Consider the following 71,397-nt stretch of genomic DNA (forward strand, 5'->3'; position numbering starts at 1 on the left):
CCAGCTCCTCCCTGGCCCCCTTGACTCGGGATGGAGCGGTGACACTGCTCCCCTCCTCACTGCAGTTCCAGGGATGCTGCTTTTCCTGGGAAAGCCTCTTGGGAATACTGGCTGGGTGTCCTGCCTGCTGCAGGGCTGCAGGAACGACCCCACAGTCCTTTGGATCTGGCTGTGGGGACAGAGAGACCCTGCTTTAATGCCAGCCTGTTCACAAGAGAGAGAGAATCCCCATTTTTATGGGAAAAGAGCTTTTTTTTTCTCTCAGGTCCTGCTCACCTGCAGGGGGAATTACCACGTGAATTAATTATCACCTTCTTGAATTATCACCTTATTGAATTACCACCCCATTCCTGCAAAAATCAGCAGATTGGTGCATCTTAGGGCAACAGGAGGTTTGGGGAAATAAGGAAGAGGAGTTTTAGGTGGCGAATGAGTGGCACCAATCCCCATGCTGGGGGTCCCCAGGATGTCACACACACCCCAGGGGAGTCACAGTCAGAGTTAAATCTCTGTTCCCTGCACCTGAATTGTTGCACTGGGTTTGTGTGGCAAGATTTTGGTAGCAAGAGGGGAATTCAGGCATGGGAATGAAATTTAGAAGCAATCCTGAGGTGCTCCTATCAGTGGGATTCCCACTGACAGCCATACAGAGTAGAGCAGCTTTTCCAGGGAAATTTGCACTTCCCAAACTGGAATCTACAAAATTCTCATCTAATGTCTCATTTGGGGTTGAGGGCTGTAGGGATTTCCCACCATGGTGCTCTCAGGATGCATTCAGCTTTGTGAGGGCTTGGTTTTCCCCACTGTAAAAGGTGTTGAAATAAAAGGTGTTAAAAATAAAAACCTTTTGTTTTGTCTGTCCCCTAAGGATGAGAGAACAGGGAGGTGGTGGTGAGGGAGTCAGCAAAAGTAGTGAGGGACAAACATGGGACTTACAAACTCTCTTCTGGCTGAAATCTCAGCAGGGCTTGTACAAACAGGACAAAGTGTGGCCAATTCCTGGGACAGCATGAATAAACTGGGGACAGCCATGGAATGTTTAATGCCTCGTGGTTTCAGTGTTTACTGTAACAAATGGCCACAGCAGTTAAGGCTGGTAAAAACAGCAAAAAATGCAGTGGTAGGAAGGGCTGAATTACATGAAAAAAGTGACAACTTCCAAATTATCTCAAGGAACAGGATTTACCCCAAAGTTCTTGAGGAACTGGCATAAACCATCTTGGAGCTGCCACCAAACACCTTGGGGGAGGAAAGGGCTTCCAGAAAATGGGAAAACCATCAAATCACTGAGTAGTGATCAGTGACAGATTTGTCACCATGGAACTGTTTTAAGGGTACTCATTCCTTTCTGTGGTGAGAGGAACAGGAATTGCAGCTTCTCAGCCTCTGGGAACCTCAGTGCAAATTCCCCATGTCCCTCCACAAGTGTTAAATAAAACATGTTTGATGAGGGTTCCCCAGCACCACTGGATTGGGAAACCTCAGCCATTTTTGCTGTGTTTGGTGGTTTATGTAATGGATTTTGAATTATGTTAATTTCTTGGAGGTCTGTTCCATCAATTCTCATTGCCACCTAATGTTCAGTCTCACCTCACAGGCTTTGACAGAGTGTATTTGCTTTAAATTAATTTTAATCACTGTTTCTTACATTACTCCCAAATTTTAATGAAATGAAACATATTAATTTCAGTAATGAAGTGAGTTCCATGCTTAATCCTTGATATTTATACCCAGTATTTTAATTTTTTTTTTTTTTGATGAGGGGATGTCAGGTTTGCAACCCATTATTTAAGTCCTTACATTTATTGTTTTCACTTTGCATCTTACTTTTCTTCTGGCCCTCTGAAACACAATACAAAGTCTGGAGAACGCTTTGGCCAATTCTTTTGGAAAGTCTTTGTGCAAAGTTGCCTTCACAAAGATTTCATATAATCTATGCCTGTGACAAAATTATAGCTAGAAGCACTTCAAGCAGCAAAGACTCTGGTGGAAGAAACAGCATTCTGTACCAAAAGAATTTTTTTTGTTTTTTCCCTTTAATACATTTTTAAGGAAACTGCTGTATTAAAAACTTGTTTATTTTATTAAAGAGCTAAAGGAATACCACTGAGCTTGATCACCCTTAGAGCCCAGCAGAACCTGTGTGAGGTACCAGCTCTGCCCTGGGAGTCCTCAGGCTCATGTGAGCTCTGCATCACATCTTCCTGATTTAGGGTTTGAAGGGCTTTTCTCCTTTCATGAAACAGGACAAGTGGTCAGAACACATAAAGAAACAGTGAAATTATCTGGGCAACTACAGAGGGAGCACAGAAACACAGAAAGGTTTAGCCATTTGTAACTCCTTGAACTTTTCCCATGTTATCTACCCAGTGTCCCCTAATTTAGTGAGTTTACCAAGCTGAGTTTATTACTTTCCTACCTTATTAATATTTAGGAGAGATCCATGAGCATGAAGGCTCCATTTGGGCCAGAGAAGCTCCCCCTCTGGTTTCTCCCCAGTGTGGTGTCCCACAGGGGTTGCACAATGCTGGCTGAAGCTGTGTGCCTTTAACCTGCTGTGTTTTGCTGCCTTTCCCATTCCTGGTGCTTCCCAAAGAACAGGGTGTGCTGCACACTCACATCTGCACAGAGATCTCTCCACTCTTACAAAGGCAGACAGGGCTCCCTTCCTTCCCCCATTTTTCTCACTACTGAGCTGTCCCTGAGCAGAGCACTGCAAAAATTACAGAGCAAACCTTGATAACAAATCAAAACAGGTGATGGCTGATGTGAGGTTGTGAAAAACTGCTCAGAGCTAGGAGGGAAACATCACCTGCCCCCTCCCTTCCTGCTCCCAAACCTGCCCTACTGAGTGTGTGCAAAGCAATTCATAATTTCCATTCACAGCTTCTGTAAAATCAATGGCATTTTTAGCTTACCAAAGCCAGGGCCCTCTATTCCTGAGCACCTCAACTCCCCTAAACATGAGAGAGTCATGGACAAGAGGGAAACAGAAAGGATCAGGATTTAGAAGAATCCCCTTCTATTAAGTGCAAAGGGTCTCCTAAAATACCACTAATTTAGGCAGTGCCATTGCTTCCCAGAATTTACTGGGGGGTGTTTGAGTAAGAAAAGCCATTCCTGCAGAGTGCTGCTGTGCAGAGCAGAGCTCCCACCTTTCTCATGGGCAGGTGGAAGCCAAAGCCCCATGGCCTGGTGTCCAGAACAGGCTCTAAACCCTTCCAGCAGAGAGAGCTCCTCTCCCACTCACACTGTGGTGTGTCCAGGCATGTGGACAACTCCAGCAGGGTCCTGGGCAAAATCACAAACTCACTTTACTGCTAAACAAAACAGACACATCACCTGTGTGAAACAGGGCTCAGCTCTAAGCTTGCACAGCAGCTTCAGCTCAACAGCATCTCCACCCTCTAGAACACTTACCAACCCATCAGATTACTCTGTCAATCCAAGTATTTTTCAGATTGCAGCTTAAAATTCCCTCCTTGCACAATCCCTGATCTGAGTTACCCCACAGAGCACAGTGAGACACGAGGCAGGGCAGGAGCAGCTCTGTTAGGAATCAGCATCCTCTGCTTTTGTGCTGCTCTCCAGGTTCTGGCACCTCCTCACCAGCCCTTCAGAATCTGCACATTTCCTGGTAACTCTCCTAAAGTCCATTTCCTGTGTTCCTGCAGATCTCAAAATCAGAGGTTTGCATCTGTAAATTGAGACTTTTCCCACCTACTTTTCCAGGAAAAACAGCTCAGTGAAGGTTTCTGGAATCTCTAGCAAACTTAGCTGATTTTGCCTCCTCAGAACCAGTTCTGTGAGCTGGAAAACCCAGTTCACACCTCTGCTTCCAGAGCAAGCAGCTCACAGGCATGTGTGCAAGGGAACTCACCACTTTTGCTGGAGGAGCAAATAAAGATTCTTTCATTAAAATTGCCTCCACTTCACATGAGAAGTGCTACTCATGCCATACTCCTCCTCCTGACAATCCTTGTGAATTACTCACTGGTGTGTATTCTGTACACATCTTGTAAAAATAACAGAACTTCTGCTTTGAATTGTTCTCTGAATCTAGACTTTGATGAGATTCTTGTGACTCTAGGACAGGAATAGGAGGCTGAAACCTTTCCCATCCTGCAATGGGAAACCAGTGAATTAACTGGGCATCTCAATGTCTGTGCCCGTAACACCAGGGACATATTTTGTACCAGTTAAAGTTAGAAGGGAAAGTAAAACCAGCCACAGCAAGTACATTTCAAATTTTCCTCTCTAGGCTGTCAGCCAGAATTCAAACATTTAAACCCAACTCATGTTTTTTAAGACAAGTAACCTCTCATTTTCCACCAACAGAAATTTTTAAGAACACAAAGAAAGCAAAAGTGCTGAAGAACATTTATTTTACTGTATCATGACATAAATCTCATTAACACTGTGCTTTGTTTAAATATTAAAATTATTCCCAAGTAGATTAGTCAAGTAAGGGTTTGAATACCATAGGTGCTGGTGCTTTGGAATTCCAGATGTAGTAATCAGAAGAAATCAATTCCCGGGCTAAAGGAAAAAACAGGCAAGAAAAATAAGCATTACAGGGTGCCTCACAATCAGACATTCCTTCATCCAAGTTAAGTGACTACTAATCCATCCTTACCAGTTTACAGAAAAGGTATAATGGCCTCTTTAAACTGTAAGACTCTTACTATTATTTGAAAATCGTTTTTGATAATGAGACATTTAAAGTCTCAGCTTCAATTACCTTTACTAATGTATCAGTCATGAGCTTAAAATTCAAACAGAGGTTAAGTCAAAAGCAGGTGGATGGCTTGGATTTTGCTCAATGAATATAAATTGCACACTCAATATAAAACATAAAAATGCTGCTTTTTCTGTGTTACAATTTAGGGCTGAGTGTGACCTGTCACAAAATTAACAATGTAGACCATGCTTTTCAAAAGGCATTTACTGAGTTCTGCTACCATGACTGGCAGAAGTTGCAGCAGAGAGACAGCTACAAATAAAAATGCTTCCATTAGGCAGAGCTGCTCAGGTTTAATGAGTGCTTTCTGTGTGCCATTTAGGGTATTTTTGGTGCAGGCTTGGCAGTGCTCGTGTGTTAACAAAAAGCAGATTTGGGTTGTGCTTCACACATTCTGTGTAGAGCCACATGCACCAAGAGGTGCTGGTGTGGTGACACTGACAGCAGCAGTGTCACCTTGCATGCAGGAGCTGAGTTCTGTACCTGGGCACTGCCAACCCACCCAAAATGTCTCTGACAAAGGAGTCCTAAACAAGGGGCCAGATTAGGGAGGATCATTCACCGTGTCCTCCCAAAAAAGTTTTGCCATTATGGAGAGCAGAGGAACCAGCACAGGGCAGAGAGGAGAAAGGTCCAGAGAGAGGCTGACTTTGTAAGAGCACTCATCTCAAAGGGAGAGGCCTGTCCATTTCTCCAGGGATGCATTACACATCACAAAAATACCCCAACTCAAAGGCAGAGAACAAAAGTCATAACTTCAGTTATGTAACTTTAGTCATTGATAGCCAGTTCATAACTTCAATACAATTCTAGCAACTCACATGCAGTAATTTTGGGCTTCCCTGGAACAAAGATCTGAACAGAATGTTGGTCTACGTAACATCCAGTAAGTGTAAAGTCTGGGATCCTAAAATACAGCTACAAGAAGAGAGGGAAAACACAATCAGATGCACATTGTCACCCTTGCTGTGCAAATCCTGGCAATCCATGTCACGTGCTCTGCGTGTGCAAAGGTACTCCAAAGTGACAGGATGTCAAATCCTCTAGGCAGGAAAACAAAAATCCATGCTGAGGATGTGAGATTTTAAATCAATGTATCTTCAATTGAAGACAATAAAAATTGGCTACTAAGGCCTCTTTTCCCAGAGGCTGTGACTTACTTTGACATAAGCAGTGTTCCCTGTGCACACATAATCAGTCGGGTGCTCTTTGCCTGCGGTGCCAAAAGACAGAGTCCAGTCAGGGAAACCTCCAAAGATTTGGGGAACTTCTGTCCTAAAGGCAGAGACAGCATCCATTAGATGTCCCCCAGCTGTGCCCAGGCTGCAGAGAAGGGGCTGGGGCAGCAAGGGCAGTCACAGGGGGGAGCTCCTTACCAATGACCCAAACCAGAAGGCTCTTCTCCCGGAACAAATCCAGCTGGCCATAACTAACTTTGTACTCTAACTGAGCAATGGGGCCCCTAGATGGGAGAGAGGGGAAATAAAACCACTGCAATCACTATCATTCAGCATTTGTTAATGCCTGTTTTGTTACAGAAAGCCAGGAAATGCTGACAGACGTTATTTATGTGCATACAGACCAATCACACCTATCTGAGCACACTGCTAATTTATGAGAAGAAATTACAGAGCAGGAGGAAATCACTGTGCTCTCAGCCCAGTAATCATAAAGGAGCTGTTGATGTTTTAGTTCACTGATAGTGCTTTACTAACACTATGATCAGCATCAGCAACTTTGTATCATTCCATCTTTGAATTTTCATGATAATTAGGAGGCAGCACGCTCGTGGCAGCTGTCAGAGAGGCTTAGATGAAAACTATGGTTTTAATTTGAAATAACTATATTTTTGATAAGCTGATCTGCAGCTAGGATTAGCAGTATTAAGGAACAGGTAACCCTGGCCTGGAAGTGATCTCCAGCTTAATCCACCTGGGGGATTGTGGCCGTGTTTCATGTGAGAAGATACCACAGGGAAACAGGATGAGCAACTAAGAAGTGTTTGGAATGTTACCAAATATTCTGGTATAATTCTGTATTCCACCTCATTTCACCAGGATTGGTGTTCACTGGTAGCACCCTGATAGAGCATAATCTGTTATATTGAGCCCTAACTAGCTCATTTCTGGAAGATAACAGAGAAATGGAAGAAATTTATTTAGGCTTTCTTTATTCTTACCTGTTGAAGAAAGGTATACGAGCTTCACAGTACTCAAAAGAATTCTTTATGCTTTCATGGAGCTTTAAATTAACTGTTATTTTTATCTGTGATCCCTCTTCAACGAGCTGGTAACATCCCAAAATTGGTGGAACAGGAACCTGGAAAAAACTATATTCATTCTCAAGATATATTAACACCATCACCATAAGATTAGTTATACAGTGTTCGTTGATAAAGTACTTTAAAAAAGACCCCAAACATTAATTAGTGACTGTGCTAAACTCTTCAGGCTGCTGGTGATAACAGAGACTTGGGGGGCATGCACTTCACATCTCAGCCTGGATATCATTTGCCTAATTCAAGCATTTAAGTGGCTGATTTAAAGTAAGAGCAGCATTGCCAGGCAAAGATATCAATAACTCCTGAAGGTGACTCAGACAACTCAAGTCCTTAAGTGCCTTCCAAGCAGTGTATTACATAAAAACCATTTTATATAATGTTTTATTATCTATATTGGACTCAAACTCACTCCAGCATGCCCGTGTGGGCTGATGCCCACACAGGTGTTTTCATTTCTGTTTGAACACTAACAGAAATGACAGTTGGGAGTGTGCTGTTACCTGGGAAGTGTAGTAACACAGGTCAAAGGAATCTGAAGGAGGAATGAAAGGGAATTTGTAAGGCCCATTGTACACAGAATCATGCAGGGGCTCAGCACTGGTGGACAGGAGCATGGCAGGGTCCACGGAGGTGACACAGTGATGCACCACGATGTCCTGGAGCGGGGGCGCGTTGGTCGGCAGCGTCAGGCTGAGGGCGACGCTCGGCGCGGAGCCCTCGATGTCACACTGGGCAAAAGCAAGTCAAGACATTGGTCTAAAATACCTGAATCAAGTCACAGTGAGACGTTCAAAAATAAAACACATTTTTAGCATTAAAAATAAATCAAATCCCTACCAATTTTCAGTTGGCTTCGATCATTAGTACTAACCACCAGTACTAATCAGTCTCACACACTGGCTGACAATTTAATTAATTAGGCTGTTTTCACACCACCCACTTAATGGATTCCAGCATGTTCTGGATGGCCTCTGTTGGTCCCATGCCAGCTCTGTCACAGCAGAGTGTCCCTTGTCTCATCCCCAGCAGGCCACAATCACACCTGGGCTTTCTTCTTGCATAAGGCCATCCACCCACCCTGCAAAATGACCTGGGAATTGTCCCTCTGAGAAAAGGAAGCTCCTCACCCACACAATCCCTACCAGCATGGCAGGTGGGAAATGACCCAGCCTTTGGAAGTGCAGCATTTAGGTCAGCCTCCTTTGGAGATGAGATTCCCACTGCATGCAAATAATTAAATTCCCACTTGATTAGCAGGTCTCTCTCCTTGTAAAACACTGGCAGCTCCAAATATAGTGTGCCAAGATAATATTGTGTGCTTCCTAAGCATAATTCAAAACAAGGAATGAACGACAGTACAAATTATAGTTACAAATTTTAATATATTTCATAACTATCATGGATGCATTGAGTAAATAGTCCCCAGTTTGTAATATTAAATAATGAGATATTTAAATATTAAACAATGCCCAGGGAAGCCCATTCCTGGAAGTGTCCAAGGCCTGGTTGGACAGGGTTTGGAGCAACCTGGGATAGTGGAGGGTGTCCCTGACCATGGCATGGGGTTGGAATGAGATGATCTTTAAGGTCCTGTCCAACCCAAACCATTCTGGGATGCTACAATGAAAACCACTGTCACATACAAACCATCCAAAATAATTATACAACCAGTTTCTTTCTCCAGGTTCTTTATAAACTGTTCTTATGTCATGAAACACCAGCATTTGTGGGATCAAAATGTTGTTTTAGTGAAATAAGGCAGAACAGAAGAACAAACTTTCATTTGGTAGGAAAAATAACTAAAAATGCTCATGTAAAGACACTTGTAGAAGGCTTTTAGACATCTCAGCCTGGATATATTTTGTCTAATTCAGGCATTTCAGTGATTAATTTAAAGTAAGGGCAGTGTGGCCAAGCAGTCAAATGTTGTCATCTTATTGCAGGGGTTCCATACTGCTCTCTCCTTATCCCAAAAGTTTCATACCTTCTTGATGTTTCTTGTGGGCAGTATCTCTAAGCACTGCCTCTTTCCTCTTCACAAAGCAGCCAGCTGACTCCAGCTCCCTTCTCACCCAGCCACCCCACTCTTTATAGCACTCTTCTCATTGGTTACACCTGTAGCCTGCTCCTAATCTTTGATAACTGGCCCAGCTGCAACTCCTTAGGGGTAAAATTACTTTCTACACTACGTTTATTTTCTTACACTCTAGCCCCCTACAGTCAAAGGTACCAGTAACTCCTGCATGTGACTCAGACAACAAAAATTGGGAAAATTTTCAACTCAATACATCATTTAACATCAAGTCAGTATTTATATCGCACATCAAACGCTCTCACCTTGCAGTTGACAGCTCCATAAACTTGCCACGTGTCCACCACATCCCTCTGGTCGTACTGCATACACTTGACCTTCTCAGTGATGCAGACATTGACCTGGGGTTTGCCCTTGTAGGTGCTGGATCTCCAGGCTGGCTGTTCCTTATCCGCAGGCATCTCCTGGATGTCCTCGAAGGAGCCGTTCAGGCTGCGGATGTTGGTGTTCAGGGGGGTGCCCAGGGGACAGGCCTGGACCAGCAGAGTCCGGAGCTGCCCGACCTTGGCGCTCAGCTCGGCCTCGTTTTTCCGGCTGGGAGAGACGTAGTCCATGATGCCCAACAAGAGAGCCAGTCCCTGGGAGAGCCCTCTGACGGTGAGGAGGGGCGGCCGTGGCTCCAGGCTGCCCTCCACCAGCGGCACGCAGGCGTAGATGAGGCCGCTCTTGTGGAAGGCCAGCACGGGCCAGAGCTCGCCGGCGCCGGTGGACACGGAGTGCACGCACGAGTGGTTGATCCTGGTGCAGGTGTCCCGCTGCTCCACGAAAAGGTGCTCATCCACCAGCCTCAGCTCCAGGAGCAGGGCCTTGAGGAAGGCGCTGTCCGAGGGGATGGGGACGCGCGTGGAGCCGTTGAAGGCCTCGGCGCGCAGCTCCACCGTGGGGTAGCGCCTGCGGGGAGGGAATTGGAGCGGCTGCTGGAACCCAGGGCACAGGGAATGCTCCTCTGTCTGCTCTGAGGGGTCCTGACTCCTCCCGGAAGCTCTGCTGGTCAGAGTGACTCTGAGATGCGTACAAGCCTCTTTTCCCAGCCCAGCAGTCGAAGAAGGAGTCAGAATTCTCCTGTTCTCATTCTCAAGGTTGTTTATTATTTCTTATCTAGAACATTCTTTCCCCGACCCGCCGAGGTGTGTCTGGCAGGTCAGTCAGAGGCACACTGACCACCTCAGAGGTGGTGCTGTCTTTTTATACTAAAAACTACGAGTACATTTGTCACAGACATCTTTTATGAAAAATCCTTTCCTTAGGAGAAGCTGAGAGGCCTCAGGAACAAAATGTAACCAATGGTTATCTGCTGCTGTGGAATGCAACAGGTGATCTGTGATTGGTCTCACAGAGTTGTTTGTAATTAATGGCCAATCACAGTCCAGCTGGCTTGGACTCTGTCTGAGACACAAGTCTTTGTTATTCATCCTTTCTTTTGCTATTCTTAGCTAGCCTTCTGATGAAATTCTTCTTCTTTTAGTATAGTTCTAATATAATATATATCATAAAATAATAAATCAAGCCTTCTGAAACATGGAGTCAGATCCTCATCTCTTCCCTCATCCTCCCCCCTACGAACACTGTCACATACATTATTTACAGTAACTTCCCAATACCCATCACCTATGTTAGACAGTGAGCTTCTACTCTAAACTAATCTAAAAGTGCCAACATCACCCAGAAGATGAAGGCTAGGAAGAAGGAAAAAGGACAAGGCACGCCCAAATTCCTCCATCTTGGAACCCCGAGCCCCCATTCTAAAAACCTCAAAATTCTACTTTTCACTCTGTGGCAAACTAATTATTATTCTACTTAAACTTTTGTGGCTTGTAAATCTTCATTTAAGGTTGGTGACTTTTCCCATGGGTCAAGATCAAAGGCACAGGGGCCTTGGGCTCTGTGCCAGGGTCTCTAAGCCCCCTGGGCAGGGACTCGAGCCCTCCAGGGCAGCCAGAGGAATTTCCTGGGTTCTGACAGACTCACAGAGAAGCACTGCTTGTCAGTGCCATGTGCTGTTGGAACCCAGGGTACAGGGAATATTCCTCTCTCTGCTCTGAGGGGTCCTGACTCCCAGAGAAGCACTGCCTTTAACCTTTGCCCATGGAGAGGGCTTCCAAGACTTTGGATGGACTAGAGTCTACCAGAGTCTGAAACAGATAATATAGTGTAGTTTGTCACAGGGTGAGAAATTTAGGTTTTGGGGTTTTTTAGTATGGAAGTAGATAGGAAGCAATATGGAGGATTTCGGGCATTGTCTCGGGCTGTTTCTTCCTCTTCATCTACTCCATTTTCTGCAGTGTTGGTGGCACAGGATGACTGGGTGAGGAAAGCCACAGTGCAGAGGTTACACGGACAGACAAGGGATGAGTTATTGGTAGAAAGGTAGAAATAAATAAGTTTTAAGAGTTAGTTGGATGAAACAACTTTAAAAGACCTTGAAACTGTACCTCTGTAGCCATTTTGTGGTGCTTTCCTGCGTGCTAAGTCTGGTGTAGATGGCGTGCCAGAAATGTTGATAACAATAAACAACAAGCTGAAGACTGAAAAAGTCCCGTGCAATTCTCTATCCTGGCACAGAACTGTCACAGGAGGGTTTCCCCCATCAGGGGAGCTCCCTGTGGGACCCAACAAGAGAGGCAAAACCCATAATGCACCTTTGGGCCACCCAAAATATCACCCCAAAACAGAGCTTCCAGGGCAGAACCACCCAAGCCCTCTTCTGGCTGCAAAAGCATTATGAAAATCTTGGGATTACTGATATTGGGTTTCTCTTCATTGTTCAAACAACTCCCCAAAACCTGCTGGGCCTAAAAATAACTTTGTGTACAGGGAAGCCTGCAATAACTTGATAGAAGCTGTGGTGGGATCAGAACATCAATCACTGTCAATAAAACCATTCCATGAGTAGTTAGGGTTCCTTCTAGCAAGTCTAAACTTTGAGTAAAGGCACTCTTATGAGTAAATACCTATTTTTTAAAATAAAATGTGAATCTGTCCATCTATGCTGGCTGTCACACAAAGGTACAGGATTTTTGTATGACACTAAGGAATGACACCGACCAGTGGGAAGTGCAGAACTTCAAAATATTTCTAAGAGGTGAGATCACACTGAAGACAAGTTCTCAGATATTTAAGAAAATGATGTTCTATGTAATGAAATGCAACTACAACAGCTTTTTGCCTAGATAGAGTATACTAGTGCTACAGGTTTGTTGCTATAACAATAATAACAATAACAATAATTCCACACTGTACATGTAATATATATGATTTAAAGCTTTTATGACTTTTTCATAATTTCATTTTATCAAGTATCCAAGATGTAATGATAGTGTCATGGACAGAGGTTTTGTACAATTTAGAATTGCTATGTTGTACCAATAGATCCATTTCATTTCAAGTTTTCTAGAGATAATACTTGAGGAATATCATATTAAATGTTTAAAACTATATCTGGGATGTTTTTTGTCCTGCAGCAGTATTGTTTTTTAAAGGGGAGTGGGATGAATTTCTTTTCAAGGTAACCTAAATCCATCAAGAGGAACTGAGGAGCTGTCTTTTAATAAACAGCTGAGAAAAGAAAAAAATATTACTTCCATGAATGCACTGGTTTTGCCCTGGTTTGGAACTGCAGACTCCCCTGAGTGTCTCTGACATGAAGTCTGGTTTTCCTACATTCTGTCTTGTGGACTCCCTCAGTAGCTATCCACAGGCCCTCAGAGTGCCCCTCACAGGTCACACACACAGAATTAAATCACTTTATGGATCATCTTGCAGCAGATGATGTTCTCAGATGTTTGGTTGCACTCAGAGCCATGCTTGCAGGCCAACATGGGAGAAAAAAACTGCACAGATATATAAAGGCCCTCATTTGGTGTCCTTTTTTTACATCTTTTTAAGGACACTTTGACAGTCTGCTTCTAAACTGCCACAGAACTTGCAAGCCCAGCAATGTGAGACTTTGTTATATCTATGACCTCCATCTGCAGCACTTCCCTCCTGCTCCTGAGCACTCCCATGGATCTTATCCTGTTGCCTTTAAGTCCCACCTACATCATCTTCTCTTAACTGAGTAGCTGCAGGCAGCTACACTTCCTCAGGCTTATTTTCAGTGACTGTGCTTTTTTTTTCTTTGATTCCTAATCAGGCATCAAGGGCTTCTGGGGTTGTTTTATATTTTTCTTGGTAAGGGAAAAGCAAACATAGAGCAAAGCCAGAGCTACAAAACTCGTAAACAGGATACAGATGACAGCAAAACACCTCCCTGTGGTCTCACATTTTATTCTGGAGAGCAAAGAAACAAAGTGGGTTTACAGCTCTAAAATTTATGAGGCTTTGCAGAGCCAGGGTGTTCATAAGTGGCTATGTGTAACCTTGGTGAGCAGCTCTTATTTTTGGCCAACATTTCCAAAACAAGGGAAAAGGAGATATTTCAGTCTGGTTTTGTCTTAGCCAAGTCTCAGTCTCTCTGCTCCATTTGCTGAAGCTGTCCCCACACAGCAGCCTCTTCCTGCTCCCATTGAATTTTACCAGCTGAGGCATTAGATCATTAGTTAGCCCTTCAGATCCCAGTATTTCAGTATTCCCTTCTAGAAAGTGATGCAAACTTAAAAAAATAGAGATGAAAGTTTTCAGGGATGAATGAGCTTCGGTGACTCAAGAGAGAGACCATCCTTGTTGCCTGAATTAAGTTATGAGCAGCTCAAAAAAAAAAAGAAAAAAGGGGAGGGGGAATGCTTTGATGTCCCTGATGTCTTCCCTGAGGTCAAAGATCAGGGCTCACGTATCTCCAGCTGAGTGCCTAAGTCCTGAAACCAACAGTTTCCATGTGATCCGGGCATTCTTTATATTGTCTGCGTGCTTTGTTGAATTTAAGGTCAGTTAGGAGGATAAACTTGGGGCTTCCACGGCCCTATTATTTCCTCTGGGAACTTGAAAGATCTAAGTCTGGAAATCACTTGAAGCATCGAGGATAGTTTGCCCTTTTCAAAGGAGTGCTACTCCTTGTCTCTGGCGCTCACTGTGTGACAAGTCACTTCAGACACCGCTGTCACCACCCCCCTGCTCCGTGGTGATTACACTCTGCGAGGTTTTGGGGACAAGGCTTTCTCTTTATCTCTGTTTGTAGAGGGGAGGCCTCATCTCTAGTCCTGTAGGTAATACAAGGACCATAATACTAATCCTAAAACAATCAGAGGAGTGTCCAATGGAGAGATCTGTCTGCACCTGAAGATGGAAGATAGTCTACTTACTCTTTTCTTGGTTGTTTTTTCTTTTACTCCTAGGTTCTCCCTTTGGTTTTACTGAATTCAGACTAGGACTGTAGGTCACCTTATCCAGGTCTTTATTTTTTTTTCTCCCACAAACTTTCCCTAGCCCCAGTTATTTTTCTTCTCATTGTCTGGATTTCTCTGAAGTCACAGAAGAAAAAAAAAAGGGGTAACAAATCTTGCCAGCCCAACAAAAGTAACCTGCCTAGCCCAAAGTCTTCCTTCTGCAAGAATTCTGAATAAAAACTGTTCCTTTGGAGGACTCTTAGTGTTCAATAACTTAAAGGTCCTCCAATAATTTTTTTAAAATGTATTTGTATGTAAAAAATTAACATCAAATGGAAAGCTGAATTTCTGTCTGAAAGTACTCTATTTTATGTACAGCTACAGAACAACATGAAGAGAATATAAGTAAAATACAATTTTGTTAATCTGACAGTATTTCACAATCACTACCTTGTCCTTTACCATGTTAGGAAGGAGAAGAGCCAGGCAAAATGTTCACAGTGACAAAAAACGAAAGAGGAACAGAGCAAGGAAACTCACGTGCAAAATACAGAAGCTGTAAAAAAGCTTCCATATTTAGTTAAAAGCACATGAAGTGACCCTGATTCTAAACTTTGGAAAATCGGAGTCAGAAAAGCACAGCACCCAGTGGCGCTGGGACAAGACGAGGGATTTCTTCAGTATCAGATGGGTTTTGGTCTTTTTGCATCTGCCCCACAGGGCAGCAGTGTCCCCCCCCCAGGACACCCAGACCCTCCGAACCCCCCAGAACACCAGGATTTCCTTCAAGGCATCCAGACCCCCAGAACCCCCAAACCTCCCAGAACACCAGGATTTTCTCCAGGACACCCAGAACCCCCAAACCTCCCAGAACACCAGGATTTTCTCCAGGACACCCAGACCCCCCGAACCCCCCAGAACACCAGGATTTCCTTCAGGGCATCCAGACTCCCAGAGCACCCGATCCCCTCAGAACATCAAGATTTCCTCCAGGACATACAGAGCATCCGAACCCCCCAGAGCACCAGGATTTCCTCCAGGGCATCCCGACCCCCAGAACACCAGGATTTCCTCCATGACTTCCAGACCCCCAGAGCACCCGATCCCCCCCAGGAACATCCGCGCCCCCTAAGGGCATCCGCTCTCCGCCGGGCGCCCGGTTCCCTCCATAGCACCCGGACCCCTAAGAGCATCCACTCCCCCCAGGAAGACCCGGTCCCTCCAGGGCACTCGGATCCCTCAGAGCACCTGGATCCCTTCTACATCACCGGGACTCCCCAGGGCACCCAGCCCGACCCTCGGACCTGCCCAGCCCGCCGTGCTCGGTACCATCGCTACCTGGAGAAGAGCACGGCGCCGCCGGCCGCGGGGTCGTGCCTGAGGAGCCACAGCGCCCGCAGGGCCATGCCGACGGTGGCGATGGTGGCGGCGATGCCGCCGGTGCCGATGGCGGCCGGGGAGGAGCCGCGGCCGCGCCGTGACCGCCCGGCGCAGCCCCATTTCCGGCGGGCGGAGGCGGCGCCGCGGCCGCCGCTGCTGCTGCTGCCGGGGCGGGGGACACAATGGGCGGCAGCGGCGGAGCGGCGGCGGCGAAGGGGCGCTGAGGGGCCGCCGCCCTCCTTCCCTCCCTCCCTCCCTGCGGCCATGGCCACCACGGCCGAGCTCTTCGAGGTGGGTGCGGGCCCCGCGGGCCGGGCGGCGCTGGCCGAGCCGGCTGGGCTGGCTGAGGGGATGCGGCGGCCTCTCCCTGGGGAAGGGCGGGCGGTGTGTGGGGCTGGGGAAGCGGCGGAGCCCCGGTGCCGCCCCGCGGGGTGCGGTGCCCGCCTTGCCCCGCTGCAGGGCCTCTGTCCCTCCCTCCCGGCCGGCTGCCGGGTGCTGGCAGCGGGCGGGTGACAGGGCCACGCCAGGCCCGGCCCCGCGATCCTTCTGCCGAAGGCACCCCCTTGTCTGACCCCGGCGTGGCGGTGTCGGTGGGGCTGGGATGGAATAAAGAAATGACTTTGCCCTCCCTTTACCCGCGGTGGAAGTGAGGATGGAGAATAGCTCAGCCAAGGCCACACAGGAGCAGGGCAGGAATAGCAGGAGTCTGTCAGATTCTTCCCCTGGAATTACAGAATGCCCTAAGGTGGAAGAGACGTACGAGGATCATCTCCCACCTGAAGGGAGCCTGCCAGAAAGATGGAGAGGGGACTTTTTACAGGAATGTGTGGTGACAGGACAGGGGGAATGGCTTCAAACTGAAAGAGAGCAGGTTTAGGTTAGATATTAGGAAGAATGCTATCACACTCGCGATTGTGAGGGCGGTGAGGCCCTGGCACAGCAAAGCTGTGGCTGCCCCGTCCCTGGCAGTGCCAAGGCCGGGTTGGATGGGGCTTGGAGCAGCCTGGGATAGTGGAAGGTGTCCCTGCTCATGGCAGGGGGGTTGGAACGAGGTGATCTTTAAGGTCTCTTCCAAACCAAACTGTTCTGTGATTCTGTGGCTTCAGCTTCTGGCCTGGACCGTGAGCTCTCATGATGTGACCTGTGGTAAACAGAAAGTGTGTGGTGTCCCCGCTTCCTCTTCACAGGGACACGGTGTCATCCCCAGGTGTGTCTGCTCTCCAGGTCACTCAGGAGCTGGTTGTTCTTCTGCTGGGTTATCACTGGCACTCACTTTGCCCAGCCTTCAGGAAAGGCTCTTCCTGTTTCTCTGGAAGATCCTATATCTGGGGTTTATGTAAATGCATTGTGTGCATTTGAATTTATGAATCATTGTGATGGCACACAAGTGTTATGACTCACATCTTTTGGTTTGCCTAGCTTTAAAAAATGGCAGGACTAAAATACTGTGTTCCTGTAGCTGGATGCCAGGTTTTGTACCCTCCCTGCACCACTCTAGGAGCCCCTTGATTTCTCAACATGATGACAATGCCATTCTGTTCTTTGTGGGGTGTTGAGTGTGAGGTAATTTGAATCTGGAAAGAAAACTGTGTGTTTTGGCTGCTTTGGGTCGTGCAACAACTTTTTCCATTTTGCAATAGCAATAAAGATGAAATTGCAAATTAGGTGAGACTTTTGCCTGGAGTTTGGGACTAGAAATTATGTTTTTCAAGCATGGTATCCAGTATTTCTGTCTCTTCTGCTTTCACTTCTCTTTCACTCCAAAGGCAAGAGAGTTTTTGTTGATGTCCACTAATTTAATGTTGCCTACTTGGTTAGTTTGAAATTTCTGCTTTATATAAGAACATAAAAATGTGCTTGTTATGGGAGTACCCCTTCCCTTAGCTGTCTGCTGAGGTTGAAATTTGATTTCCATATTTTCATGAGTGTGTGTTTTAAGTAAATTTCAGTACAGATATAGGAATTTGTGTAGCAGATCTGTGCTGAAAATGTGCACAACATGGACTGAATTCTCCCTCACATAACTTAAAGCATAATTTAACAGTGGATACTTCTAAACTGGTTTTTAATCTGGCTGTGTCCAGTGTAGTTTCATTTGTAAACACCAGATCAAACCAGGTTATGACCCACTTCAGGCATATCTCTTATTAAATCAGGAGTATTGGCTGAATGGATGGGATCACGTTAATTCATCTGGAGCCAGAGGGAAGTTCAAAGCTGAAGAAATTGACTGTTGGGGCTCATCTGATAACAGGCAAAGGACTTGCAAATGACATTTGTAATAGCTGATTTTCAGCAATTTCTGCAGAACAGGATAGGGGACTTAAAACAGGAGTTAGGAGCTGTCAGCTATGAGTAACCCTGTTATCAAGATAGCATTTAAAAAAGCAAATGTGTATGGAAGGTACAAACTAAAGTAAAAACTTCTGGATCTGCAGTGGAACCTGGAAAACCGTGTCTTAGAAAGACACTGTTGAACTTCATTTACTCCTTATGAATCAAGTAGAATATTTTTAACACACCCTCTGTGGAAAATTGGAAGAAAAAGCTCATTTTATTTCTCTGTTGATCAGTATCCTGCACATAATATCCACTCTAGTTAATATTTCTTAAATAACGTACAACAGTATTTATATGATTAAAAAACTGAAGTCTCCTGTGTAAATGTTCTTGGAAGAACAGGTATTTTCCAGGAAGGGAGCTGCAGGTGGTCTGTGTACATGTGCACCCAAGGAATATTTAGAGGTATAGAGAGGCATAGAAGTATATAGAGGTGGAAAAAGTTTGACATTATAATATTTTTTTTTGCTTCTGAGGCATCTAAATCAGATTTCCTTAGGAGAAGAGGCTTGCAGAGAAACTTTGTGAATGTTGTTTTACAGAAATGAAAAAATATTCAAAGCCATTAAATGTGTGTAGGTGAATTATCTTTCAGAAGGGAGAAATGTAGAAAATGTTATCTGCACACACAGTGTCAGTAAACCTTTATTCAGGGTTCTTCCATACTTGGCTTTAGTATCCTTGTAACCAGAGTGGTGAATTACAGGATCTTCAGAGGAAAAAATGTGGAGTTTCATATAAAGGAGGAGTCCTGCAAAGAGCCCTGAGGTAATTGGGAAGCTGGAGGCCTCCCCTAAGGGAATGTTACTGCTCTGAATGACTCATTTCACCTATAATTAAATTACAAAAGTGTTCCAAACTTTTAGATACCCAGGTGGCATAAGGAGGGAATTTCCACTTGGCATGAAAACGTGGCCTTGTGGCTTTTGATGAAAAGGATTCTTGCAAAGGAAACTTCACCTTGTGTATCAGGAAGGACTTGGTTAAAGAGATGAGTGACTTGCAGGGAAATTGTTTTTATGTGGTATCAACCAGTTATTTTTGAAGTTCAGCCAAGGAGGCTGAGCACAACACAGTACTTGAGTCAGTCTGTGCATGAGGAGTTACTGAGTGATAAAATTTCTGCCATGTCTGTCAGGATTCAGTGTGTAACAAAGTGTATTTAAAAATCTTTTATCTTCCTGGTTAGTGGCTGGGCCTGACTGGATGGGGCATAATTTGTTTCTGAGGAAACAGACCTTGAACATGCAATATTTGCTTTTCAACCCTTGGGTTTACTTTCAAAACTAACTCTGTAATGCTGGTTTTTCCTTCCTTATTCCTTGTGACAAAGTTTCAGACATATTGATACAGTAACCAATGCAATACCTCTTGAGATTGGTTTATTTTTTATTATTTTCATTTTTTTTCAACCAAGTTTTATCAAAAGCAGTGGTGGCATATTCAGTTGTTTCATCAAATACTCCTATTAGCCAGAGCCACTCCCAGCTCTGTTTTGGGTTGTTTCACACTTTTGGAACTGTTGTTTCTTATAACTCAAAAGCTTTCTCTAAAATCCTGGTGGTTGTGAGAATACTTTTCTTACTGGTCTTAGAAGTGCTGATTTTAGCACCTAATCACTGCTGCTGAAGTGATAAATATTATTTTTATTAATGATAGAAATAGGACTGTGTTTAGAGTAATTTAGTATTAACTATGTGATGAAATGTTTGAGCTGGTGTAAGTTTTAAGTCAGCTAAAAGTGAAGGTCTTGGGTTTATAAACGAGGCCTCTGCCTTCAGAAAATATTGTTGGGTAGAGAAATAATCTTAACTCTTTACCCTTGAGTGGTGTTTTTATGGAAGAACCAGCAAATATTATGGAAGAAACTTTTGTAACCTTGAGTTTTAGTATCACTCATACCCTGTTTATTCTACTTGTGGAAATTAAATGAATCCTCTGTTTTTATGCCTTTTTTCCTCATTTTTCTCTGCTCTGTTTCTGCAGTTGCACTTGGGTTGCATCCAGTGGCATCTCATGCTGGGCTTTTTGAGCTGGGTTTTTTGGTCAGTTCTTTCTGTGTGTGATGCTGTGGTGTGACAGAGTTGAACAATTGTAATAAACTCTTTTATTTTGCCACACAATTTTTGTGGGCAGATGAATTCTCTGATGTGTTTTGCTGATGGCTGGCTTAGGGTGGTGTAACCTCTCAAATCTGCTGCAGGGCTCGGGCACTTTGGAATGACAAGCCACAAACTCAGCTGCAAACAATGTCATTTAGAGCCAGCTCTTCCCAGACCTGCAGCACATTCTTTGCAAGCAGTCTGATAATATCTAAACTTGATGTTCCAACTCATCACATTAAAAGCAGTGTTCTCAACAATAATTATGTAAGCCCAAGAGGTGATGCAGTGATTGCCAGCACTGTACTTTTGATTATAGTAAAGCTTCTAAACACTTTCAAAATGAGGTGTGAGCACCTGCTGAAGGAACAGCCTGCTGTGGCACTTTGTAAAGGGTTTTTCTCCTGTGGCCAGGAGCCTTTTGTGGCAGATGAATACATTGAACGACTGGCATGGAGAACACCTGGGGGAGGTTCCAGAGGTGGAGAAGCTTTCGATCCCAAAAGGTAAAAAAAATTAAATTGCACAATGGTCTAAGTGGATGTATCTCTAATTGTACTGTTTTATTCCACATATATTCAATATATTTATTCCACACAAACCTGTGTATAGTGGTGCTGTGTGTCCAAGGAGGTTTTCATGTGGGACAATTGTTAGCATTTGTGACCATGAGCCAATTATTCAGAACTAATTATTCAGTAATGAGTAGGGAAAGTCACTTTCTGATTGAGACCTTTTGAATGAAGGAGAATTGATATTGTTTGTGCTTGTCAGACAGTTGCTTGATTCAAGCATAATATGAGGCTTCACTGTTATGATAGTTAAGCCAATTTAATGAGTTTCTTACTTTAGTTTCCTGAGCTGCCTTGTTTTAAGACACAGTAGTGTGCAAATAAAAGGCACAGAAAGGTAGAACAGCAAGAGAGGCAGCTCTGGGGATGAGATCTCATGATAGACTAATCTGACTTACTAAAATGTCAGCAAATGAACCTGGCACAGTTGAAGGACATTTCTTCTGGAGCACTCTGCCTCTTTGGAGGCATCTGAGGAGAGAAAGGCTATTGTTGAATTTCTAGCAAAATGCTGAACTCTTGACATTTAGTCTGAGGCCTGCATCCTATGCAGAGCTTTATGTGTGCTGGAAGCAGGAAGCAGCCTGGAAATGCACAACGTTATTCCCTGGAGCTCTTTCTCTGTGCTTGTGCCCAGTATATACATTAGGGTAGTTGATGATTTGCACAAATTTCTACTTAGTTTAACAGATTTTCTGTATTTCTGCTGGTTTGCTTGTGTGAACCTCTGGGAGGCACTTCCATATGTTTCAGGACAAGTAGGAGAAACCTGCAATAATAAATATTTTTCTTGTGGCATTTTCTAGTATTGGGCAGGGAGCCAAAATTAATATTGAAAAAAAAAATCTATTTTTTTTTTCTTTTCTGTTTTCTGCTAGAAAGAGTATTGGAGTCTCTATTTCTCATTTGTAAACCTGACCAGCCTCTTCTGCTTCTTTCCTTTCTCAATATATTGAGCAGTGCTGCTGAATAAGTGCAGAGTTGACACAAGACCTGTTTAAAAAACAAACCCCAGCCTGAATCAGTTTGTTAAAATTAATAGAGACTGCCTGAATTTCTCTAGGCTTTTGTTGGAAAGAATGCTTTGTGTCACTGTTGTTTAAATTTGATTTTCAATATACTTCTGTAAATTTAGATGTGTTCCTTGTGGCTTTCTGTGAAATCTGCTGCAATGTGCAGATTGCTCTTGGGCTTCTGGCAAGCAGAGAGTGAAGGAGAGGAGTCACCAACTTCTGCCTCAGTCCAGTTTCCTTTTAAGAAGTTGTGCCCTCAAGTAACTGACTGGGCTAAAAGCCTCTTCTGACATTAAACCTGGACAGCAAAGTTCTGAAATGTTTCAGATGTTTCCAGTTCTTAGCATGAGTTTTATGGCTCTGGAGGATCTGGGAGTAATCCATTCTGTGACCAATGACTGGGATATTTAGAAAATAGGAGCTGAAAATGTGACTGAAATGGGACAGAATGGACAAAAACAGGAATGAGAAAGGGAGAAATGTTGAGAACAGAATGAAAAGAACAGAGGGAATTCAAGAATGCATTCAGATGTACTGTGATTGGGAGGAGGAAAATGTGAGTCTGAAAGAAAAGTTAATGATGGGAAAGGGCAGAAAAACCCTCTAAAATGGGTATAGGAAGAAGTGAAGTCAGAACAACATTATGAAATTACGGCTGTATCAGTTACTTATTAATAATTACTCATTGTAATGCTGATTGCCAACTTTACAGGAACACGTGGAGAATATTTTTCTGCTGTATCCCTTACAATGAAGGGATGTAGTGGCCTTCATTTCCATTATTTAGGGAAGATGGGGATGTAGGGATTTCTTTTTCCATTATTTAGGGAAGATGGGGATGTAGGGATTTCTTTTTCCATTATTTAGGGAAGATGGGGATGTAGGGATTTCTGTATCTGTGGCAGAGCCACGTTCTTGAGTGATTAATATTTTGGTGCTCCTCTCTCCTTTGGCCCACCATGCACAGAGTTTTTATGTTGTCATAGAGTGGTACACCAGGGTGATGTAATTTAAAACAAAACTTTAGAAATTTTGAATTTATATAGCATTAAATATTTATATAGCATTATATATAGCATTAAATATTTATATAGCATTAAATATTTATATAGCATTAAATATTTTAGAAAAATTTAGAATTTTTCTAAAATATTTAATGCTATATAAAAAGATTGTTGTTTTCCAAAATATTTAAATTTAAAAGTTTAAATTTATTCAATTATTTAAATCTTCAATCTAGAAACATTCCTAAGTTGGACATAGTTAGATCAGCCTTGTATGCAAGTTGCCTTTTTTTTTTTTGAGGTCTTTTAAACTCTTCAGAAGACAGTGTCTTTCAAAGTGTGTTTTCCTGTATTTTATTCTAAATCAGATTATTGGAAGAATTTGTAAATCATATCCAAGAATTACAGGTAATGGATGAAAGGATTCAGAGGAAGGTGGAGAAACTAGAACAACAGTGCCAGAAGGAAGCAAAGGAATTTGCCAAGAAAGTACAAGAGCTGCAGAAAAGCAACCAGGTAAATCCAAAGGGTAGAGTCAGTGGGAAGCTGTGCAAGTTTTCAAAGCATCCTGTGCTCCTTTAACTTTTCTTGGTACAGGGTGTTGCTGTTTGAGATAAGAATAAAGAGGATTTCATGACAATTTCTCCCGTCAAAGGAGGCTCATCTGCATGTTCCATTAAGGAGTGTTAGCAATGCTGAAAGTGGGCAGTTTTCACAATAATTTAAAGAAAACCACTAAGATTTATTTGGGTTGTGTATAATTAATTAATTAGCAGTTCTGAGATGCAGCACCTGTATTCACTGGGCTTCTTCCTGAAGGAAATCTTGTGTTTCCTGTAGTACGTGAAATGGAAATCATGATTTTAGTGTCTGTGTTCTCCAGGTTGCCTTCCAACATTTCCAAGAGCTGGATGAGCACATCAGCTATGTAGCAACTAAGGTCTGTCACCTTGGCGACCAGCTGGAGGGGGTAAACACGCCACGGCAACGGGCTGTGGAGGCTCAGAAGCTGATGAAATACTTTAATGAGTTTCTGGATGGAGAGCTGAAGTCTGATGTTTTTACAAACTCTGAAAAGGTAAGGGCTGTCAGCGGGATGAAAGCAGTTCAAAGCAATAAGCGGGACTGCCCTAATTACAAGCTGCTACCATGACTTACCATGGTCAGACTTCAAACCACTGAGTGACTGACTTGTTAAAGTTTCATTGTTCTGAAATGGAAATTAACAACACTGGGCTGCAGATTGCTGATAAAGCACTTGTATTCAACGATGCTTAATGTGGCAATGTTGGCATTTTTCATTTTATGAAATTATCGGAGATTTGGGAAACGCTGGGAGGGCAACTTTGGAGTGCAATACAATATCTGCCTGTTTCCTTTGAACCCCTTGCCTCAGATCCATCCTGTAAAGCAGAACGTTTCTGAATGCAACTTCTTTGTGCAACTTTGCTCTGTTGGGTCAGTCCACTGGCCTTGGATACCTTTTTGTCACAGCATGCCTTTGGGCTTTGTGTAGTCCTGTGGTTATGTCTCCACCCTTGGAATTTAGAGGAACCAGGCAGGAAAACTTCAAAGAAACGTTCAAGCATTTTGTTTTTCTTGTGCTTCAAGAGTACGTTCATGAAGCAAATATAATCTGAGTAGTGTGACAAACAGAAATAAACTGAAGGAAAAAAATCCAGCTCTAAGCAAAAGGACACTTTGGATTTCCCAATGCAGTTTAAATAAAATTGTTGGTTTGGGTTTGTTGGGTTTTTTTTTTAATGTATCCTGAAGAATCTTCCTTCCCTCCTTAAATTCTGTGCAGTGGTATGGTAGTAGTCAGGAAAAAAATTATAATATGTGGAAACAGCAAACATTCAGCAAAAATTGATTTGCACATTCAGCAGAAAAATATGTGCTTGAAATGTGCAGCTCATGGGAGACCTGAGAACAGGTTAATAGTCACCCCCTCCCCACTGAGCTGGAGGTGTCTCTCAGGGAAATGAAAAGCTAATCATTTTATATAGTTGTATTCCCAAGGAGTCACTTGCACAGTGCCTTTTGATTCATGGTCTGTGGATATGTGGTAATTACTAGTTGATAGCTTGCCCTAATTCAAGAGAGAGCAGAGGAAAATCTTCCCTGATTTCCAAGGGAAACAGAAAGGTTTCAGCATAAGGGAAGTTCTTCTATAGACAGCCTTTCCCAGAGATGCATAAATTCTTTCCTTTCTTTTTTCCTAAGGAGTAATAAAACATGCATTTTACAAATATTTAATGGTGAATAACATGGTGAATAACAAAATATAACTTCAAGAATGATGTATTGTCTGCTCATGAGGCTCAAAGAATTCAACTTTCACTTTATTTATAAATTAAAGTTTCATGATACATCCTGTTGGAGAACCAGAAAAATTTGGTAGATAAATAGGGTGAACGTGGAAATTGTAAACAAATGAATTTCTGTACACCCCAAAGAATAATAAGATATTCATCAAATCTGGAGGAAGACAAATGTAAAGGCCCTAAGTCTTGTGCCAGTCTGCAGGGGAAGGGTGTGGGAACACAAACAAGAATTTCTGGATACAAGTTATCTTACTGGGGCTAATTTCAGCCAGGGGGATTCTTGAACTTTTCCCCCCTGATTTAAACAATAACTTGAAGAAGTGTTTGTAAAAGAGCCTGCCCAGACAGGAGCTGTTACATCTTAATGCATCTTTGTTCTAAAAATACTTCTAAAGTATGAGATAGTAACAAACATTCTTAAATGTGAAGCCTTAGTGCTTTGCCAGTGTCTTCTGATCTTCAAACTGATGGGGGTTTTAGATAATGTTTTAGAGGGTGTTATGATTTTTTGTGCTCTGCCAGCCCTCACAAGTGTGGGCTTTTCTTTGAGACATTGAGGGGACACTGTGAGAGGAGAGGCACAAAAAAGAACATAGTACAGTTATCTTCTAATTGATACTTTTCTCAATAGTGTCTGTTCTTAAAATCTGTTGGATTCCTTTCTTTCCCTGCACTCCATTTGTTGCTTCCCACTTTCTCCCAGCCATACTGAGCAATTTCTGACTTACCTCTGTGAAGATTTTCCTTGCTGGCTTGTCCCCTTTCTGTGCATTGTGTCTTCACCCTCTGAATCCTTAGAATTTCCCTTGTGCTGCTAGCTAACCAACCTTTCTCCTGTACTAAAGATTCTTGAGGTGAGCAAATCACTCCAACACAATTAAACTGTCAAAATGATCAGCAGCTCACTTGTTTATCATTCAATAACGTTGTCCTGCTTAATATATTTACTCTTATTCTTATGCCCATTTCTCTGTTTATGTTCTGTACTTAATATTATTTCATTCTGCCTTTTCACTTGTGCATGTTTTGTGTTAAAATTCTCCCTTGCCACTAGTTCTCTATGATTTTTCAGTTGTTTTTTTCCCAGATACATTATAGCCATTAAGTTGTATTTTAAAAAATCAATATTTATTTTGGTTTTAATGGTTTACAGAAACCTGATTCAATTAAAAATTAAAGATGTCCTGGTTTAAGCAGAAACTGTGGAGAATTGATTTGTCATGGCTTCTCTTGTGCATAGAAAAAGTCCTGAGTTCAATAAAATCTAAGTTAGTTAACAGCTATTGTGTGAAGAAGAAACAAAGAAAATGTTGTGTTTGTGGGAATTCTTGGTTGTTTTTTTTTGTTTGTTTGTTTGTTTTGATTTTGCAGCTTTGGTGAATAACTGCTAATATATGGACAATTGCACAGATCCCAGTTGTTAGGTATTAATGTTGCTGCAAGCTAATAGAAATAACTGCTCTTTCATTGGATTTATTTGAGGAGTGTAGCAGCTTCTGCCTTAAGAGGCTATTGTAAGCTGACAGTTCAAAACATAAGCTGCTCTTAATAGTCAGAATGGATACACTTTGAGTGCCCCTATTTTTGCTGAACAACCAGCCTGGTGTGATGCCTGTGCTCTCTATTCTTACCTGTGTGTCTGCTTCTATTCTTGAAAAGTTTTAATCCAGCCTGCTCTAAGTGGTGGCAGAATAGGATTTCATTACTTCCTTCCCTCTCACTTCAGTTCCCTGGATCATCACTAATTGGAGGAACAAGATAAACTGCAAATTCTGCATGTTCTCCATTGTGCCAGCTTATAAAGCTTTTAGTCATCAAATAATTCAGGTTGCACAAGACCTCTGAGACTCTCGAGCCCAACCTTTCCCCCAGCACTGCCAAGGCCACCACTAACCCATGTCCCCAAGTGCCACATCCACATGGCTTGGAAATCCCCCAGGGATGGGCACTCCACCACTGCCCTGGGCAGCTGTGCCAGTGACAACCCCTTCCATGAAGAATTTTTTTCTTATGTGAATCTAAACCTCCCATGGGACAACTTGAGTCTGTTTCCTCTTGTCCTGTCCCTTGTTCTCTGGGAGCAGAGCCAAATCCCCCTGGCTGCTCCCTGGAATTTTGGAGAGTGAGAAGGTCCCTCCTGAGCCTCCTTTTCTCCAGGCTGAGCCCCCTCAGCTGCTCCTGGAGATGTGCTCCAGTTGTGTCAGGTTTGGCCCAGGCAGCACTGCTTAAATCCACTCAAGTTCAGTTGCAGCCTGAAGCCTTCCCCACATTTTGAAATTTGTGTTTTCCATCATTTTATTCAGCCTAGCAAAGCAGTCACTAAGCACTGCTTAGATGCACTTCCTGTGCTGACTGATGGTGGAAAAATACTTGATAAAAGGTTCTGCTGCCCAGAGCAGAGCACAGATTTGCATGCTGTGGTACCTGTTCATTAACTTCTGTAGTCATGCAGCTATTCTTATCTTGTAGCTCTGTAATTACCTGACTTCCATCTTGATTTTTGCTTTGGACCTCAGAGTTTCTAATCCATATTACATTTCTCCTTCTTTGGGAGAATTCTCTGTTTTATTCCCCCTTTTTCCCCTCTCCATGCCAAGCATGGTCATGGCTTTTTTTGGTATGAGCTGTTTGTCCAGACAGCTCACACACCTCCCCAGACATCCCCAATGGGAACATGTAATGTGACTTTTCATCACATTTTGACCTATATTACTTTATGTTAAAGAAAAATACCTTAAGCATCTTAAAAGTACATATGGGAACTTGGAGGGGCTGATCTCTTCCACGGGTATGTCAACTCAACCAGCTTTAGAGATAGGGACTTTGTGTATGAAAATTGGACAGTGCAGGGGGAGGAAAGGAACAGCCCAAAATCAGACCTTCTTTAATGACTCTGTCATGTTTTCCTCTCGCCAGATTAAAGAGGCAGCTGATATTATTCAGAAACTGCATTTGATTGCGCAGGAACTGCCTTTTGACAGGTAAAAATCTATCTGAACATCTTTTTAAGAAAGTAAATCTTCACACAGCTATGATTTTTCTGATGCTTCCCTTGTCTCCCCTTTTGGTGCTGTGCTTAGGGATTCATGGAGCTTTTGAGCTGGATTGTGTGCTTATTTCTCTCTCCTCTATTCTCAAATTTGTGTTCACGCGCTCATGTTGTAGGATCATCTTTACATACACATCCTAAACTGCTTAACAGACTTTTAATGGGATAATTTTGCTTTGCTGACTTAATGCTAGATTTGAATTAGATGCTTGTAGGTTTTTAGGGAACTTTTCTGTCGTCTTTGTGCTGCATGTTTTCATTTTTAAGCAGAGTGCCTGCTGTTCATGATCCAGGATGCCTGTGATTTCTCATGTGATGTGGATTTGAATTTAATCATGCTATTTTTTTTTGTTGTTGTTAACAGGTTTTCTGAAGTAAAATCAAAGATAGCAAGTAAGTTATCTATCCAGTTCAATCCATATTGCTGTATTTGAATTGTTAAAGATGATTAAAGAAGTAAGCAATACTGTCAGTATTACAGTTTTTGCCTGAATTCTGTAGCCTGATGGGTTTTTGTTGTTATCCCCTTTTCTCTCCAGGTAAGTACCACGATTTAGAGTGCCAGTTAATTCAAGAGTTTACCAGTGCTCAGCGCAGAGGAGAAATCTCCAGGATGAGAGAAGTAGCAGCAGTTTTGCTTCACTTTAAGGTAAAAGCTGAGGGGCTTAATTTAATATGTGAATAAAATCAACTCACAGCACAATAAGTGCCTGTTTTGAGTGAAGGTATTTGTGTGGGCACAACCCTCATGTCAGATAATGTGTCACTTCAGGACTGAGGTGCTCAATCTGAAATCAAGTGCAGGGGAATACAGGAGAGAGATGAGGGGGATTGGGGGCAGCATCAGTGGGGAACTTTCTAAGATAATCTTCTCTTGCATGGGGGTGACCTGACTTTCATGCTTGAGAAAGAATGTTGAAACTTGAGGTATAGATCCATGTAGAGTGGTGGTAAGTGGAGTTATGTTAGAGATGTGAGAAAAATGAGTTTGGAAAAGTCTGTGCTTTGAATGAATTCTGTTTGTTTTTTGTTTTTTTTAATTAACTTTTTCACAAGCTTTGTATTTCCTTGATTTTGTTTTGCTCTGGAAACATGAACATCCTGCTCTAACATTGTTTTGCTCCTTTCACAGGGCTATTCCCACTGTGTTGATGTGTACATAAAACAGTGTCAAGAGGTAATGCACTTTGTTTTACATCATTTCTTTATTTACATTACATTATTGATTTATTTAGTCCTATAGGTTGTTGGAAATATATTCTAAAATGTGCTTCTCAATCCCTAGGGTGCATTCCTGAGGAATGATGTCTTTGAAGATGCTGCCATTCTCTGCCAGAGAGTGAATAAGCAAGTTGGAGAAATCTTCAGCAATCCAGAGACCGTGCTAGCCAAACTCATTCAAAATATCTTTGAAGTTAAACTTCAGGTATTTTAAATTTTAACATGTTGAAGTTCATTGAGGCACCTCTTAATAAAAAAATATTTCACCTGATAATAGGAATTAATGAGAATTTACAGTATTTGTAATCTTTGTATAAGGGTGTAGAATCACCTCATTGCTCTGTAACAATTAGGACAGATACTCAAGCCCATATCAAATAAATCTCCTTGTGCTCTGAATACAGGGTGACTGCAAATACTCAAACTCAATATTAAAATCATTAGGGAATTGCTGTGTTCATTGGGTAATTCATGAGATGTCATACACAAGTTTGATTTCTTCTCTATGCTCCCTACCAAGAATATGTCAGGAAAAGAACTTCCACATTTCATATCTTTAATTTGCTCATTCCTGCATTTGGGTGTTGTGTGTGAGGTTAGCATTGAATAAGTGAAAATCTTTTATGTTGTGAGTACTGACTTGCAGTTAATGCAATATTTATGAAAATCTAGAGTAATTGAAAATGCTAAGTTTTTCATCCTGCAAATAGATCCACTTAAGTTCCTAAAGTCCAACAGCAAGACTTTCCTTGCAAAAAGCAATTTCCCTGTAGATGTTGTTCTCATAGTGTAGAGATTGAGCTTGTGTTTCACCCCCAATTTCGTGTGTCAGTTTTGAATTAGTATTTTATGCTAAATTATATTTTTGTTCAAATATTATATTTTGTTCAAATGATAAGAAGGCTCTAGGCTTGTATCTGCTTTGTGTATGTATTATGATAAGCAAATATGTAACCATCTCCTTTGCCTTGTCCACTGCAGAAATGCTCTGAGGCCTCTGGTGCTTTTGATTCTTAAAGGGGATTTTGTGTTAGTTGGTCAGACATATTTTCAAAGCCATCTGTCTTTTGTCTTTGCTTCACACATTACTGTTTTGTAGTATTAAATCACTTCTACAAGTGTTTAACCCCCTCTGTGGATAATGCAGGAAGTGTAAATTAGAGATGTAAAACCAAAGGAAAGATGAATTTCCTTTAAGTAAGATCTACACTGTGCAGGAAATTCCATATAATCTAGGAAGTAGTGAGTATTTCATTTGCTTGTCAGTTAATCTTCTAACAGATGTACCAAATTTTGCAGAGTTATGTGAAGGACCAGCTGGAAGAACACAGGAAATCAGATGCAGAACAGTATCTTAAAAACCTCTATGATCTATATACAAGGTATGTATATATCAATGATGAAATTATTGGATTGAAGCTATTGGAAAATAAACAGAATTATTGTCAAGAAAAAGGAGCCAAAAATGTAAACTTCTCATCAAAGCTGTAAATTTTTTATGTCTATTAGCCTTTACAATGATGGGTTTCCTAAGGAAAATTTAAAATGGCCATTATTATTTTCAATGGGTATTATTGTGATCTTCAAGAGTAATTTTAAAACTGTGGAAAAGCCAGTCCTCCCCATCTCACTGGCAACTTGATTGCAGTGGAGCTGTGTGTAATTAAACATGAATTATGTGAAATTCTTTACTTAAATGTGAAACTGCTCCAAGTCTTAATCACCATCAGGGTTCTGTTGTGTTGTACTTTACAAATGTGTAATGTGTAATTCATTCTGTGTACTTTACAAACGGGTAATGCTGTAATTCATCCACATTCAACCTTTTCCTCCCCTTCCCTTCTTTGTTTCTTTTGCATAAAGAACCACTAATCTGTCAAGCAAATTGATGGAATTTAACTTGGGTACTGATAAGCAGACTTTCTTGTCTAAGCTTATCAAGGCCATTTTCATTTCCTACTTGGAGAATTACATTGAGGTGGAAATTGGCTATTTGAAAAGTAGGAGTGCAATGATTCTGCAGCGCTATTATGATTCCAAAAACCACCAGAAGAGGTCCATTGGCACCGGAGGGTAAGTTCCTTTGGGGAAGTTTGATAATTTTGAAGTGGAAGGGAGGTGGTGAGGGGAGAAAGGCTGTATTTGCCATGTCAGATGCACAGTGATGAACTGCCAAAGACCTACAGCTTTTTATAATTTGCTTTCACTTTATGTTCTGCTCAAAAATGTGTTGCTCTCAGTACATGTGAAATGTACTCAGTGCATGGTATTTGTACATACTGGAAATGAAAAATACCAGTTAAACCTATGTTTCAACTTAGGATCCAGATCCACAAAAGGACTGAAGCAAAACTAAGGTACCTAAAGCATGTATATGTGTGTATCTAAAAGCATACATTTTTTTTCACCTGCCCAGGTCTTGTGGTCCCCTCCCAAGACCTAGGAAGGGGAAAAGACCATAGCAATGTCAGTGAGAAAGCTCTTAGTGAGCCCAGAAGATGCAATGGACTTAGAGAAAGGTAAAACAAGACTTCATTATCCTCAGGGTAGAAAAACTAATGAAGGAGTAGTGAGAAGTGGGATAGGAAGTATTAAAAATTGTGTGAAGCAGAGGTACTAAGGCTACTGCACCTTTCAAAGAGCTGCTGGGTTCAGTGTGTCAGGAATGAGGAATGATATGGAAAAAGCAGTAGTGAAGTAATTAAAAAAAAGGCAAAGATGAAAATTTAATTTTCTTGGGGAAAATTAAATTTATTGTGGTGCGTAACTGTATGGGTTGTTTTATGCATGGAAATGTGTTGAAGCATGCTTGACTAAATAAAGAACTGCTGAGATAATGGATGAGGATGAGAGGATTTGTGGGTGTGGATGAGATAGGAAGCTCTCATTAGTGTTTGCAAGGTGACAGAGAGGATGGAGGCTAAATCTGTCCAGAGAGCAGAAGTGCTGCAGGATTCCAGTGAAATCACTCATCCCACAAGGGAATGAATAGCTGCTCCCATGTGTGAATGTGCCATTCCAGAACACAGTTGACCATGGAATCAGAGGTGGTAGTTTTGCATTTACTGCCAAGTTTTGTTTTTAAAGCTTGCAAGACTTGTCTTAATGCTTGCACATCCTAAACTGTGTCTTGGGTCCTGTTTTTTGAGTTAACAACTAAAAGATGCTAAATTGTTGTTGAGTTTTGTGTGCAAAATTCCACCTGGTGAAATCTTCTTGGGGTTTGTCTTTGTTCCAGTATTCAAGACCTCAAAGAGAGACTAAGGCAACGAACAAACTTACCCCTGGGGCCAAGCATTGACACACATGGGGAAACCTTCCTGTCCCAAGAAGTGGTGGTTAACCTTTTGCAAGAAACCAAGCAAGCTTTTGAAAGATGTCACAGGGTAAGTTTGCTTCCTGTGACCTCCCTTGTGTGGTATCATTTTGTGTGTGAGATTAAGTCTTGAGCTCATGTTTTTGGTTGAGGTGTGATAGGAAGGTTGTTGTAGATTTGGAAAGGAAAGGATATTTCAGTTGTCTCTTGTGTTTTTCATGGAAATGGAGCCACAGTGGAGGCTGAGGGTTTGTTTTTCCATGTGGATCTAGTTGTAATTTGGGAGTATTAATGCTGGCTGGTTTTGGAAGAAGTGGGGATGGTTAAACCTACTGGCTGCATTGCTTTTCTTACTAAATAAGACCCAAAACCTGAGAAACATTTAGTGTGGTTTTCTTTTCCTGCTTTTAAAATACACTGTTCAACAGCTGTTTTCCTGCCTCAAGTGTAATTTCTTCTTACATTAGTGAATGATCACCAATAAAATGCTGAGAGGAATAGTCTTAAACATTACTTACCTTGGTAACCCTCTACAGTTCTTTAAATGCTTCAGTCTAACATGAAAAAGGTATTTTACTTCTGATTAAATTGCTGGCTTTACTGCCTGTCAATCATATTTCTCTGGTACTTGGTGTAAATGAAGACCTTTGAAATTTAATTGCAGACTTAAATGTGATATTTTTTTATTAGCTAAACACACTGATTTCTAGGAAATTCCTTTAACATTCTCAATGAGCTTATGGCAGAAAAACTTCAGATGTTTTAAAATTTTTAAACTGAGTGGAGCCAAAGACAGAACAGGGTACAGACTTTTACCTGGACACCCTTGGGATCACCACCTTCCTCAGGGTGAGAATCAGTGCTCTAAGGCAAGCAGGTGGATCATTATTTTTCTCAACATCATAGTTGCTAGAAGCAGTTGTTAAATTCATGATATAAACTGTGTTTTTTTCCACATGTGCACAACCTTTTGTTTCTGTTGAGATCAGATATAATATAAATTATTTCAGAAGAATTCTATTTGAGTGGAAACCCCAATGGATCTTGGCACATAAGGAGATTTCCAGAATTAGGATTTTAGAATTTAGGGGTTTGTGGTCAAAGCAACTCACTGTTGACAAAAGATAAGTTAGTCCCTGGCTAACTAATTGTGGTGTTTATGTCACATAGCAGATGTGTGCAGGGTTCTGCCAGCTGTGACTGCTTTAGGAACAATAAATTGGTAATTTTGATGTAGCCATATATTGAAATATTTCACTGTTTGGAAATCTCTGTTGTTGGGTTTTTGAGTTTTTTGGGGGCAAATACAGCAGAAATATTTGTGACTGTTGTGTAAATTACCTGCAGTTGCAGTATTAATCTTTCTTCCTTGAAGCTTTATAAAAGTCTTCACCTAATTCCTTAGGAACCAAAGCTGGTTTTCCTAGGTACAAAAGCCCTGTCACGTTTTTCTTTAGAAAAGGGATTTACTGACAGGTTGCTGTCCAAAATCCCATGTTGCTTACAGCTCATCAAAGTCCAGATGCTGAGTGTAAATGTGGCCATTGCTGCACTTAATAAAAGTGTTCATGCTCCATTGACTCCAGCTGAACTGTGCTAAATGTAGCCCAGGTTCAGCTGCATTATTTTTGCTGCAGTGCTAAAAGAGCACAAACTGGAGCTCCAGCTAACCCAGTGTCCTGCTCCTCACTGTGGCCAGTGCCAGGAGAGTGTTAAAAGAATAAAAAATACAGGGTATACATAGAGTAATCTCTTCTGTGTGCATTTTCCCAGCATCCAGTGGCATGCAGGTTAGGCAGTTCTGAGACTGCATCGGGAAAACTGTTGTAAGGATTATTAATTAATATCTTCTTTTATTATTACCCTTAATAATTATTATTAGAAACTGTTAACACTTTTGCTTATTGTAGCATCCTGTTGTAGCTTCAGTTTACTTGTAAATGCTGAAGGGTTTATTGCTATTACAGTCTGTTCCTGAATAATTCTCTGTATGGATACTTTTCATTTTGAGTAAAATTCCAATTATTCTGGAATACCTGTTACATTTTAAGCTTATCCCCTATGCAATATCCAATAAACTTTCAAATCTATGTAGAACTGACCTTTAGGATATTTTTTTTCTTTTTCTTTAAAGCTCTCTGATCCCTCTGACTTACCCAAGAATGCTTTCAGAATTTTTTCTATGCTTGTAGAGTTCTTATGTACTGAACACATCGATTATGCATTAGAAACAGGCCTTGCTGGTGAGTACAGAATTTCCTGAGCATTTCATCTCCTTGGCCTTTCTGTGCAGATGATCTTTGCTATGCCTTATTGATTGGCCTTGTTCAGGATGTGTTGGTTAAATTAAATCTGTTTTGTGTGTTGGGGGGTTGACATTTCATGGTTTCTAAAGTGTAACTTTCATTTGGGGAATTGATGCGCAGATGGAAACGCGCTTCTGTCTTTAGAAACATTTTTGTCATAGAAATTGGGACATCAGCATTCCCTTCCTCTGTATTCTGTGTCATAACAGGCGAATATTTTTGTATTAAATCACAATGTTTATAGGAATTCCATGCTTGTTTGTATATTTGTGTGCTTAGAGGGACTGTAAATAAGAAAACTGCTTGTTTAAAGAAGTTAAAATCTTGACAGTGAGAACCTGTCTGTCTTGCAAGACAGCATCAAACTCACATTCTGAAGGAGTTTTTAAATTGACTGCTCTGTTTTGCCATCAGAAATGTTACCAGTTAGGTATTTCTTATGCTTGTTACCAATATAGCTACAAAAAGAATTCTATATATGGCACCGTGGTAAATTTTTGAAACTCTAAGCCTGTGATTTAAGCATTCATGAAAAAAATCTGCATATTTAAAAAGTCATCATGCTAATTATAAGAACTGCATATCGTTACAATTCTAATGAAACCTCCTTTGCTTCAGGCATTCCCTCTTCTGATTCAAAGAACGCGAATCTTTATTTCTTGGATGTTGTCCACCAGGCCAATACTATTTTCCATTTATTTGACAAGCAGTTCAATGATCATCTGATGCCACTGATCAGGTACCTTTTTTATGATTAACATTTCCTCTGGTCTTTTTTTTTTTGGGAAGAAAGCAATTTTTTTTTTCATTTTTCATCTCTATTAAGAGGAGTTTATGCTTGGAGTAGTTCAACTTGATATTGTGGGAGGGGGAAGAAGGGAAGTTTAAACAAATTGGTTCCTTTGGAAACAAATGGGAGAGGGTGAGCTCTAGGAATACTGATAATGAGGAAGAACATGTTGCTCCATGGAGATTTTGCTGCTGCATTCCAGTGGGACTCAAGGGGGTTTGTGGCTGTGCCCTTTTCCTGCTGGGGTGGGAAATCTTCACTAAATTCTGTTGGAAGCAGCAAACCCAGCAGAGAAATTAGTTTTGATGTTTTAATACTGTCACACATCTTCTTTACTGTTGCAGTTCTTCTCCTAAATTATCTGAATGCCTTCAGAAGAAAAAGGATATCATAGAACAAATGGAAGTGAAGCTGGATATGGGCATTGATAGGCAAGTAGAGATTAAAACTTTCTCTTAATCTTTTTTTTTTTTAAACCACACCTTTGTGATATATGTTAACTGGCCTTTTAAACATGAATTTTTCCTCAACTCAAAATTGATATTTTAATTTTTTTAAACAGATAAACACCATTATTGTGCACAGGAAATTTAGATTTTGTGTGGCTAGAGGGTCATGTTTTCCATGGCAGGTTTCTGACCCAAAAATGCTTCTGGTAGGATGTTAAAGGATTTTGCTTATGTTGAAAGAGTGCAGTAATTCACTCTTACCTTATTGTCTCAAACTGGTGTTTTTCTACTTTGAAAGAGGGAGAAATGATGATTGAAATAGGTTAAGCACTTGCAGGATTTCCATTAGGAGCAAGGTTTGACAAAAATAGGTTAAATGATTTGCTGGGATCTGTGCAGTGCTATGGATTAGACCGAGTCGTGGAAGTCTGGAGACCTGGAATAATTTTGATTCTGACATTGACTTGCTTTGAGGTTGTGACTCATTTAATCTTTTTTCTATTTCTCAGAATAAAAATGAGGGGATAGCTATAAAAATTGCAAATTAAAATCACAGCTGTTTTGCAGCAGAGGAAAATAATAAACTAACGAACTTCATATTAGGAAATGGAGCTGTTGTGTGATGCCCTACTTCTGATTTGGGGTATTATTTTCTGCAAGTGCAAGGAGAAGGTGGAAATAGGGAGTGTAAGGTGGCAATTGAGATTTTAGCTGCTCCTGCTGTAGGTGACCTTAGAGGTTTAAACATGAATTTGGAAGCACTTGAAGCACTGAGGCCATAAGCTCAGATGTAGATAGATACAGGTCAGTCATCAGTATTACAGTGGTTTGTATCTGTTTGTGTTAAATAATAAATTTCTTAAAGACTTAGGAGAACAAGTTCTTGTCAGAAGACAGTATAATCAAAGGTTTGTTGATGAGGAATTTAAAAAAAAAATGTGTTTCAGCACATAAAAAAAGGGAGATGAGTTTTGAGATGAACATTCCATGTAAAATGTGTTTGTGGGGCTGTTTTGTGCTGCTTTGTGGTGCCACTGATGCTGTTGAGAATTGATTGTCCTGCTTAAAGGAATGAGTTTAAAAAATAAAGCAAAATTTTGAAACATTGATGGTTTCACCTTTATCTAATCTGGAAAAGTTCAAGTGCAGCTTCTTGAAAACCATTCACAGCAATTATCTATCTCAGTAAAAGTGATTTATTAGCCAAACAGAATTAATTCAGCTGGTTTTCTCTCAGTATGTATTTTGTGTAAACATCCTTCTGGGAGTATTTAGTCTAAATGAAAATTGAGGAGAATGCAAGATATTATTTCTTTAAATTTCTGCTGGTATGTGGACTTGGAACAAAGTAGATCTGAAATACAAGCCTGAGCTCTATACACAGGAATAAAAGGAGATTTTTCCCTCTCTGCTTGCATGTAATCTTCTCCACCCCACCCCAGCTTGAATCCTTCAAGGTCTGGAACGTCCCTGACAGTTTTGTTTGGGCAGGTTGGGGGGATGAGGGGGGTGAATGACAGGGGAGGGGAAGAGAAGAGAGCCAGGGGGATGTTCCTGGCCCAGGGGGATACTGGGAGAGGTTTGCAGCCTCTGTCTCTGCTTTGCTGCTTGACCTTTGCTTTGGACTCGAAGGAAAGCAGAGCCTTGACCTTAGATAATGTTCTGAACAGATAAATCCTATAAAGGAGAAATAATTGATGCTGTAAAACTCCATTAGATTTCTGGGAGCAAGAGAAAAAATACCAAGCTCTGGCAAAGGAAGAAGTTTCTTCTTTGCCCTCACCCTTCCTTCATTTTCCAAGTGTTTTCTGAGGCTTGCTTCTGACTAATATGCAATGTGATCTAATTCTGCTAAACTCCTTGGAATGCTTCCTTCTGATTCTCTCTGAAGGATGCTGTCCAATTCCTCTGAAGAGCTAGCTGGATTTGAACGGATTACCTCACAATTCACATGTCCCCTTTAAAAGCAGCAGGCCAGCAGGCTGCATGCTCTGCTCCAAGACACTGAACTTGGAGGAAAGAGTTCTTAGGATTTTTTTTTTGGCTGGTGCTCCTTTTTCTAACTGCTTTCATAAAATCTTCTCTACAGAAAAATGGGTTTTTTCCCTCATTGCTTCATGCTGCTTAGTTTTGTCCAGAATTGTGTCAGTATATATAAATACAAAAGTCAAGGAAATGAAAAAGTTGCCTTCAAAACACCATCTGTATTTGTAACTTTAAAGGACACTGAATTGTATGATTGGACAGATGAAGCACATCTTGGCTGCAGAGCAAAAGAAGACAGATTTCAAACCAGAAGATGAGAACAATGTTTTGATTCAATATACAAATGTAAGTAACCAAAGTCTCAGCTCATGAGTGTTCTCAGGCACAAGATGCTCCTTACCAAACCCCCATTAGACAACATGTGCATTTACTTAATTTACTTCCATCTTGCACCAAACACCTCCAAACTCTGTTCTGGACTATTTTGTCAAGCTGAAAAGGAACATGAGTAGTTTTTGTCTAGTGTCAGACACAAATCAGTGGGTGCTGGAGGAACTGGCACATTCTTTCCCCTCCCAAGAGGCCCAAATTTGGAACAAGGCTTTTAGCTGATAATTAGCTTTAAGCTATCAGTTTCAGAAAATCAGTTATCAGGTACTCTTCAGTTGCTGGGTGCTTTTTCCTCTCAGAATGGCAGGAAAGTGGCAAAGCATCACAGGTACAGCATGAACATTTTGCTTCAGTGTTCTCTCCACAGTGAATGTCTCTGAATCCCAGCCTAGGGGCTGCTGGGGTAGCTCACATTAGGGAAAAAGGCAGGGAGAAGTAGGAAAAAAACTCAGTGGGAAGAAGTGAGAGCATTCCCTAAATGCCTACAACCAGGTGGGAATGGGAGAAGTGCAGCAGTAGGACACAGACTGTGGTACTCTGTGGAAAGGGTGAAAATCCCTGTATGGCTCTTAATTTGGATTTATGATTGTGACTCACAAGAGGTTTTTAATCACACCCCTTTGGTGGATCACTAAATTAAAAATCCAGATTAAAATGTTCTATTCTGAATTGCTATGAACTATGACTTATTTGAATATTGTCTTGCATCCATCTTTCTACTTGCATTTTTGCACCTTAGTTTGGCAAATAAAAAGATATGTGGAAAATTATTAATTGGAGAATAAACTTTTGCAACACATCATTGAGATTAATCAAAGTTAGTAACTGATGTTCAACTTACAATGTGGAAGAAAGTAGATTGGCACAGACATATTTTATGAAAAATCCTTTTGTCAGGATCTTTTCTCCTGAGAAGCTGAGAACTTCAGCTTCTTCATGTTTTGGAGAATTGTTTACCCAGCATGTGAAATTGTTTTTATTTGATGACCAGTGACAGCCACCTGTGTCAAGGCTGTGAGCAGTCACGATATTGTATTAGCATTCATTCTTTTCTTTGCTAGCTTTCTGATGAAATCCTTTCTTCTATTCTTTTAGTATAGTTTTAGTATATAATTTTCTTTTAATATAATATATATCATAAAATAATTAATCAGCCTTCTGAAACACGGAGTCAAGATTCTCATCTCTTCCCTCGTCCTGGGACCCTTGCAAACACCACCACAGTAGATTACCTAATTCTTACTTATTTCTTTCTATTTTTTAATCTAGGCTTGTGTTAAAGTGTGTGGGTATGTTAGGAAACAGGTGGAAAAGATCAGGAATTCCATGGATGGCAAGAACGTGGACACGGTTTTGATGGAGTTTGGGGTTCGTTTCCATCGCCTCATCTATGAGCACCTCCAGCAATATTCCTACAGCTGCATGGGGGGAATGCTGGCCATTTGTGACGTGGCTGAGTACAGGAAGTGTGCCAAAGACTTCAAGGTGAGCCTGTCTGTGTAGCTGTGATATTTTCTGAAAAATCCCTTTGCTAGGATTTTTTCTCCTGAGAAGCTGAGAGGCCTCAGGAACAAAATGTAACCAATGGTTATCTGCTGCTGTGGAATGGAACAGGTGCATCTGGGATTGGTCTCCTAGAGTTGTTTCTAATTAATGGCCAATCACAGTCCAGTTGTCTCAGACTCTCTGGTCAGTCACAAGATTTTATTATCATTCTATTCTTTCATTTCCTTGCTAGCCTTCTGATGAAATCCTTTCTTCTATTCTTTTATATAGTTTTAATGTAATATATATCAGAAAATAATAAATCAGCCTTCTGAAACATGGAGTCGACATTCTCATCTCTTCCCTCATCCTAAGACTCCTGTGAACACCACCACACCTGTCCATCAGGAGGTAGTGATGGTGCTAAATCCTCTCTCTCCTCATCTTTGGAAGATACTGTGGGAATCCTTAAAATCTGAGGGTTTTGGGAAAGCTGCAAAAGACAGGCCTCATGTTGGAACCCAGGACATCCCTCTGGCTGTCCTGGATGGCTTGAGCCCCTGCCAGGGGCTCAGAGACCTTGGCACAGAGCCCAAAACCCCCTGTGCCTTTGATTTTGATCCATGGAAAAAATTACCAACCTTATATGAGGAATTACAAGTCTCAAAAGTTTAAGTAGAATAATAATTAGTTTGCCACAGGGTGAAAAGTAGAATTTTGGGGTTTTCAGAATGGGGGCTCAGGGTCCCAAGATGAGGGAATTTGGGCGTGCCTTGTCCTTCTTCTTCTTCTTCCTAGCCTTCATCTTCTGAGTGATGTTGACACTTTTAGATTGGTTTAGAGTAGAAGCTCACTGTCTAACATAGGTGATAGGTATTGGGAAGTTACTGTAAATAATGTACATGTGGTTTTTAGTATAAAAGATAACACTGCTCCAAGGACAGGCAGTGTGCCTCAACCCAACCTGCCTAGACAGACCTTGGTGGGCTGGAGAAAGAATGTTAGAGTAAGAAACAATCAACAACCTTGAGAACCAGAACAGAGGAATTCACTCCTTCCTCGACTGCTGGGCTGAAAAAAGAGACTTTCTAACACATCTCAGGGTCACCCTGACCAGCAGAGATTCCAAGAGCCTCAGAGGCAGCAGAACTGTGATTAGAGCTGAGCAGTAGCCATGAGATTGGTCAGCAGAAAAATTATGTAAGAAGTAGAAAAGTAAGGACAAATAGAACAATGGTTTGTGTATTAAAGCTTGTCTAGAATAACTCCCTAAGCTGCAGAAAAGTATGTCTGGTGAGATATTAGGAAGTTTGAAGCTTAATAAGGAGCTCTGTGCATTGTGTTTTAAGACTTACAAGCAGGTATTGTGTTTGAAATAAGCAGGCATTGTTTGAACCAAAGCTACCTGTGCTTATAGTGGTTGGATAGAACTACTGTCAATGTGCTTTTGCTTTGTGTGATTGGTCAAGAAACTTTTAAAGTAAGGTGTAGCATTAAGTTCTTGGTCTGCTGATGGCATCTTCCCATTGTCATAACCATGTAATGAGGCTGGTGCTGGAAAATAAACCAGCTCAAGGCTGTTCCCAGTAGTCCCATCCCATTTGTGATTTGTACACAGCCCCCTGCTGTGATAGATGTAAATGGATATTCTGTTATAAGACTTCAACCTTATGGATATTCTGTTATAAGACTTCAACCTGATGGATATTCTGTTATAAGACTTCAAGCAACTCTAGTTTAATTTCTGGTTTTTTTCCTTTGTTTCCTCTTGTCCACAGATTGCGCTGGTCTTACAGCTCTTTGATACCCTGCATGCACTTTGCAACCTTCTGGTTGTAGCCCCAGATAACCTGAAGCAGGTTTGCTCAGGAGAACAACTTGCTAACCTGGACAAGAACATCCTTCACTCCTTTGTCCAGCTGCGTGTCGACTACAGGTCTGCTCGTCTGGCTCGCCACTTCAGCTGAGAGCATGGCAGGAATCCTTGCACCTTTGGGCAGCCTCAGTTGTTAGAAAGCACAGGGAATTATTTCTTACCAACCCTGGGTGTAACTTTTGTGGGACAGTGACTGTTCAGGGTAAAGCAGCAGCCATATTTAAACCTGGCCATGTGGAAGGTGAGCAGGTAAAAATCTGGATGATGTTTCATGTTAGCTCAAGTTCTCCCAGTGAAGAATTTCACAAATCTACTTGCTACTGATTTATTTTTTTTTTAATTGGAAACATGTTGGTGTAGGAGAGCAAATGGTGCATTGAAAGTATTTTAGTCTTCAATATTGAATTATCAGATACCATTTGTTAGACTTGAACTACAGAGCATAGTGTAGGTAATGGATTACATAGAATAGACCAGTGTAAAAACATTCTTCATCAATTTTAATGACTTAGACTTCAGCACAGCTAATCATAATCAAATTATCTTTGATTGGTGTTTCTAAGTCATTTCTTTCATTTAAAACGTTATCCTGCTCAATGTAATTTCTTGCTCTAATTAATTAGCTTGGAATTTCTTTGAGATGTAGGAGTAAAATACTATCCCAGAAAGACATAATTTATTCATTGTGTAGCATTCTAAACAGAACTAAAGTGGTGAGAAGTTTTGGATTTTTTTTTTTAATTTTATTTTTGGTTCTTTGGCTTTGTTTTGGTTTTTTTTTTTTTACCTAATAGTCAAGGGCCCACTGGAATGTACTGGCATTGTATGATCTGACATTATTGTTTTTGTTTGATACCAGCACACTGAATTTTATATATGCTCCTGAAGTAAATGCGGCTGCCTTGCCTAAGGCATCCTTATTGCAAGGGAAGGTGCCCATTGTTGGGTTACTTAAAAGAACTTTTTCTCCTGTCTTATTTTGTATGTAAATAAATTCAAATTGTAATGAAGTGAAAGGATAAAATGTAGCCCAGTTTTTGCTATGTGGCAGGAATGGCCCCAGCAAAAACCTAGAGTGGCAAATTCTCGTGCTGAAGAGAATTGATCCTCAGTGCCTGAGCAATATAAAATGTTGAAGTGTGTGAAAGCTGCTCTTCCACTGATCATAACTTTGATATTGGACAGAGGCTACTCTGTGTCTGTTGTGCTCCAGGGTTTATTCAGGAGTTCCTGACATGGACCCACAGTGTGCACACAGTGAACTGAAGCAGCAGTGGTGTTTGAAACCTCTGGGCTGGCTTTTCCACAGGCAGCTGGAAATTGTTGTAAATAGACCTTTTTTTTTCGGAGTGGGCTCTTGTGGAAACCAGGTTGGAACTGCAGTGGAGTAAATCCTTTCTAACACGTTCCTTCTACTGTGGGCTCAGCACATTATGGAAACTTCTTTGTCTCCCATCTCCAGAGCAGCATTTCTATCCATTCACTCTAAGGGTTGGTCAGAGAATTGAATTTTCCTCTTCTGTTAAAGAATTCCCAGGTGGGGTCAATATTGACAAGACTTGTTGGAACTTCTCTTGCTTAGCTGGGGTTCTCCTGCTTCCTTTTGGATTTAGGGGAGCATTCTGTCAGTAAACAAGGGAATGGATGCCAGCCTGGCTCACAGCATCCAGGGAAGTCTGGCTGCTCTGCTGGGCTGCTCTGCTCTGTTCCTTGGCCATGGCAAAGCCACAGAGGGGTTTGGACACTGGAGGAGGCACCTGCTTGTACTGCTGCCATTTTTGTTCCAAAAGCTCTGATGTGAATTCAGATGATACCTCTCTGTTACCTCTGTAACTGAAAGCCAACAATTTTAAGGCTGTGGTTTTATGAACCAATACAAAATCTTTCTACAAAAAAAAAAAAGAAAATAAAATAAAAGCGTCAGTTTGCTAACACTTCAGAACAGTGAACATCATCTTGAGATTGCAGATCACAAAAGTGCTTCAGAATTTGTTGTATGACTGTCAATTTTTTTAAGGTTGTATGAAATGTATTTACCATATTCTTTGCTTTGTTAGCTGTGTTTTCCATGCATATGCTCAGTGCAATATTTCCATTATGCCTGTTAACAGGAGGCAGCAAAAAGTAGGTGAACACTTAGATATGTAAACTCTTCCTCAATAAAAAGAATTCCTTCCAGATACTTTTTTCATTTCATTTCCATGTTCCTCGAAGATATTTATACTCAATTGTATAAGCCCTTCTATTTAAAAGAAAAAAAAAGAATAAAAGTAATTTTACTGACCAAATTTATCACTGGTGTGAGCTTTCTCCTTCCTTTAAAAAACCTCCCCATGCACACACTGGAATTTCTGTTTCTGGAGAAGGCTGCATTATCAGTAAGTTTATTTTATAATACAAGTTGCATTGGGATAGGGTGGGGGAACTATAATTTTCACACATTTTTGAGTTCTTACAGCATATAATTTAGAAAAATATTTCCAGTGGCTTATGAATGCAAGAAAATAGTATCTAAAATACAAATATGCCTTTTAATGTTCATATAATGAGTTAAAGTATTGCCTGTCTAATGTTCCCTCCTACAACATAGGCATTTATTTATCAGGCTGGCAGCCAAACCTGGGAGGGGGAGAGTGTGTGTGTGTGTGTGTAATTATGTTGTCTACAATTGGTGAAAATGGCTTTGCAGTAAACTGTTGTAGGCTGGAAAAGAAGCTGTGGGGTTTTTTTTTCAAGTCCTGTAATTTATCAAGGTCACTTGCTATTTTGTTCTGTTTGTGTGTGCACAGAGGGCAGGAAGGAATTCTGTAACAATCCTTCACAAATAATGCAAAAAATTTGGGGAAACAGCAGTGCTGGGAAATACAAAGATAGAGAAATGGGAGGGTAAGATGTGAAGAAGACGTGAACTAAAAAAGGATATGGAGAAGGAGCAGTTTTAAATGAAGAAGCACATGGAGGAGGAGGTTAAAATAGCAATGATGGAAACCTGACACACACATCAACCTGGGAGAAAAAGCAGGATTGGCATTGAATTTGCACAGCTGTGTCCCACCCTGAAATGAAATCAGCCTCCAGAGGAGAGGGGCTGGCTGAAATACTTGGCTATGGAGCTGATTGTTCATCTGGAGAGATGGATTCAACAGGAGGAGAATCCAAAGCCAGTGTGTGTCTGCTGTGAAGGACAGGTGCTGATGGGGGAGTCTGCAGGGAGTGGAAATGCATCACCAAGGTGCAGCCTCCATGGAGGGAAGGAGAATTTGCCTTCATTTGTGTCCAAAACCACAGAGCTGAGCTTGTGATTCTCTTTGAGAACCACAGTGAGCTGGAGGAAGGTGAGTGACTGCTGGATTTGAGGGTGGCAAGTGTTGGCAGAGGGAAATTCAGGCTATCCTAGCTATGGGGAGAGCACTTGGGTTGGGTTTGGGGTTTGGTTTTATTTTCCTCTTCCCAAAGTCATTTTAATTCATGGGTGGTGTGATGGAGTGTTGCCTGAATTGACTGCTCTGTTTCTGTGGGAGATTTTGTGTCTTGCAAAGTGCCTTGGTGAGGGTGAGGCCCCCTGGGTCCCTCCTGGCCTGGGTACACCTTGTCCTGTCCTTCCAACCACAAAGTTCCAGGTTTCTCAGTGCATTATGTGCATGGCAGTAAACATTCTCAGCTCTGGATGTCATGACACACTCCAGAGCAGGAGGTGGCTCTGGATTAAGTTTTCATGGCAATACCTGTCTTAATTCAGATTAGCACTTGACTTGAGCCACTCATAGCTTGAGGCTATGATTTTTTTTTCTGTACAAAGGAAGCAGCTATCTAAACAATTGCTTGTCTAACTTTAAATGCAGGTAGCAGCCCTTACCCTTTGCTCTTCTTGTCCCAGGAGCAGCAGGGAGGACAAGCCAGCCACCAGCTCTCTTCTAGAGGACAACAGAAAGGTAGGAACACATTTCTTGTCCTCATGTTCTGCTAGATTTTGGCTTCTGAGCATTATTTCCTCCCCACCACCTCCTCTGTGGCAGCTGTAAATGCAGGCAGATTTTTGTTTTGCTTCTGCATCAAGGCTGGCATGTTGTAGGCTTTATGTTTTTTCTCTCCTGGTGTTTCTACACCTGTTTTAAGGAGGGGAGGGAGGCAGATCTCCTGCCCAGTTACATTCAGTGCTTTGCTTGTCCTTTTTTTCTCCTCCATTCTGATTTCTTTTGGTGGTAGGAGATTTCTCTACCACATCTTCTGCTTATCTTGCAGTGGGGAAGCAGCTATGTTTGCCTGTTGTCTTTTCTCTTGTGTGGGGCACAGCCCTGTGTCAATACAGCCCTCAGTGTGTGTGGAAACCTTGCTTTCTACTTTTATTCTCTTAGCTTTATGTCCTTGTGCCCTGTTTTCCTTTCAGATCTCAGGACTGCACTATCCCTTCCCCTCTGTTCCACTTTGCCAGAGAGGAAAAAATCTTTAACTTTGTTGTGTGGCTTCTTGGAGAATTTTACATATTATCTGGTGCTTCTCTGTCCACGTGGAGCCTGGTGGGAGAAGTGTAGCTCCTTTCCTTTCATCCCTCTCCCTTCCCCAAATTCTCTCATCTCTGCAGGTCTCTGTTTCCATCTCTTTTCCCCTGACCTGTACATTATATTGAAACTTCATGGAAGGGGCCAGCCATGGGGGGAAAACTCAGATATCTCAGCTTTAATCTTTAGGTTATGTGCCAGGAAAGTAACATGAATTGCAAAGTTGAGCCATTTCTGAAGAGTATCATCTTAAATCAAAATTACTTGTTTTCATACTTGATTGAAATTTTCTTAGTAATTTATTTATTTGTAACTTCAGTTCATCCTGATATGGGATGAAACTAAAGCTGAGGCTTGCTTGTAGCAGTCCCAAATCCTGCTCATCTGCACTGCTGTTTATCCTCTGTGGAGTGAGGAGGCCTTGGAGCTGAGGCTGGAACACAGCTGAGCCACAGGCTGTGGCAATTCCCACCCTTGCCATGCCTTACCTGTCCTCATCCCTGCTGTGAGGGGCCAGCCCCCACATTCTCTGCCTGCCCTGACCAGCCATCCCTTCAGTGAAAAACCTTCTCCTAATATCCAGTCTCCCTGTGGGGTCAGAGTTGTTGTCCCACCCCACTGATGTGATTTTAAATCATGTGTGACCATCCCAAGAGCCACAGCTGTCAGTGCTGCCTTGTTCTGCTGATCTCCCAGTGTGCAGCATTCTTTGAAGGCTGAAATTTTAAAATATTTCTTCTTGAAGTGTTAAACCTCCTTTCTCTCACTGAACCCCAAAATCATCTCCAAGGCTGCTGAGTCCAGAATGTGAAAGAAAAAGTGCTGGTTCAGGATCCCAGCACTGCAGCAACAGTGGTGCTGCTGAAAGCCCCTCAGGCTGTGTTTTGTTGTTCTCAGACCTGGATTTAGGAGAGAACAGACTAAGAGGTGTTGGCCCTTTCCATTTGTCCCCTCTGTGTGCACAGTGGGGCTCTGTAATTTTTGGGGCTGTTTCTCCCCCTGCCAAAGAAGCTGTTTGCACCACACACTTCCCTTGAAGTGATTCACCTGAACCCCAGCTGATCTGGTTTCTGGATCTCCTCAGGGCTGCCCTGGTCCCTCCCAGCCCCATCCCAAGGATTTATCTTGGCACAAAGGAGCCCTGGCAGTTCTTGGATGTGCAGCTGCTTTTCCATGATGGTATCATACTGTATTTGTGGCAGGGAGGAATGATGAATCTGATTCCATGTCCTCAGAAGGCTAATTTATTATTTTATGATACTATATTATATTAAAGAATACTAAACTATACTAAAGAATACAGAAAGGACACTTACAGAAGGCTAACAAGATGATAGTGAAAACCAGTGACTCTTTCCAGAGTCCTGACACAGCTTGGCCCTTGAGTCAAAATAACTCACAGCAGAATCCAATGAAACAATCACCTGTGGGTAAACAATCTCCAAACACATTCCAAAGGAGCAAAAAACAGGAGAAGCAAATGAGATAAGAATTGTTTTCCCTTTTCTCTGAGGTTTCTCAGTTTCACAGGAGAAAAATCCGGGTGAAGGAATTTTTCCAGAAAATGTGAACGCCACAGCATCAATCTGTTGGGCACAGGAGCTGTTCTTCTCTCAGGGGCTCAGCCTCATCAAGGGCCTCTCTTTGCTTCTAAAGAAACAGATTGTGGAGAGAAGATGTGTCCAGAGCCACTTCCAAGCTCCAGGTGTTAGGATGAACAGGTTCACCTGAGTTGCAGACAGTCATTGTGAGCCCTCCACTGATATTTAACTGATGTTTGAGCATTGTGGAGAAGGCAGTGAACATGAGCTTGCATTTGAAACATTTTTATAACATCCATTTTACTGTAAACAATTCATTAAAATGACTTGCTAAGTCTTAGGCAAGTGGATTTTTGAAGGTTGCTCATTTTACTTATCCACCCAAAGTCAATTTGAGTATGAATATATAACATTTTACTCATAATAGCAAACAACTTCAGAGAAGAGACATTTATTCTGGAGGCAGAGATTCAAACTAGACAGCAATGATGCATTACAAATATATAATTATTTGCACTAATATTTGAGCAGGTGGAATGGATTAGTACATGGTCAACATTGCACTGCTGATAACATGTATTTTTCTATATTAATATGTACTGTGCAACATGTATTAAAATTGTCAATAATTCATTTTAACAGAGATAGCAATATTTATATTGCTGTGTTCTACAGACAGCAGAGTGAATTGTTAAAATGTGTAAAGCTGGGCTAGATTTAACTTAACTTTGTTTCCCAGCATGTGTGGTTTTAATTTCTCATTAACAAAAAAAAAAAAAACAAAAAACAAAAAAAAAACAACAACAAAATACAAAACACCTTTCAACCTAGAAAGACTCTTGCTCTTCCATGGAATTTCTTTTCCAAATCCTTTCCTTCTCCCCCCATCCTGTCAGGGAAAAGCTTGAAAAAAGATCTTCAAGACCCAGCCCAGCCCCTTGTAATAGGTGGATTCCTTCAGTGGATTTTTCTGAATTATATGAAGCTCAGGCGTTTTGGGTTTTTTTCTGTTTTTAAGACCTATTTTGTCTCCTGCTATGTTGCTTGTTGTTTTCCCTTCTTAATGCATTTTTGGGTAAAGTCAGTGTGTTTAACCAGTGAATGCATCTCCTTTTATAGAGAAGGATCAAGAGGAGACATTCTGGGACAAGCAGGAAATGCTGCACAGCGATGAGCCACTAAGTTTTAGAGGAATATCTTAAACTGTCAGAGGGCAGGGTTAGGTTCAATATTAGGAAGAAATTCACCCCTGTGAGGGTGCTGAGTCCCTGGCACAGGGTGCCTACAGAAGCTGGGGCTGCCCCTGGATCCCTGGAAGTGTTCAGGCCAGGTTGGATGGAGCTTGGAGCACCCTGGGATAGTGGAAGGTGTCCCTGCCCATGGCAGGGGGTGAAATGAGATGATATTTGAAGTCCCTTCCAACTAAAATAATTCTGTAGTCTTGGATCATGTTGTCTGCCAGTGTTTCTTGACAATTGTTTTGTTCTGACATGCAGATCTGGGGTTGTATTGGGGGGGGGGGGGGGAAAATGGATTTTTGCTGCTTTTTTTTCCTCCTGGGGAAATCTGTCTGCAGGGAGGCAACTAAATTGCAAGCAGCAGCAGTTCAAAGCAGCCAGAATCCCTGCATCCATCTGAAGACTTTAAAAGAATGCTCCTGACCAGCCAGACACAAGTTCAACTGGGCTAGTGAATCTCTCCATTTGTGTACCCTCTGTTTTGTATGTGTGGGGGTGGTTTTTGTATATATGCTGATAAATATCAATCTCAGAAGTGGCTGTGGGGATGGATTGCTCCTTCCTCTTGCCTAGGCAACTCCTTTATTCTGAAATAGCATCTTACATTTGAAAAGCTTCTTTAAATGTGCAAAGATATCTTTCTTCAGTGTCAGAGCATCTGCCATAAATGTCTGTGTGAACTGAGCCCCCAGTTGAGACGAAAGAGAAGAAAAGTCTTGTTTAGCTGTTAAGAGTCAACTTGCTGCTTTTTTATTTACTTTCTTCTTCCTGCAACATTGAAAGCCTTGAATAGTAATTTTGAGGCAGAGCTTGAAGTCCAGGTCTTCTGAAGGAGACCAGAAATAGCTGGCTTGTGTTTGCTCAACATATGGGGCACAGTGCCAAATTCACTGCTGGTGTGAGCAGCTGTAATTTTGCCAGCTTCAATGGAAATATGAATTTTTAAAAGTCCATAAGCACGTTAGACACATACCTTTGTCTTCCCACAATTAGTTTTGTTGCCTGCATAGCATGAGGCTTTCTGTAGTACATAATCCAATGCCTAAATATAGTAATTCCAATGCACTTGAGATCAATTAGATTTGTACTTTTAAACTCAGTTTTGTCTATAAAGATAATGTTATGTTGCTGAAGGGATTTGGTATTTAAAGAGTCTGAACAAGTCTAAGTGGCTCTTGGGCATTATAATTTTTATTTAGCTGCTTTTAGCCCAATCACTAATCAAATTAAAACCTACCATGACTGGTGCATAACTCAGAGCAGACAGTAGAGTGTCTTTAGCTAATAGCACTTAATTTTTTAATGAGAGGGGTGCTAAGGTGGTGCTTTTGTTAGCAAGAAGAGTCTCCTCTTTTCTGCAAATTGAAAAATAGGTTAAAGTGACTTTGGGGAAACAAAACCACAGAGGTTCACGGTTGTAGCAGTCCCTGCAATGATGGGCAAAGATGTCTTTGAAGCCTTTACACTGTGAAGACACTTTGCTTTAAAGGAAATGCCTTTATTTGGTCTTCACAAACAACAATCCTGTAAAAATAATGCTGCTGGTTGTGTGAAGGGAGGAGGGGGAGGGCAAGAAAGAGCTGTCAGCTTCCCTCTAGGACATTATTCCAGAAGAGACCTTCAGATCAGGCCACTGGAGGGACAATTCCTTGTGCAGCAGTGGTGTGATCCAAAGCTGGGTTTGTTTCCATCGAGAAAGCCGGAGCCGTTCTTTGTGCAACGTGTAATTCTTCCATGTTGGTGTCTTCCATTCAGACCCACCATGTGAGGTGAGAAACAGGAAGGTGGGCAGTTTTCTGCTTTGTTTCATGGAAAAATGGCACATTTAGCAACGTGAGGGGCCAAGCTGAAAAAGAGAAGGCAGGAAATAATGATTCAATGGTAGTGCCAAGTGTTCGGTCACGTGGTGAGAGCAGAAATCAACAGGAATGTCAGCTAAAGAAGAGAGCTCATCCTGGGGTTTTATTTCCAGGACTCACTAAGGTCCTAATCAGGCTCAGGAAATGTCTGCTCTTAGAAATTCCTAAGAGTCTGTCAACTTGATTTAAAAAAAATGGCATGAGTGTCAATTGTGCTGTCACACACACTCTTAAATTTGTCTCCAGCTTTGAGTTGGAGTGTACTTGCTTTTAATTGTCAGTGCCAGAAAATTGCTTCATGCCAAAAAAGACAAGGAATAGTTCTCCTTCTTGAGCATTCCCTGTACAAAATAGACCCAGAAAGAACTAGATGTGCTGAGAAAGCTATGGGAGAGTGACAACATTTTAAAAGTTTTTGTTTTAATTCAGTGGGTAGATATTTTTTGGATGTTGAACTATGTGGATTCCAAGGGGAAATGGAACAGAGCCAGTTCTGTGATGGAACAAGATTGCAGAAGACAACACAGCTCCTCTGCAGTGCCACACAAGAAAGAAGTGGAGCCAAAAGAAGCAAAAGTGGAGCAGTTCCCCAGGCATGGAGACATCCTGGGGAACTGATCCCCAAATTCCCATCCTGTGAGTTTAAATGAGCACTGTGCTCATTGTGCAGGCTCTCTGTATCATGGACTGAGAGAGAAGGGATCTGCTTCAAAGACTGATTCATCCTGGCATGGAACTAAAGTAGGACAGATGATTTGCTTCCTAGAGGAGTCTCAGTTGCTTCATCACTTGTGAAGGGATGCAAGCCACTCGTTTAAACCACCTAATGAGATGCCTAATGAGCAAATGAGTAAAATGAGTGCCTAAGATAACCTCACCTACTTGCAGAGGCCAGGAAAGCCATGGCTACTTGTTAATTTGACCCTTGAAAACCATCTGTAATGAATTCAGCTTGTGTGGCTCATTTTTCCTCTTCCCTGTTAACAGGAAGAACCTTGAGAGGACTTTGCTTCCCTGCTAAGACTGGAGAGCAGAGAATTTGATGGCAGGCAAATGCTTCCTTTCTGTGGGCAGGAATTGTCCTTGAGAGAAGTGCCCAGCCCCTCTGGCTGCTGTGGCTCTGCTCAGGTTTATCTCCCATGGCAGAGCTGTGGGAAGGAGCACATTAGGGGGCATGCAGGCATGCAAACTGCTTCCTGAATTGCTTTGGTCTTGGCCTCTTTGGTGATCACAAAGCCAAGGGATGAGCCTCTTCTGGAGGAGCCATTCTGTTGTGACTGATGAAGAAAACAAGCAAATGGAGGAGTAAGAGGAAAGAGGTTAAACTGGACAAAAGGTTTGGACTGAAATCTGAAAAACACTTCCTTTATTTCTTCTTGCTTTGCTCTAAACAAGTCTTTGATTTCTTTAATCTGACACTGGCTAACTTCAAACAAAATGAGTTTTCTTCTAGCTTGGTTCCCTTCTGCTTGGCATCTCTGTCCTTGCACACCTGCTGGTCCTTGGCAGAGCAGAGCAGGCCCTGTCCCTGTGCTCCCCCATCCCAGCCCTGCCTGCCTGAGTGGCAGCTGCTCTCTGGCTGTTTGCTCCCTCAGCTGTGCTGCAGCTCAGACCATCTCCAGATGCCATCCATCTGTTCCATCCCTGCCTTCTGGGAGCAATGGCCTTTCTCCTGGTCTCCTTGCAAGTCTCTACCCTGATTCTTCTTCCACAGTGAGCTTCCCTTCGTAGGTGGAGTTTTGCAATGCTGGCTCTGAGTGGTTTCTCAGGATTTTTGGTATTTCAGAGTATGCTCAGGCAGAGTGTTGTGGCTCTTCTTTCCTGCAGGGCTCTGCTTGTGACCTGCCCTCATATGTCCTCACTGCTTTCACCCTTTTTTTTTCAGGATCCATTTCTAGCTAAGGCTTATCAGGCCATAACAGAAATAATGTCTGTTGCCCTTCCCGTGCAGCTGAAGAATTAAGAGATTTTTTTTTCCCCCTGTGCAGCATGAAAGGTTATTTCCAGCCATCCTATTTGCCCTTCTCTGTGTTGTGAACTGTGAACCACAAAACATCTTTTTGCCCCATTAAAGGATCACTTGGGCTTCCTGATCTGTTTATTTTTTTTAACAGTACCTGAGTTGGAAAGTCTCTAAAGCTGAAGGCCAGCACCAACATCAAGGAGAAATTATTTATCTCCTTCTGAAGAAAATCCTGGGTTTGGCTGGACATCCTCCATCTCTTCCAGGGTGCTTCCATCTGACCTGCCATTCTTTTTCAACTCTGCCTTGGGTCTACCTTACCCAGAGGCAGTTCTGATCCTCAGCACTCCCTCCCCTCTCTTCATCCCTCCTCCCAAGCCACCACACACTCCTCAGCCAAGGCATTTTTGGCAGGATAGGCAGGAACTATTCCAAGAATAGGATCTTCACCAGTCAAACAGTTGCTTGTCATCTTGTCCCCTCCTGATTTGCAGGTGGCTTTGAGTTTCCCCGTCTGGCAACACAGGAGACAGCAGCTAGCAGAGCCTGGATGACTGAACTCAATGCAACAGCAGAATTTGGAATGACAGCATGAGACATCACCTTTTTGCACTGTGGTACCCTGAAGGCAGGCTTCTTATCCTGCAGAATCCTAGAAATTGTGGTTGACATCAGCCTTGATGGAATGAAATAGGTGTCACGACCAGCCCAAGGTTGCCTTGTTGTGTTCAGTGTTTGATTAGTTGGGTTTTGGCTACTCCTGTACCTGTTAAGGGTGTGATGCAGACTCACTGTGTCAGTTTAGAATCTGGGAGTTTAATCTTTGCACATGTGGATTTTTATTTTTTTTTAGTGTAGTCTTTGCAGGTGGAAAATTCACCTATAGCTGTAATGAGCTGCTTGTGTTTCCAGATGTAGGATGGACATGGGATAAATCAGATTGAAAGGCACCTCAGGAAGTCACCTGATCCTCCCACTCCCACTTTTAAAGCAGGATCAGCAGCAAATTCAGCTCATGAAGAACACTACATTCAACAGCCCCAAAAGAGGTGCAGAACCTGATTTACTGGCTGTGTGCATCTAAACCCTGATTTTTCAGGGAACGTGCTAGTTAATTTTATTGTATTTAACATTGGAGTAAACCAAGCCTGGTTTCCTGGGGTATGATGCCCAACAGGTTCCTCCCTCTGCTCAGTGATCTGAGAGGTCTTTGCCACCCTAAATGACTCTGTGATGCTGAACTCACAGAATCACAGAATCACTGGGTTGGAAGAGACCTCCAAGATCATGGAGTCCAACCCAGCCCCAACAGCTCAACTCAACCCTGGCACCCAGTGCCACATCCAGGCTTTGTTAAACACACCCAGGCATGGGGACTCCACCACCTCCCTGGGCAGAACATTCCAGAACTTTATCACTCTTTCTGTAAAATCTTTTCCCTGCTATCCAACCTGTATTTCCCTTGGTGCAGCTCGAGGCTGTGTGCTCTGGCTGTGTCAGTGCTGCTGGAGAAAGAGCCCAGGGCCAGCTGAGCACAGGCACCTTTCAGGAGCTGCAGAGAGTGATGGGGGCAGCCCTGAGTCTCCTTTTCTCCAGGCTGAGCACCCCCAGCTCCCTCAGTGCTTCCTCACAGGGTTTGTGTTCCCAGCCCCTCTCCAGCCTTGCAGCCTCCTCTGGATGTGCCCCTTTAAAATCCCTCTCCTTTAGAAACCCCTCTGGGCACCCTCTGTGCTGTCCCACAGGTGGGTGAGTGGCTCTGTGTGTGCTGTGGATCCCTGTGAGACACACAGCATCTGGCACATCTCCTGTATATTAACATATGTTCTAACTGGACACCAGTTCACACATTTCAGCTGTTCAGCAGATGGGATAAACAACAAACTGCTGCTGAGCTCACTCTGCAGCCTGCCTTTGGGATGCACTGATTTGGATTTCCGATCTTTGCAATGAACTTTTTGCATAAAATTTCTTGGAGAATGTTATCTTTTATCAATCTATGCCTTGGCCACTTTTGGTTAAAATGGAACTAATGTGCCAAACCTGAGAAATTAATAGAAACCTAGAATGGTTTGGATGGGAAGGGACCTTGAAGATCATCTTGTTCCAACCCCCTGCCATGGGCAGGAACAATTTCCACTATCCCAGGTGGCTCCAAGCCCCATCCAACCTGGCCTGGAACACTTCCAGGGATCCAGGGGCAGCCACAGCCTCCCTGAGCAATCTGTACCAGTGTCTCCCCACCCTCCCAGTAAATTAGAGAGAAGAATCAGTTTGGATATATCCGTGGCAAGATCCTGAGCTCACCTACTGATTTCAGTTTAGGAAAAAGCTTTAGGTTTAGTCCCTAATTTAGGGAATTGTGAAGTCACTTTCTACCTCCCATCACTGACATCTCACCTGGTTTAAAGCTCAACTCTGCTTCTAAGAGAGGTTCAGTCAGACACTGTCTGAGATGCCTGGGGTTTGCTTGGCCAGATGAAACAGAGACACTGAGCTGCCCATGGAAAGTAACCCAGGGTTATTCCTGTGCACAAGTCCAAAGGCATAAATCTGAACTCACTGGTCCCAAAGCTTGAGGGACTAACACTTTATTACAGTGTCCTGCAGCAGCACAGAGCTCAGGGTGGATTTGCTGTGCAGATTTTGGCCTGATATTCTTCATGGTAGCCCTCTGCTATCTGGGTACCCTCCCAAATGACATTTATGTTCCTCTTGTACCAACACAAAATACAAAGAATACTCCCTAAAAGTCAGAGGATACCATGAATGAGGGGTTCCTTTGGTGAACAGTGGAAGATGGTTTTGGGGACCACACCATGCAGAAAGGGAGGTGTTGTGGAGCTGCAGAGGGGCTTTGGCCTCTGGAAAGATCCCTGTGGAAGCAGGGCACTGCTGGGAATGTCCCTCTCCTCCTTTTCCATGCCCAGGTGGGATTCAGTGCTGTGCTTCTCTCCTGCTTTCTGTCCACATGGTGAGTGAGGCTTTCTTGCGCTGTGTTTCTGACATTTAGCTTGTATAGGAATAGAAAAATAGCTTTAAATCACATGAGAGTAATAAATTCTCATTCCATAATGGAGACAAGTAATTTTTTAAGTTCCTAAGCAAGGGTGGAAAATGTTAAATACTTCCCCAAGCATTTTAGCACTTACATTCTTGATTTTCCGAGGAAAGCTTTTCCCCCCACTATACCTCTGTGAAATTTGGGGATTCTTTTTCAATGTGGTTGTCATTTGAGGTCAATGCTCCAAGGAGGGAAGGTGCCTCACTCACAACCCAAGCAGAGAAACAGTTAAGCATCTTAAGCTGTGTAAGCAAAAAAAGAGGGGAAAAAAGTTGCCAACATATTTTTGACAAAAGACAGGAAAATGACAGGCTGTTTGGGGTATGCAAAAAATTTTTCCTTTCATACATATTGACAGCCAGAGGGGGGTTATTATTGAGAATATGGGTAAAGTTACTGCCAGTATCTGCTGGTACTCATGTTTAAAAAGAAACTATGGAAACCAGGAGTAGGAATATTAATTAAGTTCAAATTTGGAATGCCTTTGCCAGGAGTGGCTGCATGAATTCAATGAAGCAGCCTGTTGGGTTGCAATTCACTAGGTTGTTTGCAATTTAATAGAATGCTGAACTTTTCATAAATTAACATGTTGTTTCAATAATCTGATTAAAAGGTTATATGTTGATAAGATTAGCCTTAGCTGAGTTTTTTCCCCTTCTTGCTTAAAGAACCAGTGTATATTTTCTTTAATTACTTTGCAGCCATAAACTGCACCTTAGGGGCAGGAGCTTTGACTCCTTTAGATTTTTGGAAGTGAAGATGGAGTCAGTGCAGCTGTGAATTCACATCAGTGAGGGTGTGACCCTTGTCCCCAGGTCTTGGTGACCATTTCAGTTATAAAGGTGTTCAAAAAATACTGATTTTGAAAAAACCTTCATTAGCTGTGCAATATGACTTAATCCTATTTTTATGGAACAGGATGGGATGTGTGTTGTCTCTGGTAGCAGCCAAAGGAATGGAAACACAGAATGCTGGCTGGGAATGCCTTCACACAGAGCAAACAGGTCCTTGTTTGTGCAGGTTCCCTCTCTGCCCCATTCCTTGTGTGCTTTCTCTTCATCATCCATGTCCAGCTCTCCAGCAGAGCCTGCATGGCCAGGTACCTCAGTTGGCACCACACTTGTTGGGCAGAAGCAACCAAAAGGCCAAAAATGACCTGAATTTACATCAGATAAGGAAAACCACAAACCTGGAAAATCAGGTCATCAGTTATGAGTCAGGGCCCAAACAGCAGCCACTTCTCTTAACTACTCCCATAAATTATTCCTGGTTTATGTCCCAGCCCTGAGCTCAGCTCACTGAGCTCACATGCACACTCAGTGTTAATGCTTATTGACCAAATCTCCCCATCCCATGGTCTTTTCTGACAGCCAAGGAGAGACTTTCCAAGTGGCAACTCTCACTTTGCACAACTTGGAGCTCAGCCTGGGGAAAGTGATGGAGGGAGAGGTGGGGGACAGAGCCTGAAGGCTGAGTGTGACTGCCCAGGGCAGCTGAGTTACCCAAGGGATGCTGCTCTGCTTTCAGGAGCACAATGAAATGCATCCCAGGTAATTCCCTCAAAACCCTTCACCAGGAAGGAGGTCGGTGGTTCAGGGAGGCTGCCAGCTCTGTGGAAGAACAGAGCAGCTGCTCTGGTTTTTAACTGCCTTACATCTTTGTGGTAAGAACGGGGACTGTGTTCAGAAAGCACTTATTAAGCCAAAAATAACCCCCCATTCTTGTGTGAAAAGCGAGTTATAAATATAATGACAGCCAGCAGTAGATCTCAAATCTAAATTGCATGCTTTGCTGAGAGGTTTTTTTCTCCCAAGCAGAGGTGAGGAGGTGGCAGAGCTGCACTTGCCGGAGGTGGCAGAAGGGAGGCAGCCTTGTTTCAAGTAATGCTGCTTCTGGGCGATAATCCAAAATGCACAGTAGGCAGAAGTTAAAAGGAAGTGCTTGCTTTTAGGTTTTTAAACTATATCCCTTAATCCTGGGTGATGATTGACAATCATGATTTAGAGTATGAGGTGCCCCTTTCTAATCCGGCAAGTTTGATGTTATTTGCGTATCTAGTGTGGCTTTATTCAACTAAAACTAAATGGGAGCCTGTGCAATTGATGCCACATTTCAGAGATGAGTCCTGGACTGGGAGTCTATTTACAGATTAGTGGATACACAGCTTCCATAGCCGTGGCCTTTTTTTAATGCGTGTGTGTGTGTCATTTAAAGACTCCAAAAGGCAAATTTACAATTAAAATGTTTCTTGCTGGGTAAGAACACTGGTGGGAGACTTTTTACATAATTTAATTCACCATGAAGGGAAGCAATATACAAGATTATATTAATCCTAGTTTGATAATTATAGTAAAATAAGAATACATGTTTGTATTTAATAGTGATAAAAAAGCTATCGTTTATTGGCTTTGTGTTTTTTATTATAACATATGTGCCTGATCTCAGCTCCAGCAGAAATGCTTCTCCTCTTGCTGAAGTTTGCAGCAAGTGAAGGTAAAATGAAGAGGAGAAAACAGTTAATGAGTATTTGCTCAGGGTTTGTTTTTTGTAAAGGTGAGCTGACACTTCTTATCTCCTGCGATCAGCAGCTTTTAAATCAATTTTGCTTAAAGAAAAGTAGTAATAAATCATGATACATTAGAAATGTCAAAGAGAGGAAATATCTGGGGGGGGTGGGGGGAAGCTGGATATAACTTAAGCATGTAAAGCTTTGCAGCATCTTCTGCATATTCTAGGGTTTACTGTTGATTTACCAAATGCAGAGCAGCTAAGATGCACACTCTTGCTGATTGAAGCTTTGCATGTATGTTTAGCATTAATCAAAAGCAGCTGTGGTGGAGGGAAACCTTCTTTCTAGCCAGCCAGATTATATTAGATTAAAATGATCCATATGTAAGGTGTTGCAATACCTACTACTGGGGCAGGAGGGAAATCACATTATACTTGCAACTAGATTAACACAGGGATTGAGCTGACGAATAATTCTCTCCTGCTTTTTATTTTGTGATGTGGGAGAAAAGGAAATGTTGCTGGACCAGTGAACTGCCTCGGCAGGCACAGCTCTGAGATGGCTCTGGCCACACTTGCCAGCTCCTGGAGTTGACAGAGGATCCCAGAAGAGTCTGATGCCATGGGAATAATTTATTCGTTTAGACTGGAAAAGGCCTTTGGGGTCATTGAATCCAATGTTAGCCCAGCACTGCCAAGCCACCACTGATCCATGTCCCCAAGTGCCACATCTACAAAATTTTTAAGTCCCTCCAGGGATGGGGACCCCATCACTGCCCTGGGCAGCCTGTCCAGGGCTGGACAACTCTTTTGGTGAAGAAATTTTTCTTACTATCGAATTTAAACCTCCTCTGGTGCAACTTGAGGCTATTTCCTCTTGTCCTGTCCCTGTTCCCTGGGAGCAGAGCCCACCCCTGGCTGTCCCCTCCTGTCAGGAGCTGTGCAGAGCCACAGGGTCCCCCCTGAGCCTCCTTTGCTCCAGGCTGAGCCCCCACAGCTCCAGTCCCTTCCCCAGCTCCATTCCCTTCTCTGCACATGCTACATCCCCTCAGCATCTTTCCTCTCGTGAGAAGCAAAAAATTGACCCCAGGATGGGAAGTGTGGCCTTGCCAGTGTCCAGCACAGGGAATGGTCACTGCCCTGCTCCTGCTGGACACTCTGTTCCTGCTCCAGCCCAGGGGCCATTGGCTTGTTGAACCTCACATCACTGGGCTCATGGATGCAGCCTGTGCAGATCCCTCTGCAGAGCCTTCCCATGAGAAATGTCTGAACCCCAGGGACAGAGCCCCTCTGCAGAGCCTTCCCATGAGAAATGTCTGAACCCCAGGGACAGAGCCCCTCTGCAGAGCCTTCCACATGAAATGTCTGAACCCCAGGGACAGAGCCCCTCTGCAGAGCCTTCCACATGAAATGTCTGAACCCCAGGGACAGAGCCCCTCTGCAGAGCCTTCCACATGAAATGTCTGAACCCCAGGGACAGAACCCCAGGTCTGCAGGGAGCACCTTGGCCTGGAAACCATGACAGGCCCAAGGCTGGATGGGGTTGGGTGCAAAGTTTTGACCCTTGGGCGCTGGGGAAGCTGACAGCCAGCTGGGAAGAGGATCCCCCTGTTGGGACAATGCCTGGGGTAGCACCAGCTGGGCAAACAGGCTGCTCTGGATGGTGACTGGCGTGCCAGACCTCATAGGACTGTGGCACCAGGAATGGGGCCTAAGAATTCACAGATTTCACAGAATTCACTGGGTTGGAAGAGACCTTAAAGAGCATCGGATCTAACCCATAACACCTCAACTAAACTCTGGCACCCAGTGCCACATCCAGGCTTTGTTAAACACACCCAGGGATGGGGACTCCACCACCTCCCTGGGCAGCCATTCCAGAGCTTTATCACCCTTTCTGTATCAAATGTCTTCCTAATATCCAACCTGTATTTCCCTTGGTGCAGCTTGAGCTGCACGTGCTGTGCGCTTGCAGACCTCCTCTGTGTGGGCAGGGATATTTTCCTTTGTGGTCTGAGACTGTCAGCAGAGAAAAATTCGTGATGTTTTCTGTAGTGTCCTGGAGAAACAATAGCTCAATAAAATATTGCACAGGGCTCAGGAGTGGGGAGCAGGGAGGCTGGGCTGGATTTGCATAAGGCCAGTGTAGGAATTTGGCTGCCAGAGGGGCAGGGGGAAGCAGGGGGCTATAGAATTCACTCTCTTGATGGTGAATAGCACCGGGGGCTCCACGCTGAACTACTGGGATGGAGCCGTGGTGGGGCTGGGCATGCTTCCAGCACGCCCTGTCACAGAGCAAATTCCTCCCTTCAGTAGTTTTGTCTGAGCAGAGAGGACAGGGCTGGGATCCTGATTGTCTGGGACCCTTGAGGAACCTATCTATACTGCCATCTTTTATTGGTTTTGCTGATTTTTAGAAATCCTTTATTTTATTTTCAACGGAATTAGATTTGGGCCAGCACAGGGCACTCTGTGATGAAGCAGGTTATTTTCTGGCATCCAGTTATTCCTATGCTAAGATCACCTCCCCGATACTTTTCTGCATTGAGTGGGAAGCTCAGAGCAGGCCCCTGCACCCTGAAATGATAATCTGGTGTCTGATATTCTATCAGTGCTGTGCTTGTTGCCCCGTGCTGCTCTCCCACCCCATGAGCCAGCTGTTGGTCCCTTCACCCAAAAGCCACGTGCTTTCCTTCTCATTTTTGTTTGCTTTGTACCCTTCTCCCATGGTCAATCCACTTCTTTCACCCATCTGCTGCTCAGATTTTCTTTTTCCACCTGGCTTGTTTCACCTGAGATCTGGTGGCACGAGGAGTTTGAATCCTGCCACACTCAGAGAGCTCTGTCACAAGAGGTGTCACTGTACCTTTCTAGCATAATTTGTCACATATTTCAGAACCCTGGTAGGGTCTGAAGGTTGTTTTTATGCCTGCTGAGCTGGTGTGGTCTCCAAACAAATCCTGTGGGTGATAAAGCTCAAAGAGGTATTTATTTTACCTTCAGTTTTCTATACACTAATGGACTTACTTGATGTACCAAAAACGTCTGGGTAGGAGTTTTGATGTTTCAGTTTACTTTCATGTGAAAAATGCAGGGAAAATTTTGGTTTATACCAGGACTTAGATGTCTGCAATTTTTTTCTAGGCAGGGACTCCATTTTTATGGGATCTTGGGCTGCATCTGCAGCTGAATGCTGCAGCATCATTGTCCTGTATCAGTGCTGCAGCTGGAGGCAAAGCAGGGCAGGGACTGCAAATCACTCTCAGTAACTCAGGAGTGGAGAGATCTGAAAGGCATCAAGGTCTGGACTCCTGAATCCCCTCAGGAATCCTTGACAATTAAACCTGTTGAGCTCAGTTAAACCCTTTCCTGTTTAATGAGTACTCTGGGTACATGGAACACATGCCAGTGAACCTCAACATCATATTCCACAGTTTATAGCTTTTTATTATCTTTCCTTGTATCCCAGAGAATGCCAGCAAGGATCAGATGGACAATGTTTGGGTAGCAGCACTGTTCAGGTGTGAAATCAGGAAAGCTGTGAGACCTCTGTCCCTGCAGCCACTGTCTCCTCAAGATGTGCATTTCTCAAGCTGAATTGGTGGATAGGCGGGGGGGGAAAAACCCCAAACTTTCCTATTTGAATTTGGGCTGGTTTTAGGTATTTGTCTGCCTGTAAAGCCTTTTCTCCTCATGCCATAGGTGCAGTGCCAGGGCATCTTCCTTGGGTTGGAAGTGATAACTGTGAGTATCCAGAGCAGCTTTGACAGGTTATGATCCTCCATGTTCAGGAATCTGATCTCTGTGTGTTGGCAAAGGCAAACTCTGCGATGGTGAACTGCTGTTTTCTCCAAATGTAGGTCACAACTTGAGCAGGACTTGTCATCACTCTCAGATTAGAGGCTGCTACCATTCTTCTAGGATAACTCTGTTTTCCACCCATGTGCAAACCATCTGTTTCTTGTAAATTTGTAGATATAAACCGTGGCTGTTTGGACAATTGATGTCTTTAAAAGATGTCTTGTTCTGTACGTCTCAATGAGATTTAAAAAATCAATCAAAGCCTGAGAACTATATACTTTCCCCAACCCTAATGAATGCGTGTCTCTAAGCGAAATTGCAGCTTGCATTATATTTTGAATTAATTGGCAAACAGTTACATAAAGAGATCATATTAAGGTCTCTGAAGAAGGAAGCTGGGTTAAGAATGAGCTTTCATCTCTAAATCTGCTTTTTCTGACTTTTTAAAAGCTTGATTTGTCAAGATGTAGTTGACTTCTGTTTTGTGTATAGATTTTCTGTCTTTGTTTTTCTTTTAAACAAAACATGTCAAGGGGAAGCCAATATAACATCAAAGCACTAAAATAAAGAGCTTTAAGGGAAGGAAAAGAGAGATGTTAAGATTAGGTGAAGAGGGAAGGCAAAGGTGTGGAGGAGATATAAATCAAGTAAATAAAGACATGGCACTGAACTGCTCTAATGAGACACGAGGCTAATTAAAGAAAAGGAACAGATTTAATTATTCTAAGATATTTTACAAGGCACAAGAATGAGGTTAGCTGTAATCTCAGTCCTCCAAATTATTTTTCTTTTGCTTTTTTTTAATCTTCCCTTATGAAGGTGCTGAAAGCCTCCCTGAGTTCTGGCCTCGTGAGCCATGTGCTATTTTCCTGCTGTTCCAAGGTGTAGCAATGTTTTCCCGGCCCTGCTTTTCACTTGGTGTTCAGGGAGTCATATTTGAGACCTGGGTCTCACACGTATTCCTGGATTAATTCCTATTTTAGAACTCAAACTGTGGCCCGTACCATATTTTCCCATTAATCCAAACTGACCTGGAAATGAAGTGCAAATAGGACAGTGGAGCTGGGGAAGGGGTTGGACCACCAGGTCTCACACTTTTGTAAGTTTTGGTCTATTTGTATATTGCAGTTCATTGTCCCATTAGAGCTTTAGCCCATGCAGTCCCATCCTTCTTGTTTTTCTCTCTTCAGCCCACATTGTTTGTGCTCTTGGGGCTGAGATTTGGATCATTTGTCCTTGGTCCCCAGCTAGAACAGGAATTGTTTTGTCTCCCTGCTCTGTGCTCAGAGCTCACCATCCCCTCACATGAAGCCTAAACTTACCCACTAAAGCAGCACAGCACCTGAAAAATAGAAAAGCTAAAACCTGAGGCATCACACGATGCCTTTCTCCCCCACCACATTCCTCACCCCCTCCTCCTCCTCCTCCTTTCCAACCCTTCCCCTCACGCTCCAAAGAAAACTTGTGGCGCTCGCCTCTCGCGCCGCCTTGGCACCGCATGAGAATCCTTGCAGCAAAAGGAAAGAAAGGCAAAAATCCTGAAAGCCATGCTTTTCCCAGCAGGTTGGCACCACCACTCCAGCTTTCATCCTTGGGAGCAGCGTGCCAATCTCACGCCAGCGCAAACAGATGTGACTCTAGAGCTTTGAGTGCCCACTGAAAGGGGCATTGCTCGCTCTGAAAGCTGCCAAAATGTACCAGCCTTAGGATTTTCCATTGAGACACACGGTTTTCTCAGAGCTCTGCTTCAAGGTGCCTGGGTTTGGGGTGGACTTGTTTATTTCTTTCCCCTTTCCCTTTGTGCCTGACATTATACTGAGGCTCAGCACGAGATGCCTGGCTCAGAAAAATGTTATCAGACCAGGTTAAGTGAGGCTGCTCTGTACTGTAAATCAAAGGTGAATCTGACAAAGGGGAGAGAGGATGATGATGAGGACTCCATGGATATCAGAAGGCTAATTAATTACTTTATTACACTATATTATATACATTTCATCTAAACTGAATCTGCCAAGCACTCACTCTGCACACACCTGTGTGATCCTGTTCACAGGAGTCTTAGGATGAGGGAAGAGACAAGGATCTGACTCCATGTTTCAGAAGGCTTGATTTATTATTTTATTATATATATTACATTAAAACTATACTAAAAGAATAGAAGAAAGGATTTCATGAGAAGGCTAGCTAAGAATAGCAAAAGAAAGAATGATAACAAAGGCTTGTGGCTCTGACAGAGTCCGAGCCAGCTGGACTGTGATTGGCCATTAATTAGAAACAACCACATGAGACCAATCCCAGATGCACCTGTTGCATTCCACAGCAGCAGATAACCATTGTTTGCATTTTGTTCCTGAGGCCTCTCAGCTTCTCAGGAGGAAAAATCCTAAGGAAAGGATTTTCCATAAAAGATGTCTGTGACACACCTGCTCACACTGCACAGAATCTCGTGACTGCCCCCCAGCAGTCCCCACACACACACACACTTGGCCCTGGCAGGCCAAGGAAACAAAACATCCTCGCTTTGGATAAACAATCTCCATATTGCATTCTACTTTGGCACAACACAGGCACAGCAAGTGATAAGAATTGTGTTTTCCCTTTCTCTGAGGTTCAGAGAATGTGAATCTCAGAAATCCTTAGGAAAAATTGGGCCTTGCTTTTCTCTGTGAAAAGAAATGTGGCAACAGCTCTGTATACACAATGCAGGGATGGATGGATGGATGGGGTGAAATGTACTCCACGTGCCCCAGAAGCTCACATGCATTGAAAACTTGTGCAACAGATAAACTGCATTTTAATTTTCACAAGCCCAGCCTGTTTTTGTGCCATTTGAGATACATAAAGCGGTGAGATACGTTTGATTCCATAGGCGCCGCTGAATCAGAAAAAGGAGGTGCTTAGTTGGCAAAACCCCTTAATCCAGACATCTACAAGGGAAATCATCTAAGTCCAACGGTGCTTAGTGGCAATGAGTGCCACTTATTAGGGATTGCAGTTCTGCTTAACTGGGACACCTCCAGATCATTTAGGAGGCTTAGCAGAACGGGGTGAACAATTTGCAGGCTGTATTCTTCCAAACACCACATCCCTTTTCCTCACACGCAAAAGAATTTCCCCAAATGGCCTGCAGTGTTTGGGGGGGTATTTACTCCTTGGAATTTTGCAAAGGCTTCCTAAATGCTGCTCCTGGCATGACCTGTGAGGGTGCTGAGGCCCTGGCACAGGGTGCCCAGAGAAGCTGTGGCTTCTCTGGATCCCTGGAAGTGTTCCAGGCCAGGTTGGATGGGGCTTGGAGCAACCTGGGATAGTGGAAGGTGTCCCTGCCCATGGCAGGGATGGAACTGGGTGGTCCCTTTCACACAAAACCATTCTGGGATTGTGTGTGTTGATACAATAAGAAATCACTGCTTGTTCATGAGTCTGAGCTGAGAATTTTCCACAGTGGATTGACCAAATTTTTGCAAGACAACGGGATCTACTGTGATCACCTGTCCTGACACCTGGATGATTTTAGCCAGACAATGCAATCCTGAAGTCTCTCCATCAGGCCCATCAATGTTTGGTTGCAGCACAGTTCAGCTTTTGTCATGGTAGGAGCCACAAAACTGTTTCCCCTCCTCAGTGATGCCTTCCTGGTGCTCAAGCTTTATATCAGGGATTAAATCCCTGCAGACCCAGGAGCCTTGTGCCAGGGTGAGAGAAGCAGCAGCTCTTAACTGATGAATCCTGCTGGGAAGAAATAATGTAGCTGAACTGTGTACTGCAAGACAGGAACATTTTTGTTTGAAACATCCTGGAGGATTTTTTGACTAACCTGGCTTGAGAAGCTGGACACAGCACAATCTCCTTTGGCACTATTTCACCAGCTTTCACTATTACTGCTTAAGGGCTCCAGTGGCATTGGAAGTCCTGCTCCACAAAGCAAAAGGTAAATTTATGCTGAGAAACTGTTTCCTAAATAACTTGGGATTTGGATAGGCTGAACAGACAACCAAAAGCAAGTGGTGTTATCCCCATTCTACACAGGGAAAGCTGCACCTTGGAGGGATTAAACAAGTTCTTCAAAACTCAGAAGCAGGATCAGGACTTGAACTTTTGTGACTTTGCTGCCCAGTCCCATCTTAACTGCGAGTCTCGCTCCCTCCTGAGATAAGGAATGCTCAGGGTAAGATTAGGCTCAGACTGGGAAGCAAACCCAATGCTGAGGCGTCTGGCAAGATGTTCTTGTGAATTTTTAATCGTTGGACATGTGTGTAAGGCAATGACCTGAGGAATTCTTCCCTACATTTTGGAAACTGCTGTAGCTTTGCAGCTCTTGGAATGAGTCTTGAGTGAAAAATCTGCTCTGCTGCATGTTCTCTATCATGTTCCCTCTAGATAAAGCTTTGAATCTGTGAACTTATTGGCTGTTATTCCAGGAATTTCTCCTTGGAACCAACTGACAGTATCCCTAATATTTGGCTAGAAAAAAAAAGTCTTTCCTGGGAAAGACTAAGATGGCGCAATCTGATTTCAAATTGATTGTTGCCTGTTCCTGCGTTGTACAAATTCATGTACATATCCTCTGTGATTTTAATACCAGGGAAGAAAGTCAACATTTAGCTAGTCCCTTACAAAATAACTTTGAATCTTTAGCAGCTTGAAGATAAAAATTTCTTTCTTTTTTTTTTTTTTAAATCTTGTTCATAGGTATTGGTTTCTTCTTAGAACCACCAGTGTGAGTTTAATTCCAGGGAACAAGAACTATGCTTAGTTGTTTAAAAAGCACATAAAATGAAAGCGGGAGCAAATGGAGAGCTTTTCTTTTCTCTTAAAGGAAAGGCAGGACAGGTAAGAAAAGCTGCAGTTAAAGGTAATTCCTATTTTTCCTATGAAATTGGTCTAGATCCACATTGTATAGCCTTTCCTCCTGTTCTTTCATTCACCTCAGACTTGAAATGTTTTTTAAGGTCTGGCCAGTGGGAGGTGAAGTCCATATTTCTAGACAAGGATTTTTACTTTGATTGGTATGTCTTAAGGGCTCTGCTGCTGATGGAGAAAGAAAAGTCAAATTTTTGTGCATTGCAGTCTGTAAATTCTTGCTCTGTAGTCAGCTGGCACATACAAAACAAATGTCTGATGGTTTCTGTGGTTTTACTTTGCCCCTTGGGACAAGTCAGGAGCTGGGCCTGGCTGTCAAAACTTTAAAATTGTGTCCAACTGTGAAACTGGGGGGAGAAATAACTTGGAAAATTTAGGAGCTGGTCTGTTGATAGTCAGCTACAAAAGAGAAAGTTTTTTAAAAAGGAGCAGAATTTTCCATTGACTGTATAAGCTATAACTGTAGATTTAACCCCTTCTTTTGGAACGGTGGGAGTTGTTTCATCTACCACTCAGTGATGGAGACTTGAGAGACAGCAACTACCCAAGGTTGGACCAGGAAAATAAATCAACAATGATTAATAGCCCAGAATGATTTTCATGAGCTGCTTGGCAGGGAGGGAGCCTGAATTGGGTGTTGATTCACCAGCAGGACATGGAGACCCCTCATGGGACTGGAGCCACTAAGGGAAGGAATCTCCCAGCCCAGCTCTCCCCTCCATTTCCATTTTGTGACTGGACCAGTTACTCAACACCTTGGAGGGGTTCTTGGAGTGTCCTGTGCTGGGCCAGGAGCTGGACTTGATTGTCACCGTGATATTTTCTGAAAAATCCCTTTGCCAGGATTTCTTCTCGTGGGAAGATGAGAAGCCTCAGCTTCTCCATGTTTTGCTGCTTTGGAATGTGATGTGGAGGATTGTTTACCCAGCATGTGAATTGTTTTAACTTAATGACCAATCCCAGTCCAGCTGTATCAGGACTCTGGTCAGTCATGGGTTTTTATTATTCATTCTTTTCTAGCCTTCTGATGTATCCTTTCTTTTTATATAGTATAGTTTTAGTATATAATATAATATAATATAATATAATATAATATAATATAATATAATATAATATAATATAATAATAAATCAGCCTTCTGAGAACTTGGAGTCAAATCTCATCTCTCACCTCGTCCTGGGGACCTCACAACACCACACTTGATGATCCTTGTAGGTCCCTTCCAACCTAGGATATTCTCTGATTCTGTGATGATGACATAATCCAGCTGCTGTGGCTTTGAAGGGCAGAAATGTTCTGCATCCAGTGGCCAACTGATGTGATCCTAATGGTAAATGGAATGCAAGGAAAGGGGTTGGACTTGGGTGGCCTGACTGTCATCTGGAAACTTCAGATTTTCTTACCCTTGGGTGGAATTAGTCCTGATTTCCACAAGGAAGACAGAGGTGCTCATGTGTAAAACTCCACACATATGTTCCAATCCTTGTGCAGCACCAGGGAAAACGTGGCTTTGTAGGACTTTTATTCCATAGAAAATACTGTAACGTGCACTTGGCATTTGGTTTAATAATGAAAACAATATTTTATGCCACAATGGTGCCAATTCCACAGTTGACTGCGTGGTCATTTAACAAATCTTTCACGAGCAGGGGATCTCTGTGATAAAACTCTCCCTTTTCTCTCCCTTTTGCTGATGTTTTAACAATGAGACAAACTGGGCAATCAGTTCACATGAACTTAAAATCACTTAAAAGCCATTGTTGGAAAGGATCAACTGCTTCCCAAGCCATGACAGCAAAAAGTTTACCAGTTAGTCCAGAGAACATTTTCAGGTGCGTTTGTTTGTTTCAGGTTTGTTCTTTGGTTGTTTTGTTTGGGGTTTTTTTTGGTTTTGGTTTTTTTTTTTTTTTTTTTGCTGTCATTTCTGTCCTGTTAATTTGAGCAGAAACTGTAATTAGATGTAAGTGGTCTTGTTCCCACAGAAATGAATGGCAGCATCTGGAGAGAGACAACCGTTCCAAATGCTTTTGGCTACCAGCTCCCCACAAGTCACCAGGATGGAGCAAGGGCCGGAATCCAGACTTCTGTCGGCCTAATTTTGTATCTGTGGAAGCACAACACTAAATCCAATATTCAAATGCCTGGCTGTGATGGGTGGAGGAGAGAGCACATTCCAGACTTTCATGTTGCCTGCTCCTCCTGGGAGGCCAATCCCTGCTGTGTCTCTGGGTGGGACTGGATGACCACAGCTCGGAAAACGAGGGATGCTGGGCAAAGATTCCTGGTGTGGTTTTTAAACTTTTTTTCCTTTTCCACCCTTTTCCATTTCATGATCCATTTTGACAGTAACCAGGCTCTGCCTCCCCAGACAGGAGCAGGGCTGTGTTTGTGAGCAGAAATTGAGCTAAAAGATGTTTTGTGTCAGAGCTGAGCTGGTTTCTGTCTCTGCTGCCTCTGCGGAAGGGGCGGCTCTGCTCCGAGGTGCGGCCGCTCTGCCTGGGAGCTCGGGGGCTCTACAAGGTCACACAGCTCCTTATCACCCCCAAAATACACCTTCTGTGGATGTTTATCACCACCACCACCAGGGTGCTGCATTTTTATCAAGCCTTCTGTCCCCTGAAGGAGAATCACACCTGAAGCTGATAGTGCTCTCTGGGAGTAAACATTTCCATCCAGCCTTCCTGGTTAATTGAAATGGTATAAAATTCCTTTCCTTCCTTCAGTTTTTTAGACTTCTCTTTCTCGTTGTGGTCAGGAGGAACTTGCAACCTTTCAGAAGTGCTTTTTCCTCTCTGGCCTTGTCCTATTTGGCATTGCAGCCTCACTCACTTGATATTTTGTGTGAGGTCTACAGCTTCAGGACAAACATTTTGGCACTTTTCAGTGCCTTTTATTAAACTTTTATTAAATTTTCATTAAACTTTTTCACCGTGCAAAGCCAATTCTCTTGTTTTACCTCACTAACCCTGATGAAAATGGAGACTCCTCTCTACTTGCTGCTGCTCTCCAGGGCTGTGTCTTGTTGCTTTAAAATATGCAAAAGGAGGGGGAAGGAATTTAGACTAAAATTTTTTAGAGCTGCCTGGAAGATTTACAGGAACGGTTCCCATGAGTCTAATGGGACTTGTGTCTCTAAACCCTTTCAAAACTCTCAAATCTCTGACTTCTGCTGTTGTGGAGGCATCAATGATGGCCCAGTAAATGAGGGGAATTGAGATTTACAGCTGAAGGGTTGTATCAAACTTAGTGTTGCATATAAAAGCAAATACAGTGTTTCTTCCCCAAAGCCAGGGTGCTTACCCTGAGTGCAGAATGAAAGTCTGAGCATTTACAAGTAAATCTGTTATTCAGCATGGGAATTAAATTAAATTATTCATCCTTTAAGAAATTTAGGAATGTCAGACTCTTCTTTCCTTGATAATTTCAGTAAAGCTGTGGTAAAGAAACTTCAGACTTGTGGCATGGCTGAGGTTCAGTGACGTGTTTTCTCTCTACATTGGACTGTTTACGTAAAATTATTATTTTGCACTCACAAATAGTTACATCCTGTGGACAGCACTTCATATTGTTGGATTTAGAGGACAACCACAGAATGGCAGAAACATTTGAGTTGGGAAAGACCTCCAAGATCATCAAACCCAACCTTTGGCCCCAGTCACCACCTTGGCGACCAGCCCAGGGCACTGAGTGCCACATCCAGTCATTCCTTGGACACCTCTGGGTTGGCGACTCCAGCACCCCCCTGGGCAGCCCATTCCAGTGCTTAACAGCTAATAATAATAATAATAATAATAATAATAATAATAATAATAATAATAATAATTTTTCTATTGCAAAGTATTTTTATTCCTGGATATTCCTGCAACCAATAGAAATTTTTTGTTTACTGTTAGAACTTGTCCCTTTTTTTCTCTTTGTCAAGGCCATGCTGGCAGTTCCCAGTTCTCACAGAACGTTAAATTTTTCTGTTTAATTTCATTACTTTATCTTCTGGTTGTTCACATGGACAAATGCCTGTGGAGAGGCCACCCCAGAAATGCCTGACTGGCCTTTCTTCAGTCCCACTCAGCATTTGCATTCTGCTGC

At 42.5% G+C, this 71,397-nt stretch overlaps 2 protein-coding genes across 3 annotated transcripts; one reads left to right on the forward strand and one right to left on the reverse strand.

Moving 5' to 3' along the window:
* Window positions 1-4,368: 4,368 nt before the first annotated feature.
* AP5M1 (adaptor related protein complex 5 subunit mu 1) lies at window positions 4,369-15,810 on the reverse strand. Its single transcript, XM_036384710.1, is given in 9 exon segments — window positions 4,369-4,539; window positions 5,563-5,659; window positions 5,902-5,975; window positions 5,978-6,016; window positions 6,118-6,203; window positions 6,921-7,060; window positions 7,523-7,750; window positions 9,360-10,005; window positions 15,714-15,810. Coding segments are annotated over 9 exon segments (1,461 nt in total). The 5' UTR covers window positions 15,782-15,810; the 3' UTR covers window positions 4,369-4,456.
* A 104-nt stretch (window positions 15,811-15,914) lies between these two features.
* Window positions 15,915-44,273, forward strand: EXOC5 (exocyst complex component 5). Of its 2 annotated transcripts, XM_036384052.2 has the most exons (19): window positions 15,915-16,046; window positions 20,612-20,703; window positions 23,155-23,302; window positions 23,670-23,864; window positions 28,030-28,094; window positions 28,527-28,555; window positions 28,702-28,811; window positions 29,295-29,339; window positions 29,448-29,588; window positions 30,683-30,765; window positions 31,247-31,456; window positions 31,705-31,740; window positions 32,622-32,769; window positions 34,834-34,942; window positions 35,624-35,744; window positions 36,140-36,226; window positions 38,467-38,575; window positions 39,890-40,105; window positions 41,884-44,273. In XM_036384052.2, exons 1-19 carry the CDS (start codon window positions 16,020-16,022, stop codon window positions 42,070-42,072), a joined length of 2,160 nt encoding a protein of 719 aa, XP_036239945.1. In that variant the 5' UTR covers window positions 15,915-16,019; the 3' UTR covers window positions 42,073-44,273. The 2 variants fall into 2 exon arrangements, with proteins under 2 accessions (XP_036239945.1, XP_036239946.1); XM_036384053.2 differs by lacking the exon at window positions 31,705-31,740 and having other exon boundaries at window positions 15,917-16,046.
* The last annotated feature ends 27,124 nt before the right edge of the window (window positions 44,274-71,397 follow it).

This window comes from Molothrus ater, chromosome 6, assembly GCF_012460135.2.
Source record: "Molothrus ater isolate BHLD 08-10-18 breed brown headed cowbird chromosome 6, BPBGC_Mater_1.1, whole genome shotgun sequence".
NCBI lineage: Eukaryota > Metazoa > Chordata > Aves > Passeriformes > Icteridae > Molothrus > Molothrus ater.

Excerpts from the sequence above, each read along its gene's own strand:
- EXOC5 (XM_036384052.2), top strand. The coding sequence starts at position 16,020 with ATGGCCACCACGGCCGAGCTCTTCGAG. Across the intron at positions 23,865-28,029 it reads TTTTTACAAACTCTGAAAAG|ATTAAAGAGGCAGCTGATAT; the intron begins GTAAGGGCTGTC and ends TCCTCTCGCCAG. Across the intron at positions 35,745-36,139 it reads CATCTGATGCCACTGATCAG|TTCTTCTCCTAAATTATCTG; the intron begins GTACCTTTTTTA and ends TTACTGTTGCAG.